The sequence below is a fragment of the Pan troglodytes genome, chromosome 9 (genome assembly GCF_028858775.2).
Source record: "Pan troglodytes isolate AG18354 chromosome 9, NHGRI_mPanTro3-v2.0_pri, whole genome shotgun sequence".
Lineage (NCBI taxonomy): Eukaryota > Metazoa > Chordata > Mammalia > Primates > Hominidae > Pan > Pan troglodytes.
Window position 1 is genome coordinate 87,658,916 of NC_072407.2, and position 53,980 is coordinate 87,712,895.

General features: G+C 38.8%; 3 protein-coding genes across 17 annotated transcripts; 1 reads left to right on the plus strand and 2 right to left on the minus strand.

Annotated features, from left to right (window-relative positions):
* The first annotated feature begins 10,589 nt into the window (after window positions 1-10,589).
* TMEM126A (transmembrane protein 126A) lies at window positions 10,590-19,180 on the plus strand. Of its 2 annotated transcripts, XM_508677.8 has the most exons (5): window positions 10,590-10,741; window positions 12,896-12,988; window positions 16,714-16,907; window positions 18,233-18,347; window positions 18,946-19,180. In XM_508677.8, the coding sequence occupies exons 2-5, from the start codon at window positions 12,903-12,905 to the stop codon at window positions 19,136-19,138; spliced, it is 588 nt and encodes a 195-aa protein (XP_508677.3). In that variant the 5' UTR covers window positions 10,590-10,741; window positions 12,896-12,902; the 3' UTR covers window positions 19,139-19,180. The 2 variants fall into 2 exon arrangements, with proteins under 2 accessions (XP_508677.3, XP_003952038.1); XM_003951989.5 differs by lacking the exon at window positions 12,896-12,988 and having other exon boundaries at window positions 10,615-10,741.
* Window positions 19,181-21,454: 2,274 nt separating this feature from the next.
* CREBZF (CREB/ATF bZIP transcription factor) lies at window positions 21,455-29,135 on the minus strand. 14 transcript variants are annotated; one of them, XM_054661600.2, is made up of 6 exons: window positions 26,483-29,135; window positions 26,192-26,269; window positions 25,847-25,961; window positions 25,059-25,127; window positions 24,291-24,403; window positions 21,455-23,250 (listed from the first exon to the last, which is right to left on the minus strand). In XM_054661600.2, the coding sequence occupies exons 1-2, from the start codon at window positions 27,541-27,543 to the stop codon at window positions 26,254-26,256; spliced, it is 1,077 nt and encodes a 358-aa protein (XP_054517575.1). In that variant the 5' UTR covers window positions 27,544-29,135; the 3' UTR covers window positions 21,455-23,250; window positions 24,291-24,403; window positions 25,059-25,127; window positions 25,847-25,961; window positions 26,192-26,253. The 14 variants fall into 14 exon arrangements, with proteins under 14 accessions (XP_054517575.1, XP_063639415.1, XP_009422139.1 ...); XM_063783345.1 differs by having other exon boundaries at window positions 26,366-29,135; XM_009423864.5 differs by lacking the exon at window positions 25,847-25,961.
* A 17,999-nt stretch (window positions 29,136-47,134) lies between these two features.
* Window positions 47,135-48,603, minus strand: CCDC89 (coiled-coil domain containing 89). The gene has a single exon (XM_016921727.2). The coding sequence runs from the start codon at window positions 48,472-48,474 to the stop codon at window positions 47,350-47,352; it is 1,125 nt and encodes a 374-aa protein (XP_016777216.1). The 5' UTR covers window positions 48,475-48,603; the 3' UTR covers window positions 47,135-47,349.
* Between the last annotated feature and the right edge of the window lie 5,377 nt (window positions 48,604-53,980).

Here is a 53,980-nt window from a genome sequence, read left to right on the forward strand (position 1 = left end):
CTTGTCGCTAAAGAAGCTTAAAATCTAAAGAGTTTACAGCATGTTTCTTTAGAGTCTGCCAAGGCATCCCAGAGCTACACATTTATCTTAGTTCAGAAAATGAACACGGATGAGAATTACAGAATGGAACTGCACATTTCATTCTCCGTATCCTAACCATATTCATTTTGAGATTAAAAACATGGTAATCTTGGAAGTATAGCAAAGTTGACTTAAGTTCACCTCTCTTACCACCAGAAAGCTGAATAGATTTGTACCTTACTCCGTGACTTCAGATTGTCTTTGTAAAGCTGGCAAGGCAATCAATATTTCCTTTAGCTTTGGAAAGCACTGCTTTCCAAAGTGACTATAAGAGGCCTGAAAGGAGAAGTTAGGGAAACCTTGACCTTCTGGGCCTGAGCTCAAAGGTAAAGCCAGGTGAACCAGTGAAGAAAAGCAACATGTGCATAGGTGTGAAGTACAGCTTGGAGCTCCATTCAAGTTTCAAATCCTGGCCTCATTACTTACTAACAGGATAATCTTGAATAAGCTACCTCATCTCTCTGCACTTAAGTCTCCTTATCTATAAAATGAGGAATTAAAAACTGTACTCAGTCTCAAAGTGTTATATTAAATGAGTTAATATATGTAAATCAAAACAGTACCCAACTCATAGGAAGTCTATATGTATTAGCTGCTATCTTAGTCCACTTGGGCTACTGTAACAAAATAGCATAGACTGGGTGACTTATAAACAAGAGAAATTTATTTCTTATAGTTCTGGAAGCTAGGATTTGGTGTCCGATGAGGGCCTGCTTTCTGATTCATAGGTAATGCCTTCTTGTGTCCTCACAGGATGGAAGGGGCAAAAGAGCTCTCTGGAGCCTCTTTTATAAGGGTAATAACCTCATTCACGGGGCCTCTGCCCTCATGACCTAATCACTTCCCAAAGGCCTCACCACCTAATACCATCACCTTGGGGTTAGTACTTCAAAATACGAATTCAGGGGGCACAAACATTTAGACCACAGCCGTGGCAATTATTGTTGCTATTGCTGCATATCAAGTATTATGGTCCTTTTCCTAGTCTGTAGTTATCAGTCTAGCACTTCTGTAGAGAAGATTAGAAAAGTCCACCAAAGAGCATCCACAAGACATCTTTCATTTGAATAAATATGTATTCAGCCAATGTTGATTCAACACTCAATACTACAGGTTGAGCAAGTTACGTAAACTTTCTGTGTTTTCTCTTAAAACATATTAATAACTACTTTATAGTGTGGTTATAAAGAGTAAAGTACATAGAACCATACCATACCACACCTGGCATGTAGAAGTTGCTCAGTAAATGTGTTTACATTGTCTGTTTTTCCTGATAGGTGTATAATAATAACTAAGATATGGTCCCTCTTATAAGAACTTACCTTCACTCTTACCTCTTCATTTCCCCTGACTCCCTTCACCATGTGATTTTCCCCCGCTTTTGTGTTGTTATTGCATTGCACTGCATTGCTTCGGTTGTATTGTGTACTGATTTTCTCTCTGCTTTTGTACAATTGTTTTATCTTGCATTAACTATTCAGTTTTTGAATTTTCAAGTTTAAACAGTAATCTAATAATGAAGAAATAGTGTTTTACACATGAGGTTGAATTTCATAGAATTTGTTCAACCACCTTCCTCAGCTTCATTAAAAAACAAAAAAAGAGTCTTCCAAAGATGCATAACCCATACTTCCCTAGCTTCATCATTCTAAAAAACAGGCAAACTAACATTAATAAACATGAATAATTGAATCTTGGTAGCCGTAAACCCCACCAGCTTCACTACAGGAACAAAGAAATCCACCCCAAAGTCTCCCCAAGATTAGACATTGCAGAAGAAAAGATTAGTGAACCCAAAGATGAAGCAAACTACAAAACTACCACAAGAAAGCTTGGGGGAAATTCTTCAGGACATTGAATTTGGCAACTATTTCTTGGATACAACATCAAAAGCACAAGTAGCAAAATCAAAAACAAGCAAATTGGGACAACATCACACTGAAAAACTTGTGTCTCAAAATAAAAAACAGCATGAAAAGGAAACCTAAAAAATGGAAGAAAATAATTGCAAATCATACATCTGATAAGTGGTTAGTATTCAGAATATATAAGGAACTTCTACAACTCAACAACAAAAACCAAATAACTTCAAAAATGAGCAAAGGACTTGAATAAACATTTCTCTAAAAAGAGATATCCACTATCCAAAAAACAGAATGGCCACTATCCAAAAAACAGAAAATAACAAGTTAGAATCCTTGTGCACTGTGTTGTGAATGTTGCCATTATGGAAAACAGTATGGTGGTTCCTCAAAAAATTAAAATACCATGTGATACAGCATTCTCACTTCTGGATGTATATCCAAAACAGAACAAGATCTTGAAGAGACCTTTGCACGTTATTCACAATAGCCAACAGATGGAAGCAACTCAAATGTCCTTCAACAGATTAATAAAGAAAATGCGGTATAATACCCACAACGAAATACTATGCAGCATTAAGGAAATCTTTCCACATGCTACAACATAAGTGAAACTTGAGGACATTACACAAAATGAAATAAGCAAAATAAGCAGTCACAAAAGGACAAATACTGTGTAATGCCACTCATACGAGGTATCTAAAGTAGTCAAAGTTAGAGAAATAAAGTAGAAAGATGGTTACCAAAGGCTGGGGGAAATGGGGAGGAGGAATTAGTATTGTATAGAGTTTCAGTGTTGCAAGTTCTAGAGATCTGTTGCATAACAATGTGAATACACTTAACACTACTGAACTACACAGTTAAAAATGGTTAAGATGGTAAATGTAATGTTATGTGCTTTTACTACAACAACAACAACAAAATCCTGCAACCAAATACTGTTTTAGATTTATACAATGTGAAATAATTAATCACCAGAAGGCTTGCATTCTAAGAAATCTTAAAGGAAGAAGTACTTCAGATAGAAGGAAAATGATATCAGATGGAAATCTAGAAAAATGAGGAACACTAGAAATGGCAAATCTGTGGGTAAATATAAATGTCCTTATTTTTAAAAATTCTTTCGAAGACAAATGACTATTATGTGGTTTATAACAAGTAGAAGTAAATGTATGACAATAAGTCAAAGACTAGGAGGGAAGACATGAAGGTATAAAATTCTAATACTATACATAAAGTGACATAATACTACTGGAAAGTAGATCATGATAAAGATACTCTTGTGGGTTGAATTGGCCCTCTCAAAACATATGTTCAAATCCTAAGCTCAGTACCTGTGAATATGTCCTTATTTGGAAATAGGGTGTTTGCAAATGTAATCAAGTTGGATTAGGATGAACTTTATCCAATGACTGATGTCTTTATAATACCAGGTAAATTTGAGCACACAAACACAACAGAGAGGGAAAACGGCCACATAAAGCCACAAAGACATAAGGGGGAACACCATGTGAATACAGAAGCAAAGATTGGAATGACACATCTATAAACCAATGGACACCAGGGATTGCAGGCAACTATCAGATGCTAAAAGAGAAGGATCGAACAGATTCTCCTTCGGGGCCTCCAATAGAAACCAACCTTGCCAATACATTAATTACAGACTGACAGCCTCCAGAACAGTGAGAGAATAAATTTGTTGTTTTAAGCCACCCAGTTTGTGGTACTTTCTAAAGATAGCCTTAGGAAACTACATGTGTACTATATATGCTAAAGCAATCATTACAATTTTTTAAAAGAATTATCACTAGTAGGATACGAAAGGACATGAAATGGAAAAAAATTCAATTAGTCAAAAAAAAGGCAGAAGGAAATGTAGAACAGATAGGACAAATAGAAAACAAATAGAAAGCTGATAGATTTAAACTCTAAAATATAAAAATCATACTAAACATAAATGTTCTAAACACTCACCCCATGAAAAGTCAGCAATTGCCTAATTTAGATAAAAAGCAAAATCCAGCTATATAGCCTAAAAGAAAACCTGTATTAAATCTAAAGACACAAATAGGTTAAAAGGATAGGAAAAGCTGTGTTGTGTTAACACTAATCTAAAAAGTTATTGGAGTGGCTATAGTGATATCAAATAGGCCAGGCACAGTGGCTCATGCCTGTAATCCCAGCACTTTAGGAGGCCAAGGTAGGAGGATTGCTTGATCCCAGGAGTTCAAAACTAACCTAGGCAACATAGTGATATCCCGTCTCTACAAAAAATAAAAAGTTAGCTGGGCATAGTGGCTGTAGTCCCAGCTACTCAGGTGTCTAAGGCAGGAGGATCACTTGCCAGATGGTTGAGGCTACAGTGAGCCATGATTGTGCCATTGCACACCAACCTGGGTGACAGAGTGAGACCCTGATTCAAAGGAAGGAAGGAGGGAAGGGAGGGAGTGAGGGAGGGGGTGGATTTCAAAGCAAAGAATATTACCAAGGAATAAGGAGGTTATTTCACAATTATACAGGGATCAATTCATCCTAAGTGTTTCTTCATACAATAATGGGAGCTTGAAAATAACGTGAAGCAAGAGTTGACAGAACTGAAAGGAGAAACAGAAAATCCTCATAATAGTTGGAGATTTCAATAACCTTCTCTCAGTATTAATAAAACAAGTTGGTAGAAATTCAGAAAGGATAATGACCATTAGCCAACTTGTGCTAATTGATGTTTTTACAATTCTTGGCACAACAGCAGAGTATACGTTCTTTACAAGCACACATGGACCACTTACCAAGATGGACCAGTATCTACTTTATAAATCTCAATAAACTTAAAAGGATTCAAATCATACAAAGTATATTTTCTGACCAGAATGGAACTGAATTGGAAATCAATAGCAAAATGGTATCTAGAAAATTGGAACTATTACTAAACTAACACACTTCTAAATAATCCACAGGCCAAAGAGGAAAGCAAAGTGAAATTAGAAATTCTTTTGAACTGAATTAAGATAATACAGAACATTTAAAAATCTATGGATACAGTTAAAGCAGCGCTTGGAAATTTGTAATGATAAGCACATATGTTAGAGGGGAAAAAGATCTCAAATCAATTACCTCAGGTATGTTTTTAAGAAATGAGAAAAAGAGGAGCAACTTAAATCCTAGATAAGAATAAGAAAGAAATAATATAGAACAGAGGGTGGAAGAAACAGAAAACAGAAACCAATAGAAAAGAACCAATAAAACCAAAAGGTGGTCATTTGAGATTTTCAAAAATAATAAACAATTAGCATAAAGAAGGGAAGACATAAGTGACCAATATCAAGAGAGATGTTTCACCACAGATTCTACAGATGTTAAAATATAACAAGAAAATATTTTTGAACAATTTCAGCCAATAAACTTGAGAACTTAGGTGAAATGAATAAATGAATATTTGATCTTGTTTTGTGAAGATTTGTGAAGTTCACTCAAAAAGAAATAGATAATCAGGGTAGCCATATATCTACCATGAGTATTGAATTTATAGTTAAATCCTCCCTACAAGGAAAACTCAGATCCAGAAATCTTCACTGGTAAAGTCTACCAAACATGTAAGGAAGAAATAATAATATGATGCAAACTCTCCAAAAAAATTGAAGAGATGGGAACACTTGCCAACTCATTCAATAAGTCCAGCAATATCCTGATATCAAAGCCAGATAAAAACATTTTGAGGAAAGAAACTACAGCCTAATACTCCTCATGAACATTGATATAAAAACTTTTGACAAACTTTTAGCAAACCAAATACAAAAATATATATAAAGAATAGTACCTCATGGCCAAGCGGGGCTTATTCCAGGATTGCAAAATTGACTTAACATTTAAAAAAATCACTCAATGTTTTGTTCCACCAAACCCACAGCAGGAGTCACCCCAAAAGTGACAGCAGGGGAGTTTCCACAAGGGAGTGTCCTGAGTTATCCTGAGACTGGGCTGGTTGGGATTCAAAGAAAGAAGCACTAAACACCAGGGTGATCAGTCCAAAGCATTTATTAGGGGAAATTTTATATGACTGAACTGCAGCAATCCTCACCACAAACAGCAAGAGAAAAGGCTAGCAGTTCACAACAAGGGGATTAGGATATGGAGTTTATATGAGGGCTTAGGAATTTGGCTCAGGGCCAGGGCCAGTTTATTTTAGTGTTTTGGGCAACAACCTAGATACCTTTATCAGTGCCTGGAAATGTTTAAGGTCTCGGTTTGGATTCAAGCCTGCTAAGAAAAATCTGCAGCTGGCCAGGTCACAAAGCAGTCAAGGCGCTCTGTGATTTTTGGTCAGGACACGGAAAGATGGCTGGGGAACGTGGAGCCCCTACACAATATAATTCACTGTATCAACAGACTAAACAAGGAAAAAAAACAATCATCTGAATAGATACAGAAAAAGCATTTGACAAAATCCAACATCTGTTCCTGATAAAAACTCCCAGCATGAGGAAAAGAAGGGAACTTCCTTAAGATTTTGAAGAGCATTTACCAAAAAACCTATAATTAACATGATGATGGTGGGAAACTGAATGACTTCCCCCTAAGATCAGGGAAAATGCAAGAATGTCTGCTTTATTGCTTCTAGCCAACATTGTATGGGAGAGTCTAGCCAGATTGGAAAAGAAGAAATAAAATTATCTATGTAATTTTTAAAATCCTATTTGATTTAGCAAGGTTGTAGGTTATAAAATGTAAAAGAAAAAATAAATTGTAACTCTCCAGATAAGCAATTAACAATAAGACCAAGCAATTTGTCCATTTTGTTTAAATTGTCGAACACAGTGGGTTAAAGTTGTTCATAATATCCTCTCCTTATCCTGTTAATGTGTGTAGAATCTGTATTAATGTCCCTTCTTTCAGTCCAAAAAGATTTAGTTGTTTGGTCTCTTTTTCTTTTGATTAGTCTTATTAGGGCTTATTGATTTTATTAATATTTTCAAAGAATCACAGTTGGTTTTTTCTCTATTGTTTTTGTCTTTTCCCTTTCATTTATTTCCACTCTTACCTTTATTATTCCTTCCTCTTTGATTTCCTTTTTGCTTAATTTGATTTTTTAAAAAAAATATTGATTTGGTTGATTTTGCCCTTGATTCTAGGGCATAACCCTTAGTCATTGGATGTAGTCATTAATTCTAAGATGTTGCTCAGTGGAATGTCCAAAGTTTTCACCCAGTCTGTATAACTTGGAAATATTTAAATTTCCGATATTTGAATTTAAATATTCAAAAATACACTGTCTTCCCAGCATCAGATGACTGCTGAAATTTCACTTCATCTCTTCCAGTCTTCCAACTGTTGCTGTCCATTGGGTTCTTTGGGTCTTACCACATGCATGTACTGTTATAATGTCAGCCAAAAATTTGAGGGGATTTTTTAGACAGATTTTGGGGTTCCCTTTTCAAGGTTCCTGCCCCAATTTTCAGTTGATCTGGCATTTCCAAATTTCAACTTCTGAGTGTTTTAGAACGGGAAGAATGCTGCTTTATAATGACTCTATTCCCCATGTACTGCACAGACTAATGCCCTCATGAAAAAAAGCTGGATAAATGTGGATCTTACCCAGTATTTTTCCCATCTTTCAAGAATTGTATACCTTCCTGTGTTTTCATGCTATTTTGGTTGCTTTCCAGGGTCTTTGAAAAGAATCTCTTCCTTGTCCAGAGTTTATAGTTGTTATTTGCAACAGGGTCTGTCCAACATAAGCTACTGTGTCACTTCCAGAAGCTAGAAGTCCCTCTTTTATTTTTTGATTATTATCTTTGAAAAGTATGGAATCTTCCTGGATCAACTATTTTCAGCAGATTCATGCAGCATTTAAGTCAAAGCCATATCCCAGCAATTTTTCTGTGTGACACAGGATTTTATAGACAGTCTAGGTAAGAGATAATAAGTAGTAGCAATAAAGGTAGTGACAAGTGGTCAAATTCCATTTTCTTTTATTAACTATTTTATGTGCCAATATTCTGTTGTTAGGGAGTTCAGACAAGCTATAAGAAACTAAATTATCTTTTCTCTTTCGGCATTTCTCAAAACTTTTAAAATCAAAAGAATGGCATGAATTTTTAGTAACAGAAAAATATGCTTTGACAAATTGTTCTTTATTTCCTGTTTCCAAAAAGAGCTTACGGTTGTCTGGTGCAAGCATCATAGACATTGCAGATTTCTGGCTACATTTCTATCCCCTCTCTTCCATGCACAGCCCAAGTTCAGCTAAATTGTCTGACAAAAATTTTCATAGATGCTATGTAGAGAATTGCTGAAAGGAAGATGAGTGGAATCTGTGAGAATAGAGTCACCTCCAGTGCCTAAATAAGAAATGATTTCTGTAAAGAATATCTAGGAAGAAAATCAATAAATTGTTCACGATTGATTAGTCTGCAGGGAGTAATGTGGATGAACTTAAGTTTCTGGCTTGTGCAATGAAATGGATGGTGTTGTCAAGCCCTGAGACAGGAAACAGTAGATATAAGAGAGGAAAACATATACGATTTTCAGCTTTGGAGTATGAGATGTCCTTGAGATTTTTATTTAGAGGCACCTATCTAATCTCCATCTGCAGTATTGCCTCCATTTTTTTCTACATCATATGCATCTTATCATAGTGTAACTATGAATTTTTTAACTCCCATTTTTAATAACTAACGTTTCCCAGAAAATAAAGCAAACAAAAGGGAGCAAATTCTTAGTCTGGCATTTGAAGTATTCCACACTCTGGCTCTTTTTTTTTTTTTTTTTTAACTTTTCAACCTTATTGGCCATTATTCTCTACAAGATGGTGGTTTATAGTTTCTACATAATTAGGAAACACAGACAGTTACAGAGAAGGCCTAGTGAAATTCCATTAAGGCAAAGGTAGTAAGCAGAATATTGTGATTTGTTTGCTTAAAACCTTGAGATGAAAAGCAAAGTGAGTAAAAGACTAGATGGCCAGGCACGCTGGTTCACGCCTGTAATCCCTGCACTTTGGGAGACCGAGGCGGGTGGATCACCTGAGGTCAGGAGTTCGAGACCAGCCTGGCTAACGTGGTGAAATCCTGTCTTTACTAAAAAATAAGCCGAGGCTGGGCACGGTGGCTCACGCCTGTTATCCCAGCACTTTGGGAGGCCGAGGCGGGTGGATCACGAGGTCAGGAGATAGAGACCATCCCGGCTAACACAGTGAAACCCTGTCTCTACTAGAAATACAAAAAAATTAGCCAGGCGTGGTGGCAAGAGCCTGTAGTCCCAGCTACTTGGGAGGCTGAGGCAGGAGAATGCTGTGAACCTAGGAGGCGGAGCTTGCAGTGAGCCGAAATCGCACCACTGCACTCCAGCCTGGGTGACAGAACGAGACTCAGTCTCAAAAACAAACAAACAAAAAAATCAGCTGATCAGCTGGGCGTGGTGGCACACGCCTGTAATCCCAGCTACTCTGGAGGCTGAAGCAGGAGAATCGCTTGAACCTGGAAGGCAGAAGTTGCAATGAGCTGAGATCAGGCCATTGCACTCCAGCCTGGCCGACGAGAGCAAAACTCTGTCTAAAAAATAAAAAATAAAAATAAAAAAAAGACTAGGAATTTTCCTTCTTGTACACCTTCGTGAAAATAAGTCTTTTTATTTGTGCAAGTTCAGAAACTGCAATTACAGACTTCTTGGCACTATGGAGCCTAATGGTCAAGCAACCCTGCAATGGAGAGACAGTATAAAAATTATCTGGACAATGCAACACTTTATCACTTGCTCAGAAATTTGAGAGGATGAGAATAATTAAGATTTCTGATAATGTGTTATGATCATGTATTTATTGCTACAGTTAGTTATATATTTTTTGGCACAATGTTTACCTGCTAATCTTAATGGAGTTAAGATAAAATTCCATTGTAGGCATTTTTCCCTTCTATTGGGTTAATCAGTCCAAGCGAACTGAGCAAAGGTTGCAGGGAGCCCCAGCATGGCTGAGGAAGACCTGGTGAGGCATCCACTGGCTGCTGGGAGGAGAGCATTAGAGGTATCTTCTGAACAGCACTGTCCAACAGAAATATAATGCAAGCCCCATATATAATTTTAAATTTTCTAGTATTTATACTTAAAAAGCAGGAAGAAATAAGATGACTTTCACCCAACACTGCTTCCAAATAAGCAGTACTCTGGAGAACACGAGAAATCCTCGGAAAAATAAGCTCCAGCTCTGAGGTGCTGATTATGGTAGGGCAATCAATACAGATCAAAACATGGCACAGGGAGCTTAAGTTCCTAGGGAGAGTAGAAAATCGATAGAGCCAAGAAATAGCTCACCTTTGACTTATTTTTAACCTGAGTAGCTATCATATGCCAAGAGCTGTGCAGTTTTCATTTACCCCATGCCAAGAACGTAAGTAGGCTCTACTGACCAGGAAGTTAAGTAATATGCCCGAGGTACGTTTTCAATGGAAGAGGCTGACTGAGGGTCATCCAACTTATATCTCGAAATTTCACAATTTCTACAAGTTCTGTCCTGGGAGGCAAGAGTAGGTGAAACGAGCACACTCTACGCCAGGGAAACAAACCTCAACGCTTAGCCGCCCGGCACCTCCTAGGGCCGGAAGCCTCTCAGCCCGAAGCCGCTGCTGGCTGCAACCTCCGTCCCGCAGTCCAATTAGCAGCCGCGACCCGGCGCCCGCCCACGCCGCGTCACGAGTCAGCCAAAGATGGCTGCGGCCAGGTAATTTGAGCAAAGGCCACAGTGACCCCCGGCGTGGCTAAGGAAGACCTGAGGAGGCACCCACAGGCTGCTGGGAGGAGAGCATAAGGTACTGGTATTCCGGGGGAGGGGGTGAAGTAAATGTCCCGGTGTCAGGAGAAGCACGACGCGGTGACACGCTAGCTACCAGCAGCGCTGCGCGTAAATGAGAGCAAGTAGAAGTGTAGTTGGCTCTTCGTGCTGTCTTTTCACTTTGCACTCTAGAAGGAAAGACCTTATATTTAAATTAACCCAGTAGAAAGGAAAAATGCCTGAGATTGAATTTAATCCCAGGTTTACTGTCAATTTACAAGGTGACCACGGCCAAATTTGATTTTCAGAGGTCCCACTTTACTTCTCTTTCAGATAGGCCCCACACTGCCTATCTCTCAGAGCTCTTCCAAGAATGACATGAGATAGGTAACACAAAAATCTTTCGAAATATTTGTAGTTTTTACAGGCAGCGTTGTCTTTGATAGATATTTGTTATTAATATCGGAGACAAAATGCCCACAGGGGCTGCCCAGTCAGCACTTATACTGAATTGAGTGACTTAATTGCTCTCAGTACAATATATACATACTAAATTTGATTATATATTTCACCACCCCATACACAAAATCATTCAGAGCTCCTGTACAGAAGAGATTGTGTCTTATCATCTTATCGTAGCCAAGGCCCTCAAAAATTTGACTACCAGAAACCTAGACATAAATTTCTAAGGCTGCATTGTACTTATTAGGTTAGCTTTAAGTCTAGAGATATGGAATGTCAAGGTACTCAACATTTCCAAATGACCTCTTATCGATATAAAACAGGTAGCAATAAATATTTAAACGAGTGCCTGTAATGTTGTAGGAAATGAGAAAATCTGGTTTCATAAAAGCATGTTTTCCTTTGTTGTTATCCCTGAACTGTTTGTTTTTTTTTTAAGACCGAGTCTCGCTCCCACCCAGGCTGGAGTGCAGTGGCGAGATCTCGGCACACTGCAACTTCCACCTCCCAGGTTCAAGCGATTCTCCTGCCTCAGCCTCCCGAGTAGCTGGGATTACAGGCAGCTGCCGCCGTGCCTGGCTAATTTTTGTATTTTTAAAAGACAGGGAGTTTCACCATGTTGGCCTGGCTGGTCTCGAACTCCTGACCTCAGGTGATCCGTCTGCCTTGGCCTCCCAAGGTGCTGGGATTACAAGCGTGAGCCACTGCATCCAGCCTTTGTTTTTCTTAACTGTTACCCTGAAACCTGAGCCAAATCTTCATCATTCACCATTCCCTTCACATTTTCACCCTAACTAGTGCAGACATCAACAAACTGCTGGCATGTAGGCCATATGCAGCCTATAGCTTGTCTTGGTACAGCCACCCAGCTAAGAATGATTTTTATGTTTTTATAGTTTTTTTAAAAACAAATATTCAACAAAGGCTGTATGTTACCTGCAAAGCCTACCATATTTACATCTGGCCCTTTAAAGTTTGCTGAGCCCTGATCTCAGGTATACCTAGAAATGAAATTGCTAGCTATGTGTGTCTTCTACCTGCTAAATAATACCAAATTCTTTCCCAAAGTGACTGTGCAGTTTGGGTAAAGCTACCCCACAGAATGTACACAGAATGTAGTTTTAGCTACCCCGCATTCTTGCCAATAATTGGAATTGTCAGATTTTGATTTTAGCTAACCTATGGGTACCTATTGGTATCTCACTGTGGGTTGTTCCCCCAGTTATAATGAAGGTGAGCATATTTTCATGTTTATTGGCCGTTTAACTTTCCTTTTTGTGAAGTGCCTGTTCAAATATTTTGTCAGTTTTTCCGTAGGGCTGCTTACCTTTTTCATGTTGATATGTAGTTCCATGTATGTTCCGGGTACTAACTACTCTTTTGTCAGTTCTATTGCATTTTCTCCCACACTAGCTTATCTTTATGGTATATGTTGATAACCATAGGTTCTTAACTTCAATACTGTTAGTTTTATAAGTCTTTTATGTTTAGTGCTATTTGTGAATTGTTTAGGAAATACTTTCAAGGATTATGAAGATATCCTGTATTTCCTAAAAGCTTTATGTGTTGCTTTTCATGTTCTGGTTTCTGTTTCACTTAGATTTTTTTTAATAATATATATGCAATGATTTTTTTCAGATTAGCTCTACAGTATTATTTTTAGTCTTCAGAAGGTTTTTAAAAGTCTTTGTATAAATTCTTGAGAAATGATATCTTCATGTTTTTTAAGGCTCAAAATGGAAAATCATAAATCCAATAATAAGGAAAACATAACAATTGTTGATATATCCAGAAAAATTAACCAGCTTCCAGAAGCAGAAAGGTAAGATCCCTTCTTAATTTAAAAATACCTTTTATCAGGTGGATTTTCACCATTGATTCATTATCTCAAATTTATCTGGTTTAAGTATAAACAACATGGAATGTGAGAAGGAAATTGCCCTTTTCTTGCCTGGATGAGAGCGTTTAACCATTTTGCTCAACATCACATAGCTAATTGTGGAAGGTGAGGCTGGAACTCATGTCTTTGGACATATCTAATTGTATAATGTTTTGAGTTTTTCCATTAGGCTTGGAGTATAGTAAAATGTAAACATTTACAGACCCATTTAAATAACAAAACTTTAAAATAACTTTTAAAATCTTTTTTTTTCCCAGTTCATTCTGTCAGTATGCTTACCAGTCTAAGAGTACCATAGAACACACATAGCAAGATAGAGAATGTCAGAGAAATAGGATCATGGCTAAAGATCTTTAAGATATTATTAAAGAGGGCCAGGCATGGTGGCTCAAGCCTGTAATCCCAGCACTTTGGGAGGCCAAGGTGGGCAGATCACATGAGGTCAGGAGTTCAGACCAGCGTGGCCAGCATGGTGAAACCTCATCTCTACCAAAAGCACAAAAATTAGCTGGGCGTGGTGGCAGGTGCCTGTAATCCCAGCTACTTGGGAGGCTGAGGCAGGAGAATTGCTTGAACCAGGGAGGCGGAGGTTGCAGTGAGCCGAGATCACACCACTACACCCCAGCCTGGGTGACAAGAGCGAGGATCCGTCTCAAAAAAAAAAAAAAAAAAAAAAAGATATTAAAGAGAAAAACCAATATAGGGAACATACTAATCTTTGCCAGGCAGCTAATGTGTACTTCCACAAAATGTCTTACACTTTGTTGACAGTCAAGAAGGTCTCTCTGACTATAAAAGGATGAAAAGCAGCCACCTGGGAAGGAGAGAGGGACAGTGTCTTAAGTAGAGGGAATGGCATATGCCTAGCCACAAGATAGCCAAGGCTTGTGGTACTTGAGTAACCATTGTTACTGAAGTACTAAGGAAGTGGGAATAAGGACCAGGAATAGTTTTGAGCAGGGGGATGATGTTAGCATTTCTAAAGAACATTCCAGCTGCTTTTTGGAAAGCAGATTTGAGGTAGGAAAGAAAGGAAACACAAATACCAGTAGAAAAAACGGCACAGTAATCCTGGTGAGTGGAGATGGTAGGGGTGGTGACAGCTGAGATGAAAAGAGGATGCATTTAAAATACATTCTGGAAGCATAATCTTGCTATCTTCAGGAATAGAAACTGAACAAATCCCCATCTTGCTGCCACTTACCATCTTAATCAGGGAGAACCCATAAATCAAGACCAGTAGTGTTCAGAACAAGGATCTCCAAGGGGAAGGGAAAAAAGGCCAGTAGTAAGAACTTGGTGAGATCTTAAAAGCTCTTTCACCCCCCTCCCCACACTCCAACTCCACTCCCTTCTAGTTGTTTTCCTGAGGTAACGGAAAACCTTTTAAAGCAAAAAAGGAACTATGTCCATGTTTCCAGGCCAGCAAGATAGGGAAAGTGAGAAAGACTAATAAAAGAGTAGTAGGCTGGGCATGGTGGCTCACACCTGTAATCCCAGCACTTTGGGAGGCGGAGGCGGGCTGGTCACCTGAGGTCAGGAGTTTAAGACTAGCCTGGCTAACATGGCGAAACCCTATCTCTACTAAAAATACAAAAATTAGCCAGATGTGGGGGCGCGTGCCTGTAGTGCTAGCCACTGGAGAAGCTGAGGCACGAGAATTGTTTGAACCTGGAAGGCGGATGTTGCATTGAGCTGAGATCATGCCACTGCACTCCAGCCTGGGCGACAGAGCAAGACTGTCTCAAAAAAGAGTAGATGGTGGCAGCTTTGAAGAGAAGAAAGCAGTCTGTCACTGGGTTCTTTACCAAATTAGAAAGAATACCTGGAACTGCAAAGTAAAATTGAGTTTAGAGGCAATAAATGTTTCAATCATTAGCATCTAAACTAGGCAGATTACAGTGTCCTGTTATCTTTGCCTTGTTCCTATTTTTTCTCTTCATTCCCATTTTATCTTCTAAGTTTGAATCTTCATTTCTTCTTGGATTATTAATCAGGTATTTAATGGTTACTTGGCATGTCCTTCAGTGTATGGAGCTTTCTTAATATCAAAAACTTCATTTTCTGATCCACAGCAATACTTTCACGTACATGTTTGTCATTTGTTAAATTTGGGCTATTTCATGTCTATTTCTTGTGTATGTCTTATCAAAAAGTCATGAGTTTTTAGTTGGTATAGGTACTTTTTTGGAAAACTGGCAAGCGGCTGCTAGGTAACAATTTTGTGCTAACTTTTAATTAACAAACATTTTGACTTTAGCTATGGGAAAAATCTGGTTGGGAGAGAGCAAAGTTTGCTATGCAGATTTCACTTGTACTACTTATTTATTTGTATATGTAACATACTTGTAAACAAATGGACTTATATATAACTTGTATATATGTATTTTATATATATTATATATACATACAGGCAAATTGTTTACCTGAGCATTGGGATTTAAAATGGGGATAATATACATTTCACATGATTTTTATGATGAAATATTTTAGAGGAAGTGTTCAAGTTTTTTATTCCCCCAACCCCCACAAAAAAAAAATAGGCTTTTCACATTTACATGGTTTTTGTGGTTGGTAGGTTCTCCAGGCTGTCATCACTAATTATAATCTATGTACTCCAAGTTCCTGAACTGCCACTGTCTTGTACCACCATTACCATTTTCATAGACTTCTGTTATATCTCGTTTACATCTCTTTCTTCTCCAGTAATATTTAACTATGTTAACCTTGAAGATAAAAGGTAATTTTTTGTGCCTTTAGCACTAAGTCTGCTGCATACAGTGGGGTTCTCAATGAGTGATAGGCATCATGATTGCAAAGTGTCAGATAAGAAAAGCAATACCTTATACAACGTAGGAAGCTGAGTTCCTAGAAAAGCTATTTTAAGATGAGTGTAAGCCATAGAAGTTAGAGGAGGTACTGTGTGGCTACTTTGGCTAGTTAAGAGTAATGAAAATTTTAAGACTGTATTGTAGATGGCAATGTAAGTGGTAAAAAAGCTAAGTCGTAGTCTGAAAAGTTTGGAGTCAGTATTTTCAATATTCAGCAATCATGTTAGGTATTACTTTTTCCCAAAACTAAAGAATGCATAGGACATAGGTTAAAAGTTCATACATAACCTGGCTTCAAATCCAGTTCTACCACTACCTGAAAACATCAGTTTATTTCTCATCAATGGGTTGTTATAAAGTACCTAGCATAGGGTGTTGCTTAAATGTTAATACTCCCAATCCTGACACTAATGTTTCAGGGAAGAGTGAAAGAAATCACATTAAATCCACATTATTGAACATCTTGTGTGTCAGGCTGAATACATCTTTGTATCCATTGTCTTCTGGTTGTTTAAAGACTAGTGTAGAAGCCTGACATGTAAATCGGTGATTATATAAGATAGTACTGTCTTGTAATGTGTTGTGCTAGAGAGGTTAAGTATTAATTATTATGGGAGCTCAGGAGAGGCACCCACTGGCTGCTGGGAGAAGGGCAAAAACCTATATATAAAGCAATTTTTAAGATTTTGGTTCTATAAGGGATAGATGTCGTATCCAGTTAGTGTATTCCCAAAGTCCTATAACACATGTCAAAATCGGGAAAGCACACACACACAATAATGCCAAAGAAAAAGTTCTTTCTTCTCACCCTTTCAGGAATCTACTTGAAAATGGATCAGTTTATGTTGGATTAAATGCTGCTCTTTGTGGCCTCATAGCAAACAGTCTTTTTCGACGCATCTTGAATGTGACAAAGGCTCGTATAGCTGCTGGCTTACCAATGGCAGGGATACCTTTTCTTACAACAGACTTAACTTACAGATGTTTTGTAAGTTTTCCTTTGAATACAGGTAAATTCTACTTCACTATCACCAAAGAGTTTGCCTTAGTATATGTTATTTGCAGCTTTAGTCCATACTTATTAATATCAAGTAGCTGTATGCTGTAATGCAGTTAAGATTAAATCTTGCTAGCCTATATAATGTGGCAAATAATTCATATTAGTATGGTCTACCAACCAAGATGCACATACACAGCAGTTCTAAATACTTTTTCTTTAATTGAGATGGAGTTTTGCTCTTGTTGCCCAGGTTGGAGTGCCCTGGCGCGATCTTGGCTCACTGCAACCTCCACCTTCTGGGTTCAAGCAATTCTCCTGCCTCAGCCTCCTGAGTAGCTGGGATTACAGGTGCCCACCACCATGCCCGGCTAATTTTTAGTAGAGACAGGGTTTCACCATGTTGGCCAGGCTGGTCTCAAACTCCTGACCTCAGGTGATCCACCCACCTTGTCTTCTCAAAGTGCTGGGATTACAGGCGTGAGCCACTGCACCCAGCAATACTTCCCTTTTTCTAACATATCTTTCTCACAGTGCTCATTTAGAGTAAGAAATATTTAGAAATCCATATATACATATATATGAAAATTATATATATGGAAATATATATATACAAATGTATATAAATAATATGTTGGCTACCTTAGATTTTTTATTTATATTTTATAGAGAAGTTCCTTAAAGGGGGAAAATATTTTTATGGGAATAACTCTTTATACAGTAAATCTCTTAAAGCACTAAATGCATATACATTTATCAAATACATGGAGATTTGATTTCCTTTTGAAAATTTACCATGTGTGCTGAAGACTCTGAGTACAGTTAATCATAAAAAAAACTTTTGATTAATTATTTCAAATAAAAATATTACCATGGGTGCTAGGGAAGGCAGTCCATCTAAATTTTGTTAAGTGCTGCTCCAAATTTGTTTAAATTTGACGAGTATTTTGTTTTAATTCCCATGACCAGTGGAAACAATTTCTATGATCAAGGAAGACCTATCGCCCATTTAATTGAACAGACTGAGTGAAAATATTAGCCCAGGTCTGTTGATAAAAAACAAGGCAGAAAGCTAGCAGTAGCCCAAACCATGAGATTATTATATCTAAGTTGAGAACAAATTAGAGAATTTTTTTTCCTAAAATAGTTTTACCAATTATTCCTAGCTATTTTAAGTTACTCATAGATGTAATTATACCTTTTAACAGGCTTTGTAGAATTACATTTGATATATTACCTGAAAAATACCTGTGATACACAAAAGAGGATCTTACATTCTTTAAATCATGTTTGCTTGACTATCATGACCTTCATTTCTATGACTAATTTATTTCCTAGGTGATTTGGATTGTGAAACCTGTACCATAACACGGAGTGGACTGACTGGTCTTGTTATTGGTGGTCTATACCCTGTTTTCTTGGCTATACCTGTAAATGGTGGCCTAGCAGCCAGGTAGGAAATGAAAAACTTTTTATAATATGTGATTACCTATAAAACTCACAACTTAAAGCAGCAAATATATTGTTTTTAAGGCATTTAGACCAAAGGCAATGTTACCCTCTTGATTAGAAGTTAGCAAGACCTGTTTTTTCTTATAATGAAATTCTACTTATCAAGAATTTCAAACAGTTATACTTGGTGTGTAGTTAGGCTATTAACCTTAATTTGTGTACTGAATACTAAACTAACTACAAAGCTGCAAACAGTATTATGCATGAAACTTCTATCATATAAACAATTATCTTGGATGAGTTTGAACACTTGCACTAAAGGAAAATTCCATCAGAAAATGTCTAGCTGTTATATTAGCCTTCTATTCTAAAATAATTCTGGCTCTTCTCTGTTGAACTCTTGCATCAGCAATCTATGCTATAGCCTTGAAGCAAACTGGATAAAGAAACAAAAGTTTTTAGGATTAATAGACACTGGAGACCTTTACTTTAATATTCAGTTTTATCTTAAGACTTCTAGGACTAATATGTATCATAGATGGGTTTGCCATTTGATACAACAATCTTTTCTATTGAACTATCTCAATGTTTTCTTACAGGTATCAATCAGCTCTGTTACCACACAAAGGGAACATCTTAAGTTACTGGATTAGAACTTCTAAGCCTGTCTTTAGAAAGATGTTATTTCCTATTTTGCTCCAGACTATGTTTTCAGCATACCTTGGGTCTGAACAATATAAACTACTTATAAAGGCCCTTCAGTTATCTGAACCTGGCAAAGAAATTCACTGATTTTAAACAAATATGTAAACAAAAATAAAATGGTAAAAACAGTTTATGTCTAATGTTATGTCTAATGTTATGCATAAACATAGACTTGTAATTTATCACGAGGTATAATTCTGGGACCTACAACAAAAGGCTACCCAGGGCAACAAAAGGCTGAATCTAAGTAAAAGCTACCCACTTAAACAAGTTTAACTTCACTAGTTTGCCCAGTATTGTCTCTTCTACCTTGCTTGTTCTACCCTTTTACCTTAGGCGTTGAGTTTGGTCTGTAACACAAGAGGAAAAAGTAACTATATAGTATTTTACACTGAAGACTTCATAATGACAAACAGGAATAAAAAATGAAAAAATATGTATCAATATACTATACCAAATGTTACTTATAATTCACTTTCTCAATTCAGATTATTAATCCATAGATTCTTAGAACTGATTTAACAACCTTCCTCAAATCAATCATCTTCTTGAGTCATTCAGGCTCAGCTTCAGCTATTATGATATAGACCTATCTACTTCGAGTCACCTTATTTAGAAAGCTGTATTTTTAGTTTAGGTAGTCTTTCAAGCTTCCATTTATTGTGGCATATTTAGAATCACAAAATTAACTAATCTCTCTGACCCTCAGTGAAATATCCTAGTTGGTTCATTTCCTAAGATCATTTAAATTTTTGATGTGCTTTCTTCTGTTCTCCTAACATTTCTCATCCTAGTTCTCTAAACCATTTTCTTTTGTGACAGCAACTAAATCAGCATTCTCCAACAAACAGAGCTTTCTGTGATGATGGAAATATTTTCTATCTGCACGGTCAATATGTTAGCCACTAGCCTATGTAGCGGCTGGGCACCTGAAATGTGGCAAGTGCAATTGAGTAACTGAATTTTTAATTTTAAACCATTTAAAATGTTTAGCCACGTGACTAATGCTTACAGTATTGGTCAGCGTAGATCTAAACCAACACTTATGAAGCAAGCCAATCATCACAGAAAAGTACCAAACAAAATTTTAACTGGCATCCAAGATTATTCATGAATCTCTTAATTATTACTTCCAAATAGTGACATATCTGTTAAGTAATCTTATGCTACTTAAAATTATAATTTAGAAAAGGCATCTTTGCGAGTGAAACTGGCCTTTAGCTTCTGTTTAAAGAAAAACATAAAGCTGTGCTGCCAAAGATGAAAAACTCATGTGAAATTAATAAAATATAATCTCAATTTTTCAGAAAGCAAAGATGATTTGTTCTTTCAACAGGCACATAAAATATATTATCTACCAAACTTATATAAAAAATGATCCCAGTTATGAGGCAAAAGAATCTATGTGCACAAGAGACTGAAAGGAAGCATGCCAAAATGTTTACTGTGGATATTCTATGGCTTATAGAGTTATAAGGGTGATTTTTCTTTTCTTCTTGATTCCTTTCAGGATATTCCAAGTTTTCTATAAAGAATATGCTTTACTTTTACAACTAGGGAAAGAAAGACAGAAAGATATATATAACATTTAAAGGGCAAAACAATATAGCTGTTTATTTTACAGGCTAAAATATCAAGATGAAAAGCTCTGATCCCAAATCATCCATTTTACCTACATTCTGTCACTTTTACTAAAAGCAGAGTTCTACTCATCCCAGTGAAAAAACAATGAATTAAAAGTAATTTCTGGCGTTAACCCAAGTACCGAGTTAAGACTCCTTAAGAATATAGAATTATGTAATCAACTTAGATAATTCAAAGCCCAATGATATAACTAAGTTCTTTGACGATTGAGCACACATTGTTTCCTTACTTATCTTTAAACATTCCTAGTCCAATTACTCCCTAGCATAATACCATTTATAAATGAGGATGAGTTTACAATGGTTTCTGTAACCAAAAAGTATTTCTAATATCTGTCCTCTGCCACGTATTTTTAAATTATCTTTTCCATTAGCAGAAATGGGCAACATAAGCAATAAATCATGTTAAGTCTGTTGCTACAAATTTACTTTGCCAAAATTTTTGTTCAGAGGGCAGATATCTGCATTATTTAAGGACATTTAGTCATTTGTAGCTAACACCTGAAGTAAACTACCCTCAATCAATTTTTAATATTTCAGTCTAGTCACTGTAGACAAACTATTTAAATCTTTTATAATTTACTTTGTGTAGTTATTTGGCTTAAAAAAAAAAAGAGGGCTCACATTCTATTTAAATTAAGACATTAATATATTTTATAAAGCCCAAATTATAGTACACTAAAGAGCCAGAGGGGTCTAGGGAATTGATCTCAGTGGGTATACAGCAAAGACAAAATTTGGAGGCAGACGCTAAAGGAAGTTGAGATAAATAAAATTCAAATCAGTGTATTAACAGAACTACACAAATGTTTACAACACAGTAACTACACTTTTCAATTAGTTCATTGTGAAAACTGAGCAAAATATTTTCAACAATTTTGGGTCAACAAAAAGTATGGAATATTTTAAGACAATAAAGAGTGACTGGTGTTGAGAGTACTGAGGCTACACATAGAGGTACTGAAATTCAAATCTGAAAAATACTGTGCTGGCCACACATAACACTACAAATTTCTAATGGAAGAATTCCCTTTTTGATCCGCAGCTTAGGTGGTAAGTAAATAAAAAAACAGCTCAGAAAAACAGCAAAAATATTAACATTTAGGAGTCTCAAAACTTTGTATTGGCTATGAGTCTGGGGGAAAAAAACATAAATGTCATACTACCAATTAAACTTTCAAGAGTCATCAGATTATTTAGCTTTAAAATTTTACTAAATCAGACCTTAAACTACACATTCAAAATGCTGAACTAGATAATCACATATTAAAAAGATAATGACTCATTATCAGTGAATTACCCAGTCTGTTCTATCAAAGTAGTAGTTAAGGTCACCAAATAATGTTGGTGCCTTTGGTTCTGGAATTATAACTAGCTGTACTGTAGGAGCATCAGCGCTTAAGTTTTAAGCCAGTGGGAATACTCTTTGCTGCCTGGCTTCACAGGCACTGAATACACTTAAAATGGTAAGAAACTGAATGGAATTAATAAGTTTTGAATAATACAATAACCAACTGTATATTTATTATGAAGTAAAAGCCAATCTCCTACCCAATCCCTCTTCTATCAGCTGCACATTTCCAAGTGAGATAAAATGACTCAATCTAAATCACGTGAAGGAATGTATTAACATAATCCAACAAAAATGAAATAAAACAATCCAGAGTTTTGAGTGTTTTTTCACACTTGTAATAAACTGAAAAAATATTTCAATTAAAACAACCATATGCCACAAAAAGCCACTCCCATCATCCACAATACTAAAGTCCTTATACAACACTAGATAAATTTTTATATAAAACAGTAGAAACTAGCATACCATTAATTAGAAACCTCAAAATATTCAGAAAACAGTATCAAGTACTCAAGAGAAAGCTCAAGAAGCCAAAACCTCAAGAATCCATACATCCTGGTTGTTACCCTAAATTGTAATTAACTACCCACACATTTAATCATAATCAACTTTTTCAAAGATATACAAATCAATGCATCTATTTAAAAGGACTACTCTTTATAGTTCAGAACTTTACATTAACTTTTATATTCTACTCAGCAGGGTGTCTGTCTGTACTCCAAATTAGCTCTCATGTTCCAGGAAATAAATACAAACTCATATGCCTTGTGATCACTGATGGCCTGCTTATGTAATTCTAGTCCACTAAATGTTAATTCCATAGAATATGCTCTTGATTATGTAAAAACTCTAATTTCTTGATGAAATACTGTAATTCTCCAAAGGTTACAATTTTGTAAAGATATGCAATAACTGAGTATCACTCCCATGAAAGACAAAAAAAGTATAATTTTGTTCCAAGATTAACTTAGTCTCATGTATCTCTATTAAGTCTTTCAAGGATTCCAGAGAATCTTTTCATATCTCCATTTCTGGAAAGTGAAATCAGTATAGAAGTAATTTGGGAACTTGAAAATGGCATTCATTTTTTTCAGCAGATGCCAAATTTTTGACCGACATGGTTCTCACAATTACTTTGTTACCAACAGTCCAGTCAGTTAACAGGTTGTAGGAAAAGATTCGTTTTTGCAGACACTGCTAAGCTGTTTAAAGAGAAGAGAGAGAGATTAATTTAGTGATTATAAAATGCACAAATATTTAAAATATTTTGAACACTTTTTGTTGGATTATATCAGAGGTGTGACTACATTTTAACAAAAGTGGACTTTTTAAGATAAGTCTGGTCAAAGAAGTGCAGAAACAGTAAGTCAATATGATAGAAATAGTAGGTCAAAATATGATGTGTTAGTTCAATTAATGTATGAACTCCTGCCACCATCAAAAGACAAATATTAAAAAGCTACATCTTTAGTCTAGTTCTGTATTTTACCAGAGGCACATTTAGAAGAAAAACAAAAGGGTCACCCAAATGCTAAATTGTTTTCAACCATTACAGTAAATAGAGCCAAACCTAGAAATTTCAAAAACAATCCATTTTATATTCCAGAAATCTCCTTTATCCATGTGCTAATCATCCAGAACACAATTTTCTAAAAATAGTAAGACAACAGTTTCACATTAATCATAACTTTTTTAATTAACAAGTAGTGAATCGGACACTTTAAGATATTGTTTACTACATACTGAAATAAACAGATCTGTTTAAATTCAGAAACCCAAACATTTACAGTAAAATGTGCTTACACATAAATATGACCAAATTTATTTAAAGCCCCTATTAGATAGATCCTAAATACATGCAATTACCATGTAAAAACAAGACCATGAAGTTGATGTAAAAAATGACAAAATCACTAAGTCACCAAAACTAGAAAAAAAAAAAATGAAATGGAAACTGAGAAAAGACAGTTAATAAAACATAAGGAACCTAACAAAGCAGCTTTAAAAATAGGCCATACTAATCCTTCCATTTTCAAAAGTTCTTATCAAGTAATTCCAAAAACTGCCATTTATAAAATGACATTCTAAAAATCTACACTTGGAATTTCAAAGTATCTCAATTCAGGAAGCTTTGACTACTGTTTCTCCCCAGCCCACAATTTCAAATAATGCAGGAAAAGTATTGACGTAAGGAAGAAAATACTCCAACAGAATGTTATAGTTTTTAGAAAAATGAACTTACTGCTTTCCAGAACCTTTTAAGACCCACAGTCAGCATTAACAATCATTTTTCCTATTTTCATCCATTATTTTCCAATGTCATGTTAGAGATGAATAAATTCTTTGAGCCCATAACTAAAAGATCAACAAACCTGGTTTTATTATGACACCATATTTTTGTCATTGGTACTGCACAAAATTATATACAAAGAAATATATACAAAATGTTCAAGTATTAGTTAAATTTCAATTCAAGGCTTCTGTTTCAAAAAAGCTACATTTAACATATTTCATAAAGATAGCACAAATTAGTCATTTCAAATAATCTTTCCAACTACTTTTGGTTTATATATATATATATATATATATATATGTATATATATATATATATATATAATTCAGTAGGCACTAAAAACCCATGCAGCTGCATTGTGAGGGGCTTGCTCCTGCCCTTAGGTATAAGCAGGTTCATCACTCCAATTTGTGAGTTTGGCTACTACCCATTCATGCTCAAGTGCAGTAGTAGATGATTTTACAAAATATGCTGTGATGCACTGGAAACCAAAGACCAATTCAGGTCTCAAATCGTATTATCTAGCAACAAAACATTTACAGTTGTGCAAGAACAAGGATTCCATTTTCATAACCAAATAACAAAATAAAACATTTTATGTGTAAGATAACTTACATCTTTGGACTGCTGGAAAATACTTTTTAATTATGAACATGTTAAAAATAAAAAACAGCAGAAGCCCTGATATTACCTCTTTTTCCTCATTTCTTATACTACCTTTTAAAATAAAGCAGGAAATGTGGCCAGCAGCTGGTCCCGTCTCTTCTGCCCCAACAGCTGTATCCACTTTAGCACAAAGAAAAACAAGGATGCTAAATACGTATATACTTTATCAAGCAGTGATGTTTCACAAAGAATTTCTTAATGCCTCTTACACTGAAGGACACCATAATTCAATTTATACAACTGGTTAATAGATTCAAGGGAATAAATCCCACCTTTAGGAAAATAGTGCCAATCGTGTCATTTAAGTGGCCAGAACCACTCAATTTAAAAAATTATTTTAAAATAGGACAAATACTTTTGAAACAGAGAATAAGATTCTTTGTGAAGCCTCACTTTACACGTTTTCATTCACATTTCACAACCTTCAATATCTAATCATACATATATAAATTTAACCTAAAATTTTAATACAACAAAAATCAAGATGTTCAACAATTTATTCAATCTCAGTGATAGGGTAATCACTGCTGGTCCTCAAAGAAACATTAGCCATTCTTATTCTCCAATTAACTAAAACGCAGGAGTCTCATATGTATGTTAATTTCCAACTTCTCTAATGGTGAGACATTAAAATGTTACTCCGTATAGACTGTTTCTATATCTCATACTGAAAACTAAAAGGCATTGTTGATATTTAAGAGATACCTGTCACCTCCAGCAAAATAACTATCACATTTGTGCATGCCCCAAATACTTAATTGTCAACCTCTGAAAAGTTGCCCTAAAATCGGAATTCCAATTTGCACCTTGTACAACTCGGAACTTCCATTCAACTTCACCTGTTTCACTGTCTCCAAACTGTCTCTCTATAAGCAGGTTTCAGTGTACAGTTGGAACCGATGTCATCCAAGGCCATGTCCACACTGGGGACAGAAGAGCTAGGTACACGCAAGTCTGAATAAGGGGACACATTAATAGCTATTTCAACCAGAAGAGGCATCTTAAATACATTCTTGACCAGCACAAGTCTGTTTCCAGGGTGGACAGGGCCCAAATTAGATTTCCCTCCCACCTTCCAAAACAGAAAAAAAAAAAAAAATCACACACACACAAACTGAGATGTTGCCCATTAAAGTAGACTAAGCAGCAGAGCATGAGCGTTACGGGAAGAGATGGATCCTTACCAGGTTGTGAGGCGGGAACGACTGTTCTGTAACCCCTACAACGGAGCCTGGCAGGAAGGAAATCACCTAAAAAAGAAACTGTCAGAGAGATTTAATAGTCACATGTTATCATTAGGAGTTGGTTACTGTGTCACATTCATGCTTTTAGCTAAACACTTTAAGATTCAATATTACTTTTTTTCTCTCCTCTGAAATGTGTCCGGTGAAGATGTCCCACTAAGGTAAGTTTGACATGGTGTAAGGGAGTTGAAAGGGGTAAACGCGGATAAAGAGCAGATTACTTGACCCTACATTTTAAGAGAAGACGACGCCTTCCGGGCGCACGCCGAGCAGAACTCCACCGACACCTTATCCTTGTCCACATGGAGACAGACTCCTCCCGCCGAGTCGTCCTCTTCCAGCAGGTCCTGCTTCTGCTTTCCCACCGGCAGAGCGTAGTCGTGGTCACCGGCGGGCGAGTCTCTGAAGAGCGAGGTGGTCAGCCGCAGTCCCACGCCGCTCAGCCGGCTCAGCAAGCGAGCCAGTCCAGTCTCGTTGGCTAAGACTGCCCGTAGGTAGCGACTCTCCTCCTGCAGTGCCTGTACGCGTTTGCCCAGCTCCCGATTCTCGGCCCGCAGCTCCTGGTTCTCGGCTGCCAGACCCCGGACTCGACTCTCCAGCCCCATCACGTACTCCTTCTTCTTCAGCCGATTAAGGCGGGCAGCGGCCGCCGCCGCCTTCCGGGGACTCTTTGTCGCCGCCTGGTTGTTGTCGTTACCGCTGCCGCCACCGCCGCCTCCTCCTGGGGACTTTCTCCGCCTCTTTTCGGCGCTGCCACTGTCACTGCTGCTGCTGCAGCCTCCGATACCGTTTAACAGCCTTTGCAGCAGGTCAGAGAAGCGCTGCATTTCAGCAGCCGCGGCCTCATCGTCATCGTCCCCTCTCCACAGGCCGCCGCTATCCGAGCCTCCGCCAGACGAGGAGAGAGGCCCCGGCGAGCTAAGCCCGGGGTCCAGGTGCCAGTCCGGTTGCCTGGGGTCCAGGAGATCCGCCAGTTCCAGCCCAGACAGAAAGTCCATATCCTCCGTCTCTTCCCCCGGGAGACTGGCGATCGCCTCCTCCTCCATCTCCTCGGGCGAGGGCGCGCGCACGGCCACGCCGCCGCGGCTCCCCCTCCCGGCTTCCAACTCCCCTTCGTCGCCAAACTGCTGCTCGCGGCCGGGAGATCCGGCCGTCGCCGTCTCCTCCTCCCCCGCTGCAGCCCGGGTCAGGTCAGAGGGCAGCGAACAAGTTGCAGCCGGCTCCGGGCTCTCACTACGGGTTGGGGAGTTGCTGCCCGAGGCTGCCAGCAGCTTGGTCAGGCTATGCCTCATGAGGGCCAGCGGCGGGCCGCGGTAGGCCCCGGCCGCTAAGAGTGGGCCTCACGGGCCCCAAGGATCCCAGGCCCCAGGGCGGGTAGCCCCCGGCACTGGCCGAAACGAAATGCAGGGAAAGGTCCGAGTCGCCTCCCAACTCACTTGGCTAGTCGACCCCCCGCGCCAAGGCGCGGGGAGGAACGGGAGAACGAAGCGGTGAGGCCCTGCGATGACTCGACCGCGCCACCCAGACAACGGCGTAGCCGGAAGTCAGTGGTTTTCGCCCCAGCCCCGCCCACCGCGTTTCGCGCGCCACCAGGCCGTAGTGTCGCGAGATTTCAGGGTGCTTTAGCGTGGGAATAATTCCAGCTTTCTGGTGATGTCATAATAACAGCGGCAAAAATAACAACAGTCTCTAGATTTATCCACCCTAATTCAATACCACCCAATACCCAGCCTCAACAGTTCAACACAACATTTTGCTATATTTGCTTTATCTTTACATAAATGCTTGTAAATTTTTTTTTTTTGCTGAATCATCCTAAAGTTGCAGATGAGACACCACACCCCTGCGTACTTCAGTGTGCATCTCTAAAAATAAGGACTTTTTTTCATAATCATAATACTATTACCAAGTCTTCAGAAAATTAACAATCGTTTACTAATACTATTTAATACCTGGGCCATACTAGATGTCCTCAGTTGGATAATGGATATGCTAGTTACCCTAACCTGATCACTACATTCCATATGTATAGAAATATCACTATGTACCCAATGAATATGACAGTTATTATTTGTCAATTAAAAAAATTAAAACCAAAGCAAAATGAATGTAGAATACAACGTTGCTTACAAAAATTGTCTTCAGTTGTTCTTGCCATTTTTGTAAGTAGATGTTTTCACTTGAGCCAAGATCCAATCAGTACTGACTTACTGCATTTGGGTAACAAACAAACAAAAACTCTGACAAATAGAGCCAGGAAAGGCTATGAAGAGAGGGTACTCATGCTTGTATGCCTGAAAACAAAGACTGTAAAAACCACAACGTTGCACAAAGACCATCGCGACCTTATACAAAACCTCTGCAAGGATGTCTGCCCAGAAACTGCCTGTCCAACCTTTAAGTGACGTCACCCTTGTTATTGACCTTTGTAGCTAAGATAATTATTTCAAAACAATGTGTAACCATCCTCATTTTTTTTTCCTTTAAAACTCTTTGTCTTCCTTCGTCTTCCTGAATACACACATAGTTTACTATGGCATGCGTTTTCCCACTGAAATGCTCCATTCTCAAAACATATCTTTTATTTTAGAGACCTTTTCTGTTTGTTATTTAGGTTCACATCCCACAAGGGATTTGAGATTTGAAGCAGTTTACAAATACAGATATTTAGGTTCACATCCCACAAGGGATCTGAGATTTGAAGCAGTTTACAAGTACATTAGAATATAGTAAAACAAAACATTTTGAATTTTTAAAAAGCAAGGCCAATAAAAGATGAACTAGGAAGAGAAGGAGTTCTGAAAGGGGAAAAGGTTAATCTTGGAATTGGATGGATGCAATATCTTACTCAGTTGTTTGAATTGGGCTAAAAATTGTTTCCTGACAGCCCAAACAAAAAAAGAGAAATGAATTTTCCTTTGTTCATGAGTAAAGTATACATGAATTCTTTAACCGCTCTTCTAGTTCTTAAATCTTAAAGAAACTTCTCTATAGGATACTGAATAATGTAGCAGATATCCTCGAGGATAGCTGCTTCTATACAGTATTTCTTAGAGACACAGAAAGCAAGTTCCAGGGAAGTTGAACACTGACAGGTCCCAAATATTGAGAAACGTGCCTGGTACTGCATAGGCTTCAACAAATATTTATTGAGTGAGTGAATAAAGTTTACAGTTTTGACTGAAGCCATAACACTAAAGCTCAACTGAATGAAAACAATTATTTCAAGGTGTGAAAAAAGTATGACCTGTGGTATCTAGAAGAATAAATAAAAGGACTCCTTGTCCTGCTTAACATTCCATTAGGAAAGATTTTGCCAAAGTACAAGAGCACACAGTTCAACGTGATATATGTATACTCTGGCCTCCCTTGAGTACAGGTGTTTTGTATGGCTGGTAATCCCATCCAACTGCATTTTCCCCTTAGGCAAAATTCAATATTATTGACTGATTATATTTTTTAAATTACGAAATTTTGTTTTAAATACACATGATTTGGCTGGGCATGGTGGCTCACACCTGTAATCCTACCACTTTGGGAGGCCAAGGCAAGAGGATTGCCTGAGCCCAGGAGTTCAAGACCAGCCTGGGCAAAATAGAGAGACACCAACCCCCCACCCCCCGCCGCCAACCCCCACCCACTACCATGCCTGGCTAATTTTTTGTACTTTTAGTAGAAATGGGGTTTCACCATGTTGGCCAGGCTGGTCTCGAACTCCTGGCCTCAGGTGATCTGCCCGACTCAGCCTCCCAAAGTGCTGGGATTGCAGGCGCAAGCCACTGCAACTGCCCAGATTCGCTTTTCTTTGATTATTGGAAGGTTGAATGTTTGTCACATGACCAATTGACATCTAATGCGAATAGGATTTTCACTTCCCTAACTCATTTTTCTTTGAAGTAGGGGAAAAATGTTCTTCAGGGAAGATGTTTGTCTTTTTTCTTCTTGATTTATGTGAATTCTTTACATTATAAGGAAAACATCCCTTTGTCTCACATTTTCCAACTTTTTTTTAAAATCATTTTACCATTTACTAGGGGTGGAGTTGTAAAGCTGCTTCTCAGGCTGTAATTTTTAAATAGTCAATTTATCAAAGACCAGGCTCAGCAGCTCACACCTGTAATCCCAGCACTTTGGGAGGCCAAGGCAGGTGGAGCACTTAAGGTCAGGAGTTCGAGACCAGCCTGGCCAACATGGTGAAACCCTATCTCTATTAAAAATACAAAAAATTAGAAAAAAAATTAGCCAGGTGTGGGGGCACATGCCTGTAATCCCAGCTACTTGGGAGGCTGAGGCCCGAGAATCACTTGAACCTTGGAGGCGGAAGTTGCAGTAAGCCAAGATCGCGCCATTGCACTCCAGCCTGGGAGACAGAGTAAGACTATGTCAAAAAAAAAAAAAAAATCCACTTATCAATTCATTGAAGAATCCATACTTGTCCCACTGACTTCCCAACATGCCATATATTAAATTCTTACATACACTTGGATCTATTTCTGGTCTTTATCTATTTTATTGATCAGTTCTGCAATTCCAGAAGCAAAATCACTCCACTTTTTATTGGAGTTTATATTACATTCTCATATCTCATATGGCAAGTCCCTCTTTGTTACTTGTACTTTCTTAGAATTTTCTAGCTATACTTAAGTATTTATTTCTCCACATAACTTTAGAAGACTTTCCAAGTTCAAAAAAGCTAGAATTTTTATGGAAATTGCATTAAATTTATTCATTTCTTTCACCTAGTTTTTATGCAAACTTTACCTAGTTTTTATGCAAACTTTGCATAAAATTGATTATTTCTTCCGTTCTATTTCTAAATGGTTATTGTTACTATGTAGGACAGCTATTTGTCTTTTCTGTTAAATTTTTAACTGACTAGTGCACCAAACTTTCTTGTTTTAATTTTCAGCTTATCTATCAATTTTTAATAATTACATAACCTTATATATAATAACTAGTTTGCTTCCTGCTTTGCAATTATTATTATTATCTTGACTGATAATAAAATAGCACTTCCAGATTCATGTCTAATAATAATGTTTGTAGCCAACTTCCTTATCTTATTCCTGACTTTAACAGGAATGCCTTAACTATCTAGCTATTGATTTGAGATTAGTATTTTTATTAGATTAAGAAACATGCTCCTATTTGTATTTTACATGGAGATTTTAACAACATGAATGGCTATTTTATTAAATGACTTGCAGCATGTGTCAGGATTCAACTATACTCCAAGTCTTTGGGGGAAGGAGCCATAAAGCTATGTAAAAACTGTGTGAGGTTCACTAGCTTAAGACAATTGTGAGAGAAGCCTAAACTTTATAACCCTGTACATTGGGTTTTTTATATTGGGGAGGCAGTTTGAAAAACATCTGTTCAGCTTCTCATAGCTAAATAAAGGTTATACAAAACTTGACCCATCTCACGTATCTACATTATTCTGCATCTGTCTAGAATTGCAAGACCAAAGGAAGAAAATAATTTATTCAGTCATTCTACAAACACACACACACACACTCACACACGATCTACTTTGAGCTAGATCTTGTTATAAGCATTGTGGATATAACGATGGGCAAGGTTGATAAAGTTCTTGTGGAGCCGACTTTGTAATGTGAGAAGATAGCAAATAGGAAAGTTTTATAAAAATGCTATACAGAGATTTGTTAAAGGGTCACCCAATTGAAAATAAATCTATAATTATTTTAGATTGGATAGTCAATGGACAATTCTCTGAGGAAATAAGATTTCAGGTGAAAACCTCAATAGTGTGTTAAGAAATAAAGACAAAAAGTTGGAGCAGAGTGGGTAAGAAGAGAAATCATAGGACATGTGTTCGTATACACACTATTTACAACTGAATTAACTAAATGTTTTTTGTTTGTTTGTTTGTTTGTTTGAGACAGAGTCTCACTCTGTTGCCCAGGCTAGAGTGCAGTGGCACAATCTCAGCTCACTGCAACCTCCGCCTCCTGGGTTCAAGCGATTCTCCTGCCTCAGCCTTCCAAGTAGCTGGGATTACAGGTGCCTGCCACCACACCTGGCTAATTTTTGTATTTTTTAGTAGAGACGGGGTTTCATCATGTTGGCTAAGCTGGTCTTGAACTCCTGACCTCGTGATCTGCCTGTCTCGGCCTCCCAAAGTGCTGGGATTACAGGTGTGAGCCATCGTGCCCGGACTAATTACATGTTGTAAATACACAAGCATTTCATTGGAACTTGAAGGAAGAAAAATCCTGAAAGTTTCTAGCAAGCATGTAATACAAAATGAAAATTAATTTCAGACATGTAGAGGGCCATTGATACTTTGTTTCGTATTCTTTATTTCCCCTTAACACTTTAATCCCCCCACAATAAGATCTCAAGTTCTTTTTTTTTTTTTTTTTTTTGAGACGGAGTCTCGCTCTGTCACCCAGGCTGGAGTGCAGTGGTGCAATCTCTGCTCACTGCAAACTCCACCTCCCGGGTTCACACCATTCTCCTGCCTCAGCCTACCGAGTGGCTGGGACTACAGGCGCCTACCACCACGCCCAACTAATTTTTTGTAAATTAGTAGAGACGGGGTTTCACCATGTTAGCCAGGATGGTCTCGATCTCCTGACCTCGTGATCCTCCCGCCTCGGCCTTCCAAAGTGCTGGATTACAGGCGTGAGCCACCGCACCCAGCCTCTCAAGTTCTTTAACCATAGATTTTCCAACCATAGGAAAAGAATGTCAACTCATCCCCTGAGACATGCATACATAAATTTTTCAGCTGGAGCACCAGAATACAATGTAGTGTCAATATCTCCATAGATTAGAAGAAGAGGTTGTCAGCTGAGACTGAAGAGGAGGATAGGAATTCATATAGATTAGATTGCGTCCCTCAAAAATGATATGTCGTAATCCTAATCCCTAGTACCTTAGAATGTGACCTTACTTGGCAGTAGGATTTTTACAGAGATAATAAAGTTAAAATTAGCTTATTAGGGTGGGTTCTAATTCAGCACAACTTTTGTCCTTATAAAAAGAAAACATTTGTACACAGAGACAAACACAAAGGGAAGACAATGGAAAGACACACAGGTAGAGGATAAGCATGTGTATTAGTCCATTCTCACACTGCTACAAAGAACTGCTCAACACTGGGTAATTTATAAAGAAAAGAGGTTTAATGGACTCACAGTTCCACATGGCTGGGGAGGCTTCACAATCATGGTGGAAGGCAAAGGAAAAGCAAAGGCATGTCTTACATGGCAGTAGGCAAGACAGCATATGTAGGGGACCTGCCCTTTACAAAACCATCAGACCTCATGAGACTTATTCACTACAGTGAAAACAGCATAGAAAAAATCTGCCCCCATGATTCAATTACCTCCCACTGGGTCCCTTCCACAACATGTGGGGATTATGGGAGCTACAGTTCAAGATGACATTTGGGTGGGGACACAGCCAAACAACATAATTCTGCTCCTGGCCCCTCCCAAATCTCATGTCCTCACATTTCAAAACCAATCATGCCATCCCAACAGTCCCACATTCAGCATTAACTCAAAAGTCCACAGTCCAAAGTCTCATTGGAGGCAAGGCAAGTCCCTTCTGCCTATAAGCCTGAAAAATCAAAAGCAAGTTAGTTACTTCCTAGATACAATGAGGGTACAGGCATTGGGTAAATACACCTATTCCAAATGGCAGAACTTGAACAAAACAAAGGGGCTACAGGCCCCATGCAAGTCCATAATCCAGCAAGGCGGTCAAATCTTAAATCTCCATAATGATCTCCTTTGACTCCATGTCTCACACCCAAGTCACATTGACACAAGAGGTGGGTTCCCACGGTCTTGGGCAGCTCCATCCCTGTGGCTTTGCAGGGTCCAGGCCCCCTCCTGGCAGCTTTCATGGGCTGGCATTGACTGCGGCTTCTCCAGGTGCACAGTGCAAGCTGTTGATAGATCTACCATTCTGGGGTCTGGAGGACGGTGACCCTCTTCTCACAGCTCCACTAGGCAGTGCCCCAGTGTGGACTCTGTGTGGGCATTCTGAACCCACACTTCCCTTCCACACTGCCCTAGCAGAGGTTCTCCATGGGAGCCCCGCTCCTGCAGCAAACTTATGCCTGGACAGCCAAGTGTTTCCATACATCCTCTAAAATCTCGATGGAGGTTGCCAAACCTCAATTCTTGACTTCTGTGCACCCACAGGCTCAATATCACGTGGAAGCCGCCTAGGCTTGGGGCTTGCACCCTCTGAAGCCATAGCCTGAGCTGTACCTTGGCCTCTTTTAGCTACAGCTGGAGCATGCGGGATGCAGGGCACCAAGTCCCTAGGCTGCACAAAGCACGGGGCCCTGGGCCCTGCCCATGAAACCATTTTCTGTTCCTAGGCCTCTGGGCCTGTCATGGGTGGGGCTGCCTCGAAGGTCTCTAAAATGCCCTGGAGACATTCTCTCCATTGTCTTGGTGATTAACATGTTGCTCTTCGTTACTTATGCAAATTTCTGCAGCCAGCTTGAATTTCTCCCAAGAAAATGGGTTTTTTCATTCCTACTGCATCAACAGGCTGCAAATTTTCCAAACTTTTGTGTTGTTTCCTCTTGAATTCTTTGCTGCTTAGAAATTTCTTCTGCCAGATATCCTAAATCATTTCTCTCAAGTTCAAAGTTCCACAGATCTCTAAGACTTGAATTGTGCTAAAGAATCCACTCCAAGTGGCTCATTCACATGGCTAACTTGTTGGTCATGGAGGGAGGTTTCAGTTCCTCCTCTGTGTGGGCCCATGTGTGAGTGTCTACACTTCACGATGGCTGTCTTCACCTAGAGCAAATGATCCATGAGACCAAGGAAGAAGCACCAATGTCTTTTATGACCTAGCCTCAGAGATGATATACCGTCACTTTTGTAAGATTCTTTTGGTCACATGAGTCAGACCTTATTCATGGTGGGAGAGGACGAGACAAAAATCATTAGACAGCCTACCTTAAGGGGCTGGCTACCACATCCTATAAAGCTAGTGAATGGACATCGAGATGCTGTTACAGAAAAACCCAATGTCTCCACAAGAATATACTTAGCAGCTACAATGGCCAAAGGAGGAAACCAGGGGTCCTTGCCTCATTTGCACCTTCCAAATATGGCTGCAGAGGAGTCTGGCAAATATAGTTTGCTTTTGTGTTTCTTTAGTTTCAGCTTTTACGTTTTTGCAATACAGAAAAGCACATTGAAAGGGGGATTGGAATAGATGAATCCAAGTCTATCAGATCCTCCCCAAAGAGCATGACTTCATGGTACTCAAGCACCAATATACATTTACTGGATTTTCTATAGCAGAGAATTGGAGCAGTGATAGCAGGGAATGGGTTAGTGTTTTTCTGAGTAGATATAGTAGAATGATAAATGTACAGGCATACCTCGGAGATACTGCAGATTTGATTCCAGACCACCACAATAAAGTGAATATCATAATAAAGTGAGTCATGTGAATGTTCTGGTATCCTAGTGCATATAAATGTTTACACTATACTGTAGTCTACTGAGTGTGCAACAGCATTATGTCTTTGAAATGTGCGTAACTTAAGTTAAAAATATTTTATTGCTAAAAATGCTAACCATCATCTGAGCCTTCAGTGAGTCACAATCTTTTTGCTGGTGGAGGGTCTTGCCTCAATGTTGATGACTACTGACTCATTAAGGTAGTGGTTGCTGAAGGTTGGGGTGACTGTGGCATTTCTTAAAATATGACAATAAAGTTTGCAGCATCAATTGACACTTCCTTTCATGAAAGATTTCTCTATAGCACGTGATGTTGTTTGATACCATTTTGCCTATGGGAGAACTTCTTTCAGAATTGGAGTCAATTCTCTCCAACCCTGCTGCTGCTTTATCAACTGAGTTTATGTAATATTCTAAATCCTTTGTTGTCATTCAAACAATATTCACAGCATCTTCACCAGAAACAGATTCCATCCCAAGAAACCATCCATTTTTCTTGGCTTATCCATAAGAAGAAATTCCTCATCCATTCAAGTGATATCATGAGACTGCAGTAATTCAGTCACATCTTCCAGCTCCAACTTTAATCCTAGTTCTCTTCTTACTTCTATCACATCTGCAGTTATTTCCTCCACTAAAGTCTTGAATCCTTCTAAGTCATCCATAAAGGATGGAATCCTCTTCCAAACTTCCAAACAAACGTTCTTAATGGCATGTAGAATGGTGAATCCTTTCCAGGTTTTCCATTTATTTTGCTTAGATAGATCAGAGGAATCACTGTGTATGGCAGCTTTGCCTTAATGTATTTCTGAAACAATAAGATTTCAAAGTTGAAGTAACTCCTTGATTCATGGCTTGCAGAATGGATGTTGTGTAAGCAGGCATAAAAACTTTAATCTCCTTGTAAATCTTAATTACAGCTCTTGAGTAACTAACTGCATTGTCAATGAGCAGTAACATTTGGAAAGGAATCTTTTTTTCTGAGCAGCAGTTCTCAACAGTGGGCTTAAAATATTCAGTAAACCACACTGTAGATAGATATGCTGTCATTCAGGCTTTGTCATTCCACTTATAGACCACAGTTAGAGTAGATTTAGCATAATTCTTGAAAGCCCTAGGATTTTTGGAAGGGTAAATATGAGCACTGGCTTCAACTTAAAAGTCACCAGCTGCATTAGCCCATTAGCCCCTAATAAGAGAGTCAGCCTGTCCTTTAAAGCTTTGATGCCAGGAATTGACTTCTCTAACTACTAAAGCCTTAGAGGGCATCTTCTTCCAATAAAAGGCCTTTTTGTCCACAGTGAAAATCTGTTGTTTAGTGTAGCTACCTTCATCAATTATCTCAGCTGGATCTTCTGGAAAACTTGTTGCTGCTTCTCCATCAGCCCTTGCTGCTTCACCTTGCCCTTCTTTGTTATAGAGATGGGTTTCTCTCTCTAACTTGGCTGTGGTGCTTTTACTTCTCATTGCTAATTCCAAATCATTTCTTCTCCTCTCTCCTTCAGAATACCCAAACCTCATGAACCATCCTCTGCTAGCTTCTGCTAGCTTCCAGCTTTTCTTCTGCAGTTTCCTCACCTCTTTCAGCCTTCATAGAATTGAAAACAGCTAGGGCCTTGCTCCGGGTTTGGCTTCGGCTTAAAGGAATGTTGTGGCTGGTTTGATCTTCTATCCAGATCACTAAAACTTTCTCCATATCAGCAATAAGGATGTTTTATTTTCCTATCATTCATGTGTTTACAGAAGTGGCCCTTTATAATTTCCTTCAAATTTTTTTCCTTCAAAAATGTTTCCTCTGCATTCACGACTTGGCTAACTGGTGCAAAAGGCCAAGCTTTCAGCCTGTCTCTGCTTTCAACACACCATCCTCACTAAGTTTAATCATTTCTAGCTTTTGACTTAAAGTGAGAGATGTGTAACTCTTTCACTTGAACACTTAGAGGCCATTGTAGGATTATTAATTGGCCTAATTACAATATTGTTGTGTCTCAGGAATAAGGAGACCCAAGGAGAGGGAGAGAGACTGGGGAATGGCCAGTCAGTGGCACTCAGAACACACACAACATTCATCAATTAAGTTTGCCATCTTATATGGGTGCTGTTCATAGCACCCCCAAACAATTACAATAGTAGTATGAAAGATCAATGATCACAGATCACCAAGACAGAGACATTAATAATGAAAAAGCCTGAAATAGTGTGAGTTACAAACCACAGAGACACAAAGTGAACACATGCTGTTGGAAAAATGGTGGTGATAGACATGCTCAACTTATGGTTGCCACAAACCTTCGATTTGTAAAAAATGCCATATACGTGAAGCAGAAGAAAGTGAAGTGCAATAAAACAAGTTATGCCTGTAGTACAGAGACGAGGGTGCTCATTTTACTATAGTTTGCCTGTTTATCCATGAAGTATAATTTGTAAGGGGTAGTGAGACCATGAGGGGACATTAGGACTGGATGAAAATTGAAGAAATCAGGTGATTGACCGTGTCTAGGGCACTGTTGGATTATGTTTACAAGCACTACATACATATTTGCATGAAATGTGCAATTCGCAGTGTGCTAGCTGTATTATATTTCCACTCCTCTAACTCCTTCTCAAGAAAGCGTTTCTGAACGCAACTGAATGAGAATTATACTATTGTGGACTAATCTGGAATATATTTTATTTTAAAATTACCATCATTTTTAACCAACTGAAATAGTGAGAAATTACTAGTGTATGTCCTAACTAATCAAATCTCACAGTTGCTGCCACTCAAGTTGAGAATTGCTGCTTCAGTGGAGGAAAGGGAGCAGGCATAGAAGTTTGAGCATGAAAGATTTGGAAGGGTAGGAAGAAAGCTTTTCATATTCTGATAGCAAGGACTCCACTTCTCAAGTGGAAGTTGTTTCCTCTCTCACCGCAACGGGCACCTCGGAGCCAGAACTTGGCTGTTGTGCTCTTACTTCTCATTGCCAATTCCAAATCATTCCTTCTGCTCCCTCCTTTAGGAACCCCAAAACTTTAAAAATTTTAATTTCTTAAATACTGAAAATTTGTACTCTGACACAAAATGAGGAGAATAGTACACAGAATCCTTATAGACCCATCGTCCAGATTTAATATTATCAAGATTTTTCCACACTTGCTTTATCTCTTTTTTATTGCTGAAATATTTTAAAGTAAATAAATCCTAGACATCATGTCGTTTCATCCCTATACATGGCAGTGTACATCCTTAACTATAATGTCACTTTTTTTTTCTTTTTTTTGGAGACAGGGTGTCACTTTGTCACCCAGGCTGGACTGCAGTAGCTCAAACATGGCTCACTGCAGCCTCGACCACCCTGGGCTCAGGTGGTCCTCCTACCTTAGCCTCCTGAGTAGCTGGGACTACAGTTGCAAGCCACCACATCGGGCTAATTTTTCTTTTTTTTTTTTTTGTAGAGTCAGGATTTCATCATGTTGCTCAGGCTGGTCTCAAGCTCCTGGGTTCAAGCAATCCGCTTGCCTCGGCCTCTCAAAGTGCTGGAATTACAGGTGTGAGCCACTATGCCTGCCTGTAAAGTAATTTTTTTCTTTTTCTGTCTTTTTTTTTTTTTTTTTTTTGAGACAGAATGTCACTGTGTCACCCAGGCTGAAATGCAGTGATGCAATCTCGGCTCACTGCAACCTCCGCCTCCCAGTTTCAAGCAATTCTCCTGCCTCAGCCTCCTGATTAGCTGGGATTATAGGTGCCAGCCACCACAACTGGCTAATTTTTTGTATTTTTAGTAGAGGAGGAGTTTCATCATGTTGGCCAGGCTGGTCTCGAACTCCTGACCTCAGGTGATCCACATACCTTGGCCTCTCAAAGCACTGGGATTACAGGTGTGAGCCACCACACCCGGCTTAAGTCATTTTTTTGTGTAGCCACAATGCCATGATTACAACTAATAAAATTATTATGGATTTCTTGATATCATTTAGTCCACATTCAGTTGTCTCAAAAATGTCTGTCTACAGATGACTTGACTTAATCGGGATCCAAACAATTCTACACATTCCAGTTGGTTGTTATGTCTCTTAAATTTCTTTTAATCTAGGACAGCAATCCCCCACCCCCTTTCCCAAATGCCTTTTGTGTGAAACCAGGTCAATTGTCCTATTGAATGTCCCATATTCTAGATTTGCCTGTTTGCTTTCTTGTGGTGTTATTTTACTTATCCCACTAGCCCACATATTTTCTGTAAATGGGAAGTTAATTCTTAGGGCTTAATTATCTTAAGGTTCAACATTTTTGGCAAGAATACTTCCTAGGAGGTGCTGCTCTGCATACTGCATTGCACCAGCAGGCACACAATACTTAGCTGTCCTGTTTTTAGTGATGCTAAGATTGATCAATGTTTTCAAGTGGTGACAGTCTAATTCTCCCACTGCAAAATTCCCCATTAACCTCTCTCCTAATGGTTTCATCTAATGATGATCAGTTCCTAAATTATTTCAGTCAAGGTTACAACACAATTATTTTTAAAATGCCTTTTTACTTTTATCTGGAATTATTCTGTGAAAAGCAACTTTCATTACTTAGGAGCCAATATGTTTTCCTGAAATACAGAGAACAGGCAAAGTAGAATAAATGTTCAATTAATTCTCTTTAATTATAATTAATCTTTTTGGGGGGTATATCATGATATTCAGTGTTTCACTCAATTGTGGTTATATATTTTTCATCTTTGGCCATTGAGAGCCCCTCCAATTTAGCTCTCTTGTCTATTTGACAGAATTCCATTAGTCTCTGACAGTTAATTTGTTTTCTGACACACCTAGATTTTTCAGGTTTATCTTGTACTTTTCCTACACCAGTTCTGAAGTCAGCCTCTCCTCCAGGGAGCCTTTCTTCAATTTAGTGGAAAACAGTTTTGGGAGGCAAGAAACAGGCCCTAGGGATGCTCACTGCATTGGATTTTTATTGCTTCTAAGCCTTTCAGTTGACAGAGCTAGGGAATATGTATTTTTTTTTTTAACAGAAAAACTGTCAGGGGTTTAGACTGGTATTTTAAATTCGATTAAACATTAAATAATTTTTTACTTAACTTTTTAAATACCTGCATTTAAGTCTTGAAAATTTTCTCCCTAGCAACATTAACATAATTATTTTTTGCTTTAGCATCAATATATAGAAAAATGTTCATATAATGCCAATATTACAACTAACAAACTAACGAATGAAATTTACTAAGATTTCTTTGCAGTTCTATTTGTCCTTGGAAAATACTCCATTAAGGATATTCATTGAAAATACTGTTTTCTAAAGCCTTTTGGATAATTCTTTTGTTTGTATGGTTATACCAATTTGAAATTCATGCCATGTCATCCTTATATCTCTTCCTTACTGAAGATTTTAGCTTTCTGGGTACCTCTTCACCCACTAAGACCTAATTTAAGGTCACCCAGTAACAGTCAGGATTTAAATCTAGGCAGTCTTATGCCAATGCACCCTTTTGCTTACTGCACTAATACTTCAGCTGGTTTGCTGATCATAGATCTGAGTTTCCAAAGGGCTCTCTCAAAGAGTTTGCATGGGAATGGTGGTGGGGGAGGGGAAGGATTGAGTAAGATTATGAAGGCTCAGACTTCTGGAAAGGACTAAGGTAAATGTGGATGTGAGCATAATGGGATTAATCTGGCCAGAGAATCTCTTGAGTCTATTTGGAGCTGCTTATTCTGCAGCCCTGAATGGTACAGCTGTTGGAAAGGCAGTTTTCTTGATCAGGAACAGGAGGTACTGTGAAGCTTTCGAAGCTACTGTACTCTCATGTTTTCCTCTTCTCTTGGACAGTTTTTACACATTCTACAGATACCTTACATCCACTTCCAGGAAAAGCTTCCTCTAATCACTCCTACATTAGGCTGGAGGAACCTGCTATGCACTTCCATGTCCTCCTATTGTTCAGCATGTTTCTCATCCAAAAGGATGCAAAGTCAGTGAAGATAAGGTCTCTATCTTGTTCACATTGTATCCTACCACTTAGCATAGTGTCTTGGCTAATAGATTCTCAATAAATATTTGTTAAATTAATGCAATATATTCAGTGAATGAGTTAGCAATTAGGATCAGAAAGATCAGAAATGAAAGATCAGAATGGCTGATCTACCTCCACTACCTTTTGTTGGTATGTCAGCATAAAAACAAAAATGAATACCAAAATCCTAAAAGCTTGAGTATATAAGAAAACCGGCTCTCTAAAATCTAAGATTTATACAGACATGTGAAAATCCATGAGAGAAGCTAACACATCCAAACCTCTAGGAGAGAAATACTAATCATTGGGAGGCATTCTTTAGGGACGAAAAAGATATTGTCATTAGCCATATGTGGTTGAACATTTGTGGAAGCAGTAGCTTCCAGCTGAATGTCCTGACCCAGATCTGTCAGGCCATATTTGGCTTTATCTAAAATATGCCGTGCCTACCCAGTTCTTGGAGAGGGGAAAATGTGCAGGCTTTTGAATTGCCTAAACAGAAATATAGCTTATTGGAAGTTAAACAGATATGTGGAAGATTCTTTTATTTTTGTTTTCAATTTTACTATATTTTGAATAGGTAATATATTCACATAGTTCAAAAGTCAAATGATATAAAATGGTATACATTAAGAAGTTTCTTTCCCATTCCTAACCCTGACCACCTCATTCCCAACCCTGACCACCTCATTCCCTATATGCTTCCACACCACTAAGAACAACTTTTTTCCCAATATTCATTTATGCAGCTGGAAATGTTTGCATGCTAATACCCCTCTCCTCCTCTCCCCCTTACACAGAATATAGTATAATATGGATATTGCTCTATAGCTTGTTGTGTTTTTTTTCTGCATATATCCTGGAGATAGTTCTATATCAATACATTAACAGCTTCCTTTTCCTTTTGTTTTACAGTTGCACTGTGTTCCAAAGTGTGAACCTGTTCCCTATTGATGGTATATAACCTGTTCCCTATTGATGGTATGTAAGCTATTTCCAGTCTTTTGCTGTAACAATGATGTAATGAATAACCTTAAACATGAAAGTGAAGATTATTTTAGACTAGTACAAATAAGAGTGGATTAGATCATCAAGTGGGAACTGTCTGGCAAGTAGCTAAGGCAGGAGTCCCTCTGTGGGACTGGGGAGTAAGGGTGTTGTGAGGGCACCGTAGTCAGTTGAATGTGTAATGAATGACCAGACAGATCTGTGCAAGAACAAGTTTTTTCTTGGATTCATTTTTCCCAAGTGGAATAAACAGAAGGTTTTAGAGAGAACAGCATCAAGTAGGGAGACTCATCTGTACAGCTCTAGGTGACCCTAAGTTTAATGTTTTTAGTGTTTAGAAAATAACATCCAATTTGTCCTTAGGAATACACAATGATTAGAAAAGCTTATTCTCAGCCACTTCCCCAAATTCCAATAACTTTTTTAAGAGGCCAAGACTTGTGATTAAGGATTTAAAAAGGCTCCCTGCCTGATAAGGCTCTGGCAGTCTAAACAGATGTAGCACAGAAGGCACTATTGATGGTCCATCCAATATCCATCCTCCTTCATTCCTGCTGGCAGAGCCCTGCCTTTGCCAGGTAGTCCCTTCCACTATGTAGCACAGACTGGCCTCATTCCCATCTCAGGGTGGATCCTGATTGGTCTAAATCAATCATGCTGGCAACATGCCCTATGAAGATGCTTGGCTGAGGTATTTGCATATGACCCAATTTTGGCCAATGACACTGGCAGACAAGCTGTCTGGAGGGGGAGGGTAGGCTTTTAGGGGAGCAGTTAAGAGTCATCATCCTCTTTTCTTTGTGGGCCAAGAGGTGATATCTCAAGTCTGCCCAGCTCTGTTGGTCTTGTCACAGTGGAAAGCAGAATATCCCTGACCTGACTCAGCCCACAGCTACCTCATGGGTATCTGGGGAAAGGAGGGCTGAGTAGAACAGCAGGCACCTGGGCAGGTACTCCTTCAAACAACTTTCTTTAAATAATTATTTAATATATGGAGTCAGGTTGACAAAGATTTTCTATTAATATTTTGTTTACTAGAAACAAACTAACTTGAATTCATTTTCTCTAACTGAAGCAGAGTCAGTATTCTGAAAATACCAGTCAGTTCATTTCTCCTGTAGCTCTCCTCTTTTCAAGCTCTCTTTCATAATTTTTTGGAACCAGACAAGTTCTTTAGGGCACCCTGAAGAGCTCACAGTTTAAGGAACAAAAAGTCACACCTATCAGCTATACGGCACTACTCATACATTATTTGCTTTTAGGATCTCTGTTCTGCTTTTGTTTGAGAGCTACTGCTTGTTGATGTTGCAGAAAAATTCAGCAGGGATATAGGTCTGCTTTAGAAAACAGTGTTGTTGTTTAAATTTCCCCTCAAAGGCAGTAGTTTGGAGGAGGCCGATTTACATTTTGTCAGTTTGTTCCAGTGATAAGCATCACTTAATAGAGCAACATACCATAATAGATAAACTGGTTGCTTATCCCCTTCATAGGCTCTGGGTCACAGATTAAATATGAGGACTGACAGAGTGGAATACAAAGTACCACGGAGCACAGAGGAAGAAAACAATGCCTTTTTAAGGCTCTTAAGAAGAATAGTTTGTATACTGGGAGAAAGCACGGGTTTTAGAGCCAGAAAACAGGCCCAGCTACTTCCCTGATAGTACCCAGAACAAAAAATAAAATATGGGGCGGCTTGTTAAAAAATAAATAAGAATTTCGCGACAGCAACAGTGAGCATTAAACCAGGTGTGGGGGCCTGTGTAGGCGGCATACCCAGGGCCTTAGGTTCAAAACTCACTTTTGCCTCTCCAAACCTTCCTGGCTTTGGACAAGTCATCCTCTCTTAGTCTCCCTTTTTTTCATCCGTAAAATTGCGATAATTGAACCTCCCTTGAAAAGTTGTTATGAGGGTGGAATGAAAAGCACCTGACACATGATAGGTGCACATTCTTCTTAGTCTATGTTGTGGGCTCTTCTTCGGTTGTTCTTCAGAGGCATCTTTGGCTTTCTACTCTCATTTCCCACTTTCAAAATTTTTCAAAAGGGCATTAGGGTGAACCTTATAAAATGGCCCATATCTGACGACTTAGGATCTCCAAAACGGCAAATAAGGATCAAACGTACACAAACTCCTCAGCACAGCTTGGAACAGTACCGTCCTCAGACCAGGGCAACTGGGCTCGTTCCCCTGCGCCCGAGTTTTAGGGGACACGCGCCCCTACCCCCTGCCCTACTCCCCCCACGCGATCTTCCAGACGCGCTCTTCCCCCATATAACGTGGAGTCCCTGGAGCCCACTCCCCTTGTAGACCACACTCCAGTACCCGGAATTCCGGGATTCATACCCAAACGGCCCTCAGCCCGCTTCCAGAACCGTTCGGCCTCTGCCCATGGGACTTCTCCCCGCAGGCTGGGCGCAAAACTTAGGCCCCAAGGATTACCACGGGGCCGCAGTTTGGGATGGATGAGCCGAGCTTGGACGTACAGGTTGTGGGAGGGAGGAGGAGCGGTAGAGAGGCTGGAGGGTCGGCACGCATGCGCACCAGGCCCCTCGCAGAGCAGCACGGGCCTGGGTGGGAAAAGGCGGGCTGGGTCCGTGGCTTAAATTTGTACGTTTGCCCCTCCTCTCGCGCCCCTCCCTCTCTCTCATATAACGGGCCCGCCTGCCTTTCAAGGTCACCTATATTATGACCCCAACCTACCATAACCGTTTACAGTTTTATCTGTACACATGCTTCTCTTCACCTCTTCCCAACTGCTATGATTCCCCCAAGTATTCTGGGCATTTAAATATATCTCTATGCTTTCTACATGATGCTGTCTCAACCCCATCACCCTTTTCTCCACCTGAGGAAATTAATCATCCCTAGGAGTCCTCCCCGCCAACCCAACCCTTACCACCAGGCAGGGCTAGATGCTGCCTATGTTTTCCCTCTGTGATCACAGTATATAATAACAACAATAATAATAATAATTATTATTATTATTATTGCCCTTAGACTGTATGGGGGCTCTTCCAGGGCAGTAAAAATGCTTCTTTATGCTTCTTCTTAGTGCCTACCCCAGCACCTGGCACTTGGTCGCCAAAAATTATCTTTCAGTGTGCTGTAGTCATCAAAATCCAGCTCCCCCAGTGACCAACTGGCCTTAAGCAAAATTACCAAAACCAGTCTCCTCTTCCTTAAAATAGAAATGAACACGCTTTCCTTCTTGAATAGTCCTAAGAGTTAAATAAAGTAATTCATCCAAATTGCTTCAGCACAATGATAAATAGTATGGGCTCAATAAAGGATATCCATGATTAACTTAGCTCCTATATTCTGATTCTTGGTAACCTGTAGAAGGAAGTAAATAGTCCTTTGAAGCTAGCAGTGTGGTTTCTATTTTGATGAGAAAAGTTTGTATTTAATAGCATAATCTTAATAGAAGTGTGAAAAAATGGGTGTAAAAAATTACCTGAGGTAAGGTAACACTTGCTTGGAAATGGTTTTACTAAAAAGGCACCAAGTCATATTTTTTAAGTAAATTCATTATGTAACTTGGTAGCCTTCAGCAAAATGGGTGAGAAAAATATTACATTACAATCTATTTTGAGAGGTATTCATAATAATGTTTATATATCAATACCTAATTACAGGAAGATAAGAAAATATAACTACCTTTGAGAACTTTTTTAAGAACTTTACATATATATATATCATGTTTTTATAACTATTCTTATAAAATGTAGGTATTACTACAAAAATGCTGCAAACATACATATACACGTTCAGCTTAGATTTTTTTAAAAAAGGAAAAACTTAATTACAAAAAATATGCTAATAGAAACAAAACAATTTCTGAGTTACTCTATAGATCACGTCTGCTATGACTTGTTACCCCAAATTGTCTAATTGTCTATTAGCATATCGTGCAATATTAAATTAAGCTACTGATATTTGCATTATTGCACATCTAAATCCTCTTTTTAAAGAGAAAACCAAAAAATGGAATATTATCTAAGCTTGCAGAAAAAATAAAAATTGTTTTGTATAACTTATTTGAATCATATTGCTCATACAGAATAAAATTGACCTTCTTTGTTAAAGAACTTGATCTCAATCATTTTCCAAGCTAGTGCAAAATAAAATAAAGTCAGACACTTTTTTTTTTCTGCAAAGTATTCATGCTATTATGCTGATACATGTTTGCTTACAATCTCAACTATGGGAGACTATAAGCCTAACTATCTACAATGGGTAATTGTGCTAATTATTTTTCACAATGGCACATCTCACTGCACTTAGATTGACTTAAATCATAGAAGCTGCTAATTTAAAATCCTAACATATATGAAGATATCTGAGGTTGAGAATTAATAACTTATGGGTAGGAGAACATACTACTAGTAAATTTAAGATTTCTAAGGCACAGAAGGAAATCTGGCAAATCTTGTGTATTCTCGGTGTAGAAATGAAAATTAATAATGGCTTTACAATAATAACAACAATATCATAGTAAAGTAGCTTTTCTTTGAGTTGCCTTTTGTGCTCGAAAGTATAATAAATGGGATATCATCTTTACTCTTGCCATAATGCTAAGATGCGAATATTTGAATTCTGAATAGCAGGCCAGAGGAAGCAGAAACTTCCCTATGGAGAGAGATGGCGGAGTTTGCCATTGAGTTCTCTCTCCTTGCTTAAAAGATCCAGGCTGTGCTTTTTGAAGGCTTCAGACTGCAGCCTGAGTTCATCGTAGGCCTTCTGGATCCCCTCTACTTTGCGCTGAAGCTCCCTGACTCTCAAGTTGCTGTCCACAGCCACTGCCTCTTGCTCAAACCGCTCCAGCGCATGCTTCCTGTCCTCATTTGCTATCTCCAACTTTTCCTCAAGCTGGCAGATCTCTGCCTGTTTGTTCTGAAGCACTTTGCCCCTTTCAATGGACAGCTGCAGCAACTCCTCTTTCTCTCTAGTGACGGTCTGCAGCCTGGCCTGCAGCTCCTGGCTCAGGCTGCTGTGTGTCTCCTCTGCCTTAGCTATCTGCTCCACAGCCTGCTGGTGCTGCTGCTTGAGGGTCTGCAGCTGGCTGCGCAGCTGTTCTGTCTCCTTGGTGTGGGTGCAGGCCTGCTGGCTCTGTAGCTCCAGTAGCTCCTTCTCGCGCGCCTGTGCCTGGCAGGCATCCTGAGCACACCTCTCCTTCAGCGTTTCTAGCTTCCCAGTGAGGGCCTCACACCGGACTGTGAGCTGTAATACTTTCGCCTCCTCATCCTTCAGAGCCTGGCTGAAGAGGCTGCTATTCTCCAGCCTCAGCTTCTCATTCTCCTCCCTCAGCTTGATGTTCTCACTCTTGTATTCATCCTTGAAGCGGATCATCAACTCGTGGTTGGCTGCTAGGGTCATAAAGCGTTCCTCTAGCTTCCGACTGTACTCACCCTGGGCCTTGAGCTTCTCAGCCTCCTGCATCATCTTCTCCTCCAGCTCTGCATTGAGCAGCTCTAGGATCTGGCAGCGCTCCAGGGCCTCATCTGACCTCCGCTTCAGGATGCAGATGAGCTGGGACTGCTCTTCAATGCGGGAGCGAAGCATAGCCTTCTCGCTCCTCTCCTCCTCTGACAGTCCCCGGAGGTTTGCCAAGGCTTCCCTCAGACCGTCCAGTTCCTTAAACTCCGTCTCCTCTTCCTGGTTGTTCAGTTTTTCATTTTGCTTCTCTAAGCGTTCTTCAGGGGGCGGGGTGTCCATCCTGGGAGCCTGCTCTTTCTGGAGCATAGGCGCTGTCATCCACTAAGGGCTGACTACAGTCTTTTCCCCTCAGATTTCAAAAGCTGCAGGGTGTTGCTAGGGACTCTTGGCACTCCCCAGCAGTTGGTTTTTCCAGTAAGGAGCCCTGTAATTGGTGGACAGCTCTTCAGAACGCTATGAAGTAACAACAGGGGAATCTGGGGGAGTCCAGAGCCAATCTGGTCGGGTTACTTTTGCCTTTCTAACCAATCACAGCTCTCAGTTGTCAACTGTCTCAGTGTCTGGCCTGTACAGCACAGAGATGCTAACCCCACTCAATCTCCAGCCAGCATCAGGGGAGGAAGCCTGACTCCACCTAATTTCTGGTAGTAGTAATCAAATGAAGCAGGCAATGATATATTTATCCTCCCTCTCCCCTCTTCAGTTATCGTTTGAATAAATTACTGTTTGTGGAAACATGGTTGGCTCCTGAAAAAATTTCAGTCTATGAATACAAAGTAGTAGCGGTATTCTGAGAGCCAGGACCCTAAAAGCCTGCATATCTGCACCCGTGATGTTTGGCACAGCTCCCTTTTGGTATTTAAGTATTAAAATAGCAAACACCAGTGAAATTTATTTTGTTGTTCTTAGCATTGTCCCCACCTGGGCATAAATACTCTTTATTAGATATTTAACACCCCCTGTTTTTACCCATTAGCAAAATAAGGTTACAGAAAGAAGCTTAGTGAACCACACAGATAAACATTAAAACAGAAAAAATAAGATCCAAATGAAGCTTGCCATTATATGCCAAAGTCAACTCCTGATAGATTAGTTAAATGTAAACAGAAACTAGAAGAAAATGAAGGTAAACATCAAATCTCTGGGGCTAGGAAGGATTTTTTTTTTTATCTTAAACATTATGTAAGATCAGAAAGGGAAAGCTTACTCAAAAAGTTATGTATAATTTTTAAAATTATGTGACTTCTGAGGTCTCCAGCCCCTTCTTCCACTGGATTTTCTTGACATTTTACTCCTCAAACCCAACTACTGAAGCCAAACCCAAATCCACTAACCAGCTCTCTGGCCCTATCTTTAGGTGTTCCTCTACTTGGAATGCCTTTCCTACTTTGTCCCTTGTCACTCTAGTAGAGCTTTTTATTCTTAGTTAAGAATCGTCTCTGAAGCCTTTTCCTGGCCCCTACATGTCCAATTGGTCACTCACATCTTTTAGTGCATCCGCTATAGCTATTTGTACTTCTGGTGGAGGATGTGAAAATTTTATTGCAGTCACTGTTTATCTGCCAGCTTCCCTCTGTTAGACTGTAAGATCCTTAAGGGCAGGGACTGTGTCTATTTCATCCTTGATGATTAGACTAGTGCCTGGCACATGGGGGAGATTCAGATAAATGTGTATTAAGTGGATGTTGAAGGTAAAAATCAAATTGAGAAAAATATCCCTAATATGACAGACACTACTTTTTTTTTTTTTTTTTTTTTTTTTTTTTGAGACAGAGTCTCCCTCCATCGCCCAGGCTGGAGTGCAGTGGTACGATCTCGATTCACTGCAACCTCCGCCTCCCGGGCTCAAGCAATTCTCCTGCCTCAGTCTCCTGAGTAGCTGGGATTACAGTTACATACAACCACACCTGGCTAATTTTTGTATTTTTAGTAGAGACGGAGTTTAACCATGTTGGTCAAGCTGGTCTTGAAATCCTGACCTTAAATGATCCACCCGCCTCAGCCTCCCAAAGTGCTGAGATTACAGGCATGAGCCATCGCACCCAGCCCAGACACTACATTTTTTAAATAAATATTTTATACATATCAACAAAACATTAACATCTAAAAAATAAACAATTAAATTCACAAAAATGGCCAAGAATTGAACGTCTACAGTGATCCAGTAAATACAAGTTAAAATTAGACATAATTTCGGCCGGGCGTGGTGGCTCACGCCTGTAATCCCAGCACTTTGGGAGGCCGAGGCGGGCGGATCACGAGGTCAGGAGATTGAGACCATCCTGGCTAACACGATGAAACTCCGTCTCTACCAAAAAAATACAAAAAATTAGCCAGGCATGGTGGCAGGCGCCTGTAGTCCCAGCTACTCAGGAGGCTGAGGCAGGACAATGGCGTGAACCCGGGAGGCGGAGCTTGCAGTGAGCCGAGATGGCGCCACTGCACTCCAGCCTGGGCAGCAAAGCGAGACTCCGTCTCAAAAAAAAAAAAAAAAAAAAAAAGATATAATTTCACGTATCAAATTAGTCAAAAAATTTTCTCTTAAGACAAGCCAGGACTAGAAAGGAGTATTGAAATAGGCACTCTCTTAAACTGTTGGTGAAAGTCAGTTGACAGTAGGTATTGAGAAATTAAGATATTTTTATGGCTTCCAAACTAGTAATTCTTCTGCGGAGATCTTTGCTTAGGAAATAATCTGAAAGAAAACATTTTGCTCAAAACTTTTCATTGTAGTGTGGTTTGTAACAACTAAAAGTTGGAAACCCAAGTTTTCAAAAAAAAAAAGGGAATGGTTACAAAAATTATGATATATTCGTACAAAAAATATTGTGCAGCCACTAAAACTTATTACATTTATAGGTAATTTTTAATAGCATGGAAAAGTCTTATGTTAGAAATACAACTGAAAAAGGCAAAATACAAAACTTAAAATTCAGATGATTTCAATCCTGTGAAAATTAAGGGTAGGGAAAAGAGTTGACTATTCTTGTGGTCACAGTTTCTGGTGATCAGATTTACTATCTCCCAAGTCATGATGATAAGGAAAAACCCTGGGTGTCATTATAGATATGAGATGAATTTTTAAATGCTTCAGATTTCACTGGGAGCGAAACAAATCTGAAAGAAGAGTTTCAGGTTCTTCCCTCACTGTCAAAGATCAAGGTCTCATGTTTCAAATCCTGAATTTCTTGTCTATATATGGAAACCAAGATTGAAGACTGGGGAAATTTCCTAAGCTGAAATTTTAACAACTACATAAACAGTAGGATATTGAAGTTTTGTGAAAGTGATTTCCAAAGACTTTAAAAATGTGAATTAAACTTATTTGTAATTTTCCCACATTTCTCTTCTGTCCTTTTCCTTAAATTTCAAGCTTCATATGCATAAATGGAGCTCGTCTAGTTATTTTCAAGGCAAATGACTAGAAAATTAGAATGGTCCTCTTAAATAAAAGGGTCTTACAAACATTGAAAATTTTATTTGTTGATTATATGGTTGTCTGATATCATAAAGTGAATTCACAAAATATATTTCCTGAAAGGAGGAAAAGAATTCAGAAAAATACGGAAAAAAGATACATACACATTTGTTTTTTTACCAGTCAGGGTCTCTGTTGCCCAAGCTGGAGTGCAGTAGTGTCATCATAGCTCACTGCAGTCTTGAATTCCTGGGCTCAAGCAATCTTCCTGCCTCAGCCTCCCAAGCAGCTAGGACTACTGGCGTGTACCACCATGTTCAGCTAAATTTTCCACATTTAAAAAAGCTTATATTTCTTTTTTGCAAATATATTTTAATACACATTTCTATTAAATTTATATTTACATTATTTAAAATAACATACATCTATAGATTACTTATCAAGACCAAGAATCTGATAAGATCCTAATCAATATTCATTCATTTATTCAGTAAACATTTGCAAGGTTATTTGCAATGCTAGGTGCTAAGAATATATTAATAAAATAGATACGATCACTGTCCTCAAATAACTTAGTTTAGTAATCACTTTGGTTCCTTTCTGCCGTGGTTGTCTTCTTTGCTCAATCATTTTTTTTCTAGCTCCCCTCCTAAAAGTATCCCGTATATTCCCTTCCCAGAGATCCAAGGTGACCAATGCTCTCCCTTGTGGTGAACAATGAGTCGTCTCCACTTATCTTTAAGTCTTTCCATGCCTCCCTCCCTTTTAAAGCTACCATTTACAGAGCTCTTCTAGGTAGTGGGCATTTATTTGTACATCTCTCACTTAATTCTAATGATATTCTTGAAGGGTAGGCATTATTATCCACATTTTATCAATTACAGGTAACAAAGAAACCAAGGTTGAGAGAGGTTAAGCAAATTATGCCACCCAGAGAATAAGTGATAGAGCCAGAATTCAAATCTAGATCTTTTTGATACCAAAGCCCATTATCTTAGATCACATTTCATTTGTCCATTTGATCATTCATTCATTCATCTCACATAGACTGAGAAACTATTATATCCAAGAATGAAGTCCCAACTCTCAGGATGATTACAGTTTAGTGATAGACACAGATAAATGGATAACAACAATTCAGTGTGAACCCTGCTAAAGTAATCATAGATAAATTAGACATCACTCTTTTCAAAGATACAGTGGTAAACACTGGGTGTTACTGAAGGCACAAAGAAGGGATACAAAACCAGTCTTGGATGGAAGGGGCATATTAGTCAAGATTGTTTTAATAGAAACCCAATTCAATTTAGCTAAGCAAGTGGAAATATATTGGCTCACAGAAAGTGCCCAGCGGGAGCTCATAGAGTCAAAGCAGGAGAGGCAGGAACTAGGTAGGACCTCAAGAACCAAAACCGCAGATGCAAAGCCACAAGGACTCTTTATTTCTCCATCTATTTCTCATTTCTATTGTAGACAGGGTGGATGTGTGATTTTCTCCAGCCACAGTTTGCACCAAGGACAGGGTAGTTCCACTGAATTTATGTGGGGATGGGAACTGTAATAGTGCTGGTGAGTGGGTATTCAATGGAAAGAAAAGAAAGCAAAAATTTTGAGGCTAGTGGCAAGAGAGTGGTTGACTGGATAAAGGAGTGATAGTGGGAGGTGACTGATAGGGGTTTGAGGGATGGTGTCCACAATGACTTTTAAAAATAATATTACAGAATAATGAACTGAAAGCTGAGAGCATAGGAGATTTTGGTCAGAGTGGGATGTTTACATTTAATGCTTCAAAGGTGGAACTTCCCAGTTACAAGGAAGTTCATGGATTTGTGTGGCTGAAAAGGAACAGAGGTTAAGGATATTCAAATTGAGGAGGTCAAGGAACTAAGAAGCCAGGTTGTCTGATGAACATTCATATGCTGTGGAGCCAGGGGCCAGGGTCGTCAATGAATGAGTTGAGAAGGATGGTAGAGGACAAGAATGAGTGGAAGGAATAATCATAATAGCAAACATTTACAGAATGCTATCTGTCAAAAGTAAGCACTACATTGATTCATTTATTTTCACCTATAGAGTAGGCACAATGTCGCCCCTTTCTTTCTTTCTTTCTTTCTTTTTTTCTTTTACAGATGAGACACAAAGAAGTTAGATAACTTGTCCAAGGTCACACAGCTACTAAGTGGTTTAACTGAGATTCAAATCCAAGCTACCTGTTTCTGGAGGTCACTTAACCATTACACTGTACTCCCTTCCTGATACAACTGGACAACACACATCCTTAGAAACATTTACAGGAAAAGAGAGGAGCAATGATCTGAAATCTGATCCCACATCCTGACTGAGGTACTGGGTGTGAGAGTGAGCTTTCTTTTTGTAAGGCTGAAGGAGAACCAGTTCTTTTGGAAA

What these genes read in the sequence shown, in the direction of transcription:
- CREBZF (XM_009423863.5), bottom strand. Translation starts at nt 27,543, where the DNA reads ATGAGGCATAGCCTGACCAAGCTGCTGGCAGCCTCGGGCAGCAACTCC.
- TMEM126A (XM_508677.8), top strand. Translation starts at nt 12,903, where the DNA reads ATGGAAAATCATAAATCCAATAATAAGGAAAACATAACAATTGTTGAT. An exon ending in CAGCTTCCAGAAGCAGAAAG is followed by an intron (nt 12,989 to 16,713) that starts GTAAGATCCCTT and finishes TCACCCTTTCAG; the next exon opens with GAATCTACTTGAAAATGGAT. An exon ending in AAGTTTTCCTTTGAATACAG is followed by an intron (nt 16,908 to 18,232) that starts GTAAATTCTACT and finishes TTTATTTCCTAG; the next exon opens with GTGATTTGGATTGTGAAACC.
- CCDC89 (XM_016921727.2), bottom strand. Translation starts at nt 48,474, where the DNA reads ATGACAGCGCCTATGCTCCAGAAAGAGCAGGCTCCCAGGATGGACACC.